The following is a 72,089-nucleotide window of genomic DNA, read 5'->3' as shown; positions in this document are numbered from 1 at the left end:
CTCATTCTAAAACAGATTTCCTTATCATAATAAAATAATATATGAATTTATTTGTAATATTATTGTAATGTATACATAATATAAGTAATTGCCATTGCCTTTATTACTATTAATTATGTATTATACGGTTACCCCTTAATTATACTATAGTATAATTTCCTTGTTATATTTCACAATATTTTCTTCCTAATTCTACAATTTTGTCTTTCACAGCACAAATTTATCATACTGAATCATCACACACCAAGTCTCATAAATCTCTACTGTATTTGTCCAAGCTACTCCAGCTACATGGTATTGCCTTGAGGCTAAACTACACGGTATACTGGCACTACCATCATTCCTGGCTCGTCAACCTGTACCACATAAGCACAGTTTCAGTTTATTTACCATTTCAATTTCTGAACATAAGAGATGAACAACTTATATGGATGGATAACCGTAAGAGCGAAGCTCGTTTACCGGTCACCCGTTAGTGCAGTGACATTACAGAAAACATAAAGACAGGACAAAGGTGCAATACTTAACAAGACATGTGAACACTTGTGTTTGCAACCCCTTGGATAAAATAATATATTTATATAAAGGAGAAAGTTAGATATTATAATATTTCTTTTTGATCATACAATGATAATTTTTAAATTACTTCTTAAGAAGTCATACTACTGATTCAAAATAGTGACTTACACCCTGTGGTCAAGGCTTTATTTGCTCTTATGGGTATTTCCTCCAACATACAGAGTACATAGGACTTTTTTTATTCATAACTGTTGAATTGTTTCCCAATACATAGTACCTATTGGTATTATATTTAAAAATACAAAGGCGGCTAACACAGATAGTTCCATATATACAGTACTCTTTTATAGATAGATGCATCTCTCCAAACTACTCCCAACTACCTAATCTAATAATAGTACTATTAGCATACTACTATACACTTTGAAGACAAGAAATAAGTTGTATCCACCTTCAGGACTTATGGTAGTACAGTCGAACGCCCTCTCACTGGCCCGGTAAACATAATCTATACCTAGATTATTACAGTAATTAAAGTACATTATTACAGAGTTTTTTTTTTTTTTTGCAGAAATCAAAGTTATGTGTATAGAAAGCAGTACTCGTATTAAAAACTAAGCAGGTTGCAGGTCTTGAATGCAAACTGGCAGGATATTTTGAATATTTTTTGTTGTTGAAATGATGGAATCCTAACTTCAATTTCCACGAACTGGAGACGAAGACATATTATGACCCTTTCATTTAAATTTATTTGAATAGACCTCCATGTAAAGTCATTAAAGGTTACATGATTGTTTTATATTTTAATATGTGATAGTAGGAAATCATTGTGTATAATGAGGACTATGAATCTGATATTTACTTGCATTCTTATCTTTTTAAAATATTATTTATAATGCCGGTAATGAGTTTAAAATTTAATTATATTGACTATTTTTGATAATCATCATGTCCTTATAAATTCATTTATACTTTTTTTGTGTAATACAGTTCATATATTATGTATTAAATAAATTGGTAAGGCCCTATACTGTTACTATTTAAGGAAAGTTTATATACACTATTATTTTATGCCTACCAATATTAGTATTAATTGTTTATGCAAATATTTTGTCTAATTGCCTTGATTTTTGTATAGGCCAATGGCATCAATGTTTTTCTCAAAGCAAATTAGCCTAATAATGCCACATTTAGACACATGATTCATTGATTTCTGATATTCTGTACTTGTGTATGCATTACTAAAATAGTAATTAATATATTTCATTTATAATGTATGTATAAACATATATTCATATTTTTTTTAACATTTTTAAATTTAAAAATTATTACAATACCTATCTACCTTTCTGATATTGTTACTATTATATAATATTTTTTGAGGCAGCAATAAAAAAAAAATTAAAAATTTATTTGACTTATACTGTACTATGTTAGTTCAGGAGATGAAGTGTGTGTGGGCAGAAACTAGTGTGTTGGAGGTTGGTGGTGTGAGGTGTATAGTTGTCACTTTAAGACCTAAATTAGATGTTTTCTGAAGAAAAGAAGTAAGCGGATACGCTTTCAAACAACTCCAAGAAGATTCACACAAAAATAATTACTTTCCAATAAAATAGTATAACAGTGTATATTACAGTACATTGAATAAACTCGAGCGGAATAATAACACACATAAAAAAACATTCATTTTCTTGTCGAAAAGTGCCCTCTCTAGTTTTCTATTAATTTATTAATAATTATTATCAATTAATGAGTAATATGAACATATTTTTAAAATTTAATGCTGGAAACTGTATCTACTCCTAACAAAGTTTCATATCTCCAAATTTCATCAACGTATTCAAAGCACTTAAATAAATTACATTTAACATTACAAATTCAGGTTTTGGATATAATTTTGCTTAAAAACATATACAAAAAACATCGATAAAAAATACTTTTCGTATTCAAAAACATTTGATACTTGGTATAAATGTTCAATATAGGTTGCTCCATCCATATTGCAAACAAAACATAACTATCAAGCCATATCACTGATTTTTTAAATTTACGTTTTTACAAAATGTACACTTATGAAAGACCATACAATTCCAACTCATTTTTTTCAAGCTAATAACTATTTTGAAAAAACAACCAACAAAAAACGTTCATGAATGCAATTTTTGTCTGTGAATAGAGCAACCTATAGTGAACATTTATACCAAGTATCAAATGTTTTTGAATACGAAAAGTATTTTTTATCGATGTTTTTTGTATATGTTTTTAAGCAAAATTCTATCCAAAACCCGAATTTTTATGTTAAATGTGATATTTAATATTGAAGTGCTTTGAATACGTTGATGAAATTTGGAGATATGAAACTTTGTTAGGAGTAGAACCAGCTTCCAGCATTGAATGTTAAAAATATGTTCATATTACTCATTAATTAATAATAATTATTAATAAATTTATAGAAAACTAGAGAGGGCACTTTTCGAAAAGAAAATGAATGTTTTTTTATGTGCGTTATTATTCCGCTCGAGTTTATTCAATGTACTGTAATATACACTGTTATACTACTTTATTGGAAAGTAATTATTTTTGTGTGAATCTTCTTGGAGTTGTTTGAAAGCGTATGCGCTTACTTCTTTTCTTCAGAAAACATCTAATTTAGGTCTTAAAGTGACAACTATACACCTCACACCACCAACCTCCAACACACTAGTTTCTGCCCACACACACTTCATCTCCTGAACTAACATAGTACAGTATAAGTCAAATTAATTGTTCCAATTTTTTTTTTTATTGCTGCCTCAAAGAATATTATATAATAGTAACAATATCAGAAAGGTAGATAGGTATTGTAATAATTTTTAAATTTAAAAATGTTAAACAAAATATGAATATATGTTTATACATACATTATAAATGAAATATATTAACTACTATTTTAGTAATGCATACACAAGTACAGAATATCAGAAATCAATGAATCATGTGTCTAAATGTGGCATTATTAGGCTAATTTGCTTTGAGAAAAACATTGATGCCATTGGCCTATACAAAAAATCAAGGCAATTAGACAAAATATTTACATAAACAATTAATACTAATATTGGTAGGCATAAAATAATAGTGTATATAAACTTTCCTTAAATAGTAACAGTATAGGGCCTTACCAATTTACTTAATACATAATATATGAACTATATTACACAAAAGAAATATAAATGAATTTATAAGGACATAGTTTTACATTTTTAACAGTGTTTTTACTTTTTATCTTGTATTTTTAATCTGTTATAATACTGCACGTTTTTAAATTGTTGCAATATTGTTGTTTTAATCTACCAAGCAAAGTGAATTTCCATTTTTATGGACAAATAAAATTTCTTGAATCTTGAATCTTGAATGATGATTATCAAAAATAGTCAATATACGGTAATTAAATTTTAAACTCATTACCGGCATTATAAATAATAATTTAAAAAGATGAGAATGCAAGTAAATATCAGATTCATAGTCCTCATTATACACAATGATTTTCTACTATCACATATTAAAATATAAAACAATCATGTAGCCTTTAATGAGTTTACATGGAGGTCTATTCAAATAAATTTAAATAAAAGGGTTCGTGGAAATTGAAGTTAGGATTCCATCATTTCAACAACAAAAAATATTCAAAATATCCTGCCAGTTTGCGTTCAAAAACCTGCTTAGTTTTTAATACGAGTACTGCTTTCTATACACATAACTTTGATTTCTGCAAAAAAAAAAAAAACTCTGTAATAATGTACTTTAATTACTGTAATAATCTAGGTATAGATTATGTTGACCGGGCCAGTGAGAGGGCGATCGACTGTACTACCATAAGTCCTGTAGTGTATACAACTTATTTCTTGTCTACAAAGTGTATAGTAGTATGCTAATAGTACTATTATTAGATTAGGTAGTTGGGAGTAGTTTGGAGAGATACATTTATTTATAAAGGAGTACTGTATATATGGAACTATCTGTGTTAGCCGCCTTTGTATTTTTAGATATAATACCAATAGGTACTATGTATTGGGAAACAATTCCAACAGTTATGAATAAAAAAAGTCCTATGTACTCTGTATGTTGGAGGATATAAGCATAAGAGCAAAGAAAGCCTTGACCACAGGGTGTAAGTCACTATTTTGAATCAGTAGTATGACTTCTTAAGAAGTAATTTAAAAATTATCATTGTATGATCAAAAAGAAATATTATAATATCTAACTTTCTCCATTATATAAATATATTATTTTATCCAAGGGGTTGCAAACACAAGTGTTCACATGTCTTGTTAAGTATTGCACCTTTGTCCTGTCTTTATGTTGTCTGTAATGTCACTGCACTAACGGGTGACCGGTAAACGAGCTTCGCTCTTACGATTATCCATCCATATAAGTTGTTCATCTCTTATGTTCAGAAATTGAAATGGTAAATAAACTGAAACTGAAACTGTGCTTATGTGGTACAGGTTGACGAGCCAGGAATGATGGTAGTGCCAGTATACCGTGTAATTTAGCCTCAAGGCAATACCATGTAGCTGGAGTAGCTTGGACAAATACAGTAGAGATTTATGAGACTTGGTGTGTGATGATTCAGTATGATAAATTTGTGCTGTGAAAGACAAAATTGTAGAATTAGGAAGAAAATATTGTAAAATATAACAAGGAAATTATACTATAGTATAATTAAGGGGTAACCGTATAATACATAATTAATAGTAATAAAGGCAATGGCAATTACTTATATTATGTATACATTACAATAATATTACAAATAAATTCATATATTATTTTATTATGATAAGGAAATCTGTTTTAGAATGAGAAAAAGCCGTCCCAACCCAGATTTGAACCCAGCTATCAATAAAGCTATAAAACAAAATAGACCATATTGTAGCCGGACTGGGTAGCGTAGACTTACTTGAGGCCTAGGCATAGTACGATTAGCTAGAAGGATACAGGTCAACCCGTACCCATACCATGCCAACACGCTCGTACCCAAATTTTGGTTTACATATATCCAACATTTTGGCTTACTCGTACCCATCATGGGCTGCCTAGTAGTAGTAGTAGTAGTAGCCTAGCCTAAGGCAGCAGGCTACTACAACTTAAGTCTAGGCCTAGGCCCTTGTAGTTAACATCATACATACGCCCTAGAGCCTAGTAGTAGCTACCTACTACTCACTAGCTAGGCCTAGGTAGTAGCAGTAGTAGTTATTGTAGTAGTATTATTGTATTGTAGTATTAGTTGTAGCTGTCCGGTGATCCTTGGTCACTTGTCTAGATCCCCTAGGCTAGGCCTAGTACGTAGTTATTCTTCAACAGTCACAATTCAGATTCTGCCGGCCGCTGATTGCTAGTGAACAGGGGGAGGGAGAGAAAGAGTTAGAAGAACTGAAATAAGCCGTGACGTATAATAAACATCATACAAAATAATAATATAACTAACGAATCCGTATAATATAATAATGTTGTATGTTATAAAGTAAAGTAAATGCGTTTAATATAATACAATTATATTATAATATAATGTATTTTATTAATAATATAATATTAAATGTTCATAATATAATGCTAAAACCAAATAATATAATACAAAAAGTCAATAATTTGTTACATTTTTCACATAATATATTAGAAATAGATATAATATAATGCTAAAACCAAGTAATATAATGCAAAACGTATAATTCATTACAATACAATATATAATATAATTAAAAAATGATATAATAATATAATATTTTGAATACTTCAGACAGCTGAGGCTTGCCATAACCCCACTATACAAATAATTGGTCGTCTATTGTTACGGATTACAGTATGTGTTATTGCCTGAATACAGTTAACATAATTATATATTTTGTAAACATAATGTTAGTTGGTCACTACTTATTTATTACTTATTATCACTTGTTATATTACAGTATAGTATAGTAAGCGTACTGTATGTTTATATATTGTGAAAACTTTTTATGCTACACAATTCCTAATTGTTTTGTTAATTAGTAAAATTAGTTATATTGCTAATATAAAACATTCATTTGTAAGTAATTTCATCAATATTAGATGTAAATGTAATGTGAGTTCTTATCTGCTACTGATATAATTAAGGTGCAGGTAAAAAATTAGCATATTACAAGTGGCATCACATGTCTACTATCATTTCAATAACGATAATTGTTATAAAGGCTGAGCGTGCATGGCTGTATTCCATTGTTAATTACCATCAGGAGGAACGTAACAAAAGGCGTCATACTCAGCTGAAGTGGTGGTGGTTTCTTCAAATAAACCGATATATTCACAGGTTGTGCCGTGTACTATGGAACATGACCTCACTACTCTCTCTTCTGCAATCCAACCACGGATGGGAGAGAAATATCCCTTCAAGTAAGCCTTGTTAACTTGCTCTTTTGTTGCAATTGTACCACCGATATCACGACATTTTTCCGACGCCTCTTTAAATGTGAGACTCTTCTTTTGTTCTCCCCTTATAGCTATTACCCAATGAGATGGATACGGGTACTGGTTGAGATCAATGTTTGATAGCGAACAAAAAGCCTTTCGTAACTTTTTTTTTTCGAGATTTGTGATTTTAAATTTTCCTCCAACTAATATGTTAGACCAACACGTATCAATATAATCTTCTACACAACAAGCTCCAGACATATTGTGAGAAAACCAAAATTTTTTGTCCAAGCACATTGTAACACCATTTAGACTAGCATTATAAACCTCCATAGGTAGGGCCAGGTGTCCTCCAAACTCTGACTGACATCGGGTTTCTGCCCCAACGTAATTATAGCCTGTACCATTATTCTTTCTAAGGTACAGAATCTTGCTAGCAGGGTAGTAGCTATGTGTATCTTGTGGTTGATTTGAGTAGATGTAGCAGTAGAAGCAACTATACAGTTCATCACGTTCTGGATACAGGTTGAAACGAGTCGATGCATCCACAAGATCACACCCGGTGTCTTCATTGCTGAAGGTTACTTCTCCACTGATAAGCCAACACTGGTCACATGTCATTTTCATTCCGTATTTGATGGCAGACACCAATTGCTCGTAAAATGCTAGATTTCCTTTTAATTGCAAACACTTATCTAATGCTTGCTGGTAGTTTACTTCGTCCATTACCTTTATGAATGCGCCATTTTGAAACTGTAATAATGAAAATTAAAACGTTTATGTTGTCTACAGCAAGAATCAAGCTCAGTGCTTTACCACACATTTTAATCGTTTAGTAGCCTACTACACACACAAATCATTATTCGGAGACCTACCCGAATATTTTTACATTGGAATGAAATCGTAGGCAAAGTATGTTTGTGTTATTTATTGGGGGAGATAATCTGTACCCTTGCGCACTCAATAGCTTCCCATTCACCCTTCTTGAGAATCGCCATAGAATATTAAGCACATACCTTAATTTCGTATTCCAGCAACACATCATTATCTGCTATCGAATTTTTAATATCGCATCCAGGCACGCTTCCTTCAACCAAAGGCCTACTAATCCTAAAATAATCACATGCATCGTAACCTAATCTTAAACATGCTTGTGCACATCGAATGCTGATTGGTTGATCACTCATTTTTGCTGAAATGGTTCCAGTTTTCGTACGAAACAGCACTGTTCTAAGCCCTGGTGTTCGAGCTGAAAGGAGAAGAAATCTTGTAATACTCATATTATCGTTTTTAGCAGTTTTACTTTATCGTTATCATCACCTTCGTATTTTGTAGATATCTACTTTTAGTAACGTTAACCGACATTGGTTCATCATCATCATAGTCATCGGCATTACCGTCATCATTATCATCGTCATCTTCTTTTTCGTTCTCGTTTTTCGTCACTTCAATTTCTATAGTTAGTTACAGCTTAATAATCAGACTTAGTTACCATGTGCCGTAGCAATTAAAATGACTGCAGCTATCCAATACATAAACAACATCACAGAACACGAACTAAGAAATGCCACTGGAAATGAAAAGATAAAGAATACATTTAACAAATTGTTGTTGTTATTTTTTTTGTTCTTTGCAACAAAACCTCCTGTATTATGAACTTTTAAAAAGTTAAAGACCCATCCCTACAATTTTTGACGTTTTGTCAAATAATGCAATATATGATATTAATAAAAATATTAAACCAGGTCATCCCTTTTCTTAAATGTACATTTTATGGTAAATTATGATAAAAAGAGAGAAACAATGCACTACCTAAGTAGCACGCGGTGAATTTCCTCTCGTGGACCAAATCAAGTCTAGCTACAGTAGGCTTGATTTTGTAGGCCTTGCTGGTAAACAGCAGCGACGTACTAACATCGTACAATAGCTATAGGCCTAGCCCATAGAGATAATATCTCTATGCCTAGCCTGACGTTCTTCAAAGTGGGTGAATTACAGAAGAAAACTAAAATATCAATCCGCGTGCAATGCATGTTGAGATTTATAGTTGGCTGAGAATAGAACTATTGGAAAGCCATGACCACCAACGTTCTTTGAGGACTGAAGAAGGCCTACTCTCAATAGGTGTTATAGAAATAGGTTGTTATATCGAAATAGTAATATCTAAATCTAGTCCTTCTTCAGATTTATATAATACAATAGTATTGAGATAAAGAATCAGTTTATTTATTTCAAAATATATTTTAGTAAGTAATACACAGCCTGGCTTCTTTTAAAATAATAACTACACAACTGCAATAATAGGCCGGGTGACAAAAGGCCGGGTAGCAACAGGCCGGGTGGCAAAACACCTAAGGTGGTAACAGGCCGGGTTGCAATTGGCCGGGTGGCAAAAGGCCTAAGGTGGTAAAAACCCAAGTGGTTGAAGGCCGGGTGGCGAAATGGACAGGGTGGTAATTGGCCGGGTGGCAATAGGCCGGTGGAGAAAGACCGGGTGGCAAAAGGCCTGGTGGCTATATGCTGGGTGGCAAAATAACAGGTGGAAACAGTCCGGAACCCAATATTTGCATACAAAACAATAGCGAATAATTTAATTATGAAAAATAAATGAATTAATGAAATATAAAAAACATATAAACAGTATTTCTGGTTCGACACCAACAATTATTTGAAAATGTACACATGTTCCATCTTATATGCTGTACATCAAATATTTTTTATAAAAAAATCGATATTAATTAATGCATATACTTTGTATTTGTATCAGTAGTTTTCGATTTACAATATTTAAAAAAACAGCAATAACAAAATAATATTCTTACCAACAAATAATGAAAAAAAAAACATTATATAAATATTCTTTATAAATATAAAATAATTGTAAAATAGAAAATTTGATTGACATTATTTAATAAACAACCAAGTATAATCTTACCAACAGTTGTTGAACATCAGTTGTTGAAACTTCTATTTAGCAGCATCAAAGTTAAGAGCAATCATATAATGGGATATATTTATATGTCAGTTGTAAATATATACTTGTGGTCATGGCTACATATCACCGGGTTGGAATTCCTGTTCGTGTATATGAATAATGATTGACTTTTAAATTAAGTTTTCACTTGGCTAGTCAGGAGTTGACATCACTAAAAATGTTTTGTTTCTATCTCTCCTATAAGGACATTTATGTTTGCTGTACGTATTTTATGTTAAAAGTAATCATAATTCAATTATGTGAGCAAATATTATCGGTTGATCGTGTACATAATAACTATTTTCTCCTTATTAACAATAAAACATAATTGAACTAACATTAAAGGTTTTATTTAATTGCTATTCAATAAATGATATTAAAAAGAAGTAGAATAAAAGAACGTTTTGCGTATGAGATACTTTTCAATGAAATTAAAATTTACATTTCTTTTTTTTCAGTTGAAAATGGGTATAATAAACAGTCGAAAACTCTGTAAATAATTATTTTTAAGGTTTTTTTTTATTACAATATGAGTTATTATAATTCATTGATTACTCATACTTCGCTAGAAAAATGAATAATACTATTTATAATAGAGCTTTAAATCTATAAAAGTAAAGTAAAATATATAGTTTACAATCACGTACGTGACTTTTATTCATACATAACAAATATCAAAACATGCAGTGTCGTATTAGTTACACCTTGCTTGTTCATAGAATACGGAGGAAATTGCATCCCCAACCTTCTTCCAGACCGGAGTCCAGTGCTAAATATAGGAACATTATAACAAAAAGCGTCCTAACCTAAAATGGGGTTTTTTTTTGGTTTCTTCAAATAAACCTATAAATTCACAGTTTTTGCCATGCACTATGGGACATGATTTTACTACTCTCTGTTCTGCGATCCAATCGAATACTGGAGTAATGAAGCGTGCTCTTTCAGTGTACCACTAATATCACCAAATTGTACCGACGCCTCTAATGGCTATTACCCAGTGGTGGATACTGGTTTAGGTCGATGTTGGAAAGTGAGCAAAAACTCCTACGCTGATTCCAAACACATTTAACACCACTTAAACTAACATTATAGACATCTCTAGGTAGTGCCATGTGACCTCCGAACTCTTTCTGACATCGAGTTTCTACAGTGGCTGATTTCCGCCAAAGAAACAAATTATTTTATAATAATACAGCGTTATAACGCCGTATTAAGGCGTTATAACGCCCTAAATATACAATCTGTTCACACGTACATGCGCATGCGTAGTACATCAACAAACCTCTCGGCGCATTCATAGATTTTAGAAATTCACGTGGTACATTACTGGCCATCTTTGTGTCCAATATGCCTATGTAGTGTATGGAGTCGAGTCATTTGCTTAAAAAATGTATAACTTTCACAAGGTTTTAAATATCTAATTTAATATCAAAACAATCAATTTGTTTAAAGGTTTTTGTTAAGATAACGCAATCATAAGTTACGGCGAAGATGATTTTAATCTCATAATTTATTTGTAAATTGAAAAAAATGTTTTTTCTTATCGTAGAAATGAATGTTTACTTGAATGAATGAATGAATTTTAAACAACAAAATGTAAAAACAATGCATTACTATTAGAGAATCGCTGTACAAAATAAACGCGCACGCGTAGAGCGTGCATAGAGCGCACAGCCAGAGCCGTTAAATTAAATGGATTAAATCTATTTTGATTAAAATCATCAAAATAATATTATTATTTTAACAAAAACCTTTAAACAAATTGATTCAATCCATTTATAGTCGAAACTTTTATGGCTCTGGGTTTGTTGATGTACTACGCTTGCGCATGTACGTGTGAACGGATTGTAAAATTAGGGCATTATAACGCCTTAATACGGCGTTATAACGCCCTAATTACGGCGTTATCACGCCGTATTATTATAAAATAATTTGTTTCTTTGGCGGAAATCAGCCACCGTAAGTTTCTGCCTCACCGTGATTATAACCTGTATCTCGGTTTCTTCTAAGGTAGAGAAGATTGCCAACAGGGTAGTAGCTATGTGTATATTGTGCTTGGTTTGGGTAGATGTAGCAGTAGAAGCAACTATACACAGTTCACCACGTTCTGGATACAGGTTAAAACGAGTCGATGCATCCACAAGATCACACGTGGTGTCTTCATTGCTGAAGGTTACTTCTCCACTGACCAAAACTGATCACATGTCCCATTCATTCCGTATTTGATGGCAGACACCAGTTGCTCGTTTCAGACACTGATATGATGCTTTATGATAGCATACGTCACATTTTACCATGATAAACGCACCATCTCGTAATGCACGTATCGTAATAGGCAAACGCAGAAAAGCTTAAATTGTTAGTACGGACTTCTCTAAATCGGCGTCCAAGCGGTCTTATACCTATCTGATATTTTTCAAACGGGTTCAGTGAGCGCATATACTATAATTTAGATTTAGAGACTAAAAATAGAACGTAATAGGAAATAGACTGTAAAAGATTTTAAAAAATGTAATTTTTCAGCTTTTTTTGTTTTTGGCTGTCATTACAAATATACATATGCGACTTATGTCCGATTTCGCTCGCATATGCCATTACTCTGTGTTTTGCTCTATTATTTGTGAAAAGAAATATTATTATTATTATTACTAATAAAATATAAAAAAATGTGATTACACTTTTAAAGAGATAAACGAATTTAATTCAACAATTCTATACATTTTTATTAATTTTTTCTATTGCATGACGAATTGTTTTTTTATGTTGCTCTTTGCGACAAACCCATCTATATTATAGACTTTTAAAGGAATAAAATAATTTATATTTACTTACTTTATATTTACTGTGTACAACGAACAGAAAAAACAATTCTTACCAACAACGAAAATAATTAGTTGAAATTTCTATTACCAATAACACAATTTTTTCAGACATAAACAAACACTGGATGCCCTTGCTACATCTCACTGGGTTACAATTCCTGTTCGTTTATACCATTAATACATTTCTAAAGTAAATGTTGAATTTGAATAGCCTAGTCATAAAATAACATCACAACAAATATTTTTCTCATAATATAAAGACACTTTTCCAGTAGGTATTTTATGTGAAAAGCAATCATTATCAAATTAAGTGATCAAAAGTAATCGGTTTTGAGCGTGTACTTACCACTAACCATTTTTCTCGTTGAATTGCAATGCAATATATAACTTAGATTAAAGTTTTATTTCATTTTATTTTTCAAAATGAAATAAAAAGAAAAGCAGAAAATGTTGGTACGTACGAGATGGAAGTAACTAATGATTGTAATTCGTACGTACGAGATGCTGATGTAAGTCGTACGTACTAGCGATACTAAGTCGTATGATATACTACTATAAGTCGTATGATATACTATGTAAGTCGTACGTGTGATATGCTACTGTAAGTCGTATGACATACTACTGTAAGTCGTATGATGTACTACTATAAGTCGTATGATATACTACTATAATAAGTCGTATGATATACTACTATAATAAATCGTATGATATACTACTATAATAAGTCGTATGATATACTACTATAATAAGTCGTATGATATAATACTATAAGTCGTATGATATACTACTATGTAAGTCGTATGATATACTACTATAATAAGTCGTATGATATAATACTATAAGTCGTATGATATACTACTATGTAAGTCGTATGATATACTACTATAATAAGTCGTATGATATACTACTATAATAAGTCGTATGATATACAGTACTACTATAATAAGTCGTATGATATACTACTATGTAAGTCGTATGAGCTATATACTACTATGTAAGTCGTATGATATACTACTATGTAAGTCGTATGAGCTATATACTACTATGTAAGTCGTATGATATACTACTATGTAAGTCGTATGAGCTATATACTACTATGTAAGTCGTATGATATACTACTATAATAAGTCGTATGATATACTACTGTAATAAGTCGTATGATATACTACTATGTAAGTCGTATGAGCTATATACTATATAATGTTTACACTAATTTCACCAGATGAATTACTTAAAGGAAAGGAACACCCTAATATCTTACCTAACTATTATAGAAGTAACCCTACCAACTTAATATTCAACAAAATTTATGTTTAAATCGGATTTGTAGTTTTTTAGTAAACAGGATTTTAAAGCTGTTTTCAAGACATTTGAAAATCGCCATCTTGTGCTCATGGCAGCCTGTTTGTGACGTCAGATACGGCCGACGAAAATTTTAAGATTCGCGGTTGCATTCAGCGCTTCTATTGGCTAAGCGAATCCGCTAATATGATTGGCTAATAACGCGACATGCGGTCATGCAGGACGGCGATGACACGGTATGAGCATGCGCTGGCTTGGTAAACAAACCTTCGATCGATCTTTTCTTCTGCAAGCCAATTCGTAAATCTTTCAGCTATTGTTAATCTATTGTTACTTTTATTGCCTAGCTGTTTCAAACGGGATTTGGTAGGGGAATTAACTGACAAACCTTCCAAACGGAGGCTGTTGGTTGACGATGCAGTGTCTACTTTATTTTCGTTCAACACGAGTTCTAGGCCTAGTAAGGCATACAGTACAGATACACTGGCCGAAAGTACACCATTCTTCGACGGCTTGTTATGCTCGAGAATGTTCTTCTTCTCTTCTTTTTTCCTCATCAGCACGACGAAAAACTAACTCTCTTTCTGTATATTCTGGTTCCAAATTTTCTGAATTATAAAAACTCCAAGCCATATTCCGAAAATATTAGGTATGTTAGGCTATTTAATTGATTTTATTTGTGGTTATATCCCGCACTTCCATATTGAAATACTGTAGTAAGACGATGGGCGCTTGGATTTGCTTGAATGCGTCCACCTAATCTGACGTCACATAATTGCTCTTAACCTGTCAAAATGGCGCTGTTCAATTTCCGATATGTTGTCGTTTAAAAGTCTATTTTTTAACTAAATTGCTTACTATTGTACCTTGAACCATCGTAATCATGTTTTTGTTACATTTATCTATAAGCACAGTGGCACATTTAGCCCAGGGTGTTCCTTTCCTTTAATATGATAATATGACAAAACTGAAATTAAAATAAAAAGACATTTTATTTGTTTGTCTGTTTTATTTAATTTAAAACGAAGTTAACACATTGCTTGTTATTTCTTTATAGTAAAATTATAAAAATATAAATCAGTTGGAAATTCAAATTGGTAAAATGTTTTTGTTGGGAAATCCAAAAAGTTATATTAAATACTCAATGTATTATTGATAGATTTTAACGTTTTGTAAACCTATCTGTAAACATTAGAAAGTTCTTAGCTGAATAGTGTCTTAAAATCTCATTGATATGATAAATCAGTTTGTGGCGGACAACCTGCGAAATTGAAGTTTCTGAATCAGAGTTCTATTGAACTATTCTAAATAATGTAGTGATTGAATATCCAGCGAAACCACACATTTTTTTTTCCATAATTCAATCAGTACAGTCTTCAGACTCACCTCAGTCGTTTTGATTTATACTGATAGTGACCTTAGATTTAGAAGTAGGCTTATAATTGTTCTTTGTTTTATTTATATCTCTTTATGTAGGCCTACCTTACTACTGATTTTAAACTTTATAAATGTTATATATTTGTATAACTTGTCTTACTGTTTGCTATTCCATTTGTATTGCTTGAATGTGTCAGCATTGGTTTTATATCTATTTTCATAAATATAACTTTCGTAAAAGTTGACCGATGACTTTTATAAAAAGATTATTTAGGTGATTCGAATACTAACTAATGACCACATCTAATTAAACATTTTAATCACTAGCTATCTTAAAACAAATTACGATGACAGTTAATGAAAAAGTGTTTACAACTCCAACTTCGTTAAAAAAGCATACATTTTCATAGCTTGTAACCATTATGTCAAGTTCAAATATTTACTATCAATAATTTAGCAAAACATGTTTTAAATAATATGAATGAAATACTGTAATACATAACTAACACTTATAATTCACATTTTCAAGAATTCAACAATTGTTGATATTAAAAAAAAATCAATATATTATTATTTGTGTTTGGTCTAGCAAGTACAGTAATAGTCCTACTATCGTTATAGTGTACTGTGTTGTGTTGGAAAATGTATTCATTTTAACACCAATCAATCTATTTGCTAATTATCCTATAAACATCGTGCAAAATAGATTTCCTAAACTTAATATTGATACAGCACATACAATAAAAAAATAAAGAAAATAATAAATAAAGTGGTGTTTAGTATGTTGTATTTATACTTTTAAAGTTCCAATGGTAGAGGTTCTACTATAGGATATTCTTGTTTTCAAATACACCAAAGAGCAATTAAAGCATAGGCCTAAAATATGCAACTTCATTTTGCTTGTTGTTTTACACATTCTGTAGGACTGAAATGTCTCCCTGTATGTTTGACTGTATAGTATACACGTACGTGAATTACTAATTGAACATTTTATAACTGGTTGTTTAGTTTGTAAATACTATAGTATGATATCAGTTTTTGCCCAAAAAAATGTTGGAATTGTATTGCTAAAAATTATCAGGAGGAATGTAACAAAATGCGTCGTACTCAGGATTGATTTCCATGTCTTCAAGTAAGCCTATCGATGGACAGTTGTTGGTGGACACGGAACATGACTTTACTGCTTCCTGTTCTGCAACCCAACCAAATATTTGAGATTGATAACCCATCATGTAAGCCTGGTTAACTTGATCTTTCGTTGCAATTGAACCGCCAATATCACCGCATTTTACCACAGCTTCTTCGTATGTGAGACTGTTCGTACTTTCTCCTCTAATTGCTAGTACCCTATGAGATGGATATGGATACTCGTTCAGATTGTTGTTTGTTAGCGAACAAAACACGCTATACAATTTATCTAGAAGATTCATTACTTTAAATTTTCCACCAACTAGAATATTAGACCAACATGTAACATTAGAGTCTTCATAGCAACACTTTCCAGACATATTGTGTGAAAACCACGATCGTCCTCCTATGCAATTGTCAACACCACTTAAACTAGCATTATACACCTCCATAGGTAGCGCCATGTGACCTCCAAACTCGTCCTGACATCGGGTTTCCGCCTCATCATAATTATACCCTGTATCTTTATTTCTTCTAAGATGGAGAAGCTTGCTAGCAGGGTAGTAGCTATGCTTGTCTTTTGCTTGGTCTGAGTAAATGTAGCAGTAGAAGCAACTATATAGTTCATCAAGTTCTGGATACAGGTTGAAGCGAGTCGATGCATCCACAAGATCACACCCGGTGTCTTCATTGCTGAAGGTTAATTCTCCACTGAATAGCCAACACTGATCACATGTCATATTCATTCCGTATTTGATGGCAGACACCAGTTGCTCGTAGGACGCAGGAGTTCCTTTCAGTTGCAGACACTGATCCAATGCTTGTTGGTAGATCACGTCACCTGTTATTTTGATGAAAGCCCCATCTTGCATCTAAAATGAAATTAAAAACACATAAGAATCAAACTGAAATCAAACTTGACTTGACTCTTTGTCAACAATCCCGAGGCGTAGTTTAACAACTGGACCAACTTTACATGATTTTCATTAAATAAATATACAAAATAGCTAAAATTACAGTAGCTAGGGAGTTTGTTTTCTATCCAATTTGACAAAACTCATAAAATACATCGCGAGAGGTAGGTAGGCCTCCATGGAATAAACATTGTACAACCAGACAAAACACAATGAATTTTACTTTTAACATTAATTTTCCCTCCATTAACATTAGTTTACAAGGTGATGCAATGTTAGAAATTGGCTCCCACCTTTAAGCGGTTAAAATGTAAAAAAAACAAGTCGATTGATATTTTTGTTTTTGTTCTGTAATTCACCCACTTTTCGATCGATTCGCCAAAACAAATGGAAGACTCCTAACGTTCACACTAAAATAGTGGGTTTCCCTCAATTTGTACCAACGGAGTCTGGCAAAAATAGAAAGGTAATTAAAGCAGAAACCATACGTCAGGCTAGGCCTATATAGCCCTATAGCTAGCGTCGATGTTCGTATTTTCCGATGTTTACCAGATAGACATACAAAAGCCAAGCTAGGCTAGGCCGAAAGACCGTCCAGGAGGGTAACAGACGACCGGGGCCATTGTAAGACGATCGGAAACAGAGGCGATCGGGCCTAGACAATCGGGCCCAACAAATAAGACGATCGGGCACTTTTTTTTTTGGTTGCAATAATTATACCAACTTTTGAAATGTTTTATGGTGCCGCGGGCCACCTAGCTATGTATTTTTCACTTATCGGCCGTGTTTTTTAAATCGATTGGGTTTGATTGCTTCGCGCTATTTTGTATTTGGCGCACTAAATACATTTTTGTGTTCATTATACATTTCGTGATCGTTTTATATTAGCTATGCCTACTATAGTTGATTTATTTTATCGTCTGGATATTATAAGACGTGTTACGGACTAAACATCAAAGCGGTAACAGTTGCCTGCCAAAAGTGGAAACCGTTTGAATTTAAGATTTTTTTAATTAGGTTTGCTGTCATTATAATTGCAGTAAAATAAAATGCAAATAAAACCTGGCTGTATCTTATACATAATGATAATGTGGTTTGTAATTAATCTGGTTAATTTCTGCATGTACACTTTGTGGGTAAATCGCCCACCCTTTTAATATTCTTCTATATCCATAGTTTTTTGTCAATATTCTACGGTAGATTCTACTTTCCTCAATCAACATATTATTTTATAATAGGCCTACCCTAAAACAAGTGCTCTGGTATATTCACTTGTAGTGTAGGCATAGAAAGAACGTCTCATCGGTAATAAATACTATCATTACTAAAAGTATTTTAACTATTCATTTCTGATTTCTTTTCAGAAACAACATTTTTAACAGTGAACACACATTCACAAACTTCTTGCAATCGCATGTAAAATAAATTGAAAACAAACATATAAATTAGGCCTAAATAAACATTCATCCTTTATACGTAACACATATTGACCAGAACCATTTACAAACACAAAAGCGACGTTGCATACGGAATATACGGGATGTTGATTTTTAACGGAACCAAATTTAAACGCAAAAGATCAAAATTTCCTTTGGTAATTAAAATAAAAGGCAATTGGAAATACATTGAAGGCGACGGGATTATTAGCAATTTTATAAGATGATCTTGTTATATTCTAGGCCTCCTATTTAGTAATAAAAGTTACATTTGCCTGCTGGCTATACTACAGAATATGCAAAGAATCTGGGCTATGCCTAGTCTCGTTTGAAAGGGCAATTCAGGAAAGGAGGGAAGTTCGTTCGAACCCTCGAACGCCTCGGGCTACGGGCTTGCATACTTTTCCATAAAACGCATATTTCAAGTCTAGGAATGATCTGGTTTAATGTTTTTAAAGTAATATATATATGCATTATTTTTACAAAACGTCACATTGTAGGGAATGGATATTTAAACAAAAATAGTAGGATAGTAACAAGGACATGTGCAAATCTCCTCATTTTACGCCCTTTTATCAGTGGCGGGTTTGGGGTTGCGAAAACGATGGTGTTGAGACCAACAAATGGAAAATGTAGTACAACATCTCAACTCAATTTTGTATACTTCAAAATAAATGCATCATATCCGAATGAGCAACAACACATAAAGTAAACAAAGATGCATTTTAGGCCTGTACCTTGATTTCGTACTCCCGGGTCACTTCATTTTCCGCTGCTGGATATTTAGTCTCGCATCCAGACATTCCTACTTTAATCCTAAAAAAATTACATTCGTCGTAACCTAACCGTAAACATGCTTGTGCACATCGAATTCTGATTGGTCGATTACTCGATTGTTCTGGAGAAAATCCATTATTCGCACGAATTACGAACAGTACTGATTTTAGCCCAGGTGGAGTAGCTGAAATGAAACACAACATTGTTATCATTATTATTAGATGATTTACTTTGTTTATCATTTATTTATATCCAATTGGAAAAGCTCACTATCATACGCTCGCAGTATCAATAAACTATATTGATATCACGCGTGTAATTTGTGTTGTCTAATTATGTGTGGTGTACATTTTCTTAGCGTGGTGTCCTTTCTGTCTCATCCTGGTGTAAACTGTTGTTTTATTGGGGTGAAAATTAATTTTCTTATAGCGGTGTCTTTCTTATCTTTTCAATTTGTATGGTATCATCGTCGTTTAAATTTGTTTTTTTAATCGTAGTGTTAGTTTTTTCTGTAGTGTGGTATTATCTTTTTCTCATCGTACTAAATTGGTTTTCTATGGTGGTATATATGTCTCATCGAGGTGTAAATTGTGTCTCATTGCGGTTTCAATGTTAGTTTAGACCGTAAATTCCTTGTTTCTTCTTTTTTTAACATTGTATTACCTTGTACTGTAGATAGTAACAGATAGGCTGCTATCCAATACTTATTTGAAAACATCACAGAATAGCAAGCTAAACAAAATGCTGTGGATTAAAAACAATAAGAGGCAATGTAGAAGAACTGTATTTACAAACTACATAATTATATTGAATTAATAAGTCAAGGTTTGCCTATTTTAAATTAATCCTTGTACCATTAAAGTGCTGTACAGTAGTGCAGACAAGATTACAATATAATATGAGATTAGATAAGATACAGTACTTTGTTGTCCTTCAAACTCTTACTAAGGCAATTTTTCTTCCACCGGAACAAAAAATTCGGGATAAACAGAATATAAAACTTTAAATAAAACAACGAACAAGAAAAATAGATAAACAAGTAATGTAATGGTATTCCTTATGCACACTATGCCTATTGTGCTAGTATAGTTTCCATTCCCTATTTTGCATTTTTCCTAAACCTATTTAAAATACCTTATTTAGCCTCAGTCACTTGGGGTAGAAACTTCTTCGTTTTCAAAGGGTTAAAATAAATATGGTATTGAGTTTTATTAATTTCCGTCTATAATTGTTCTACTCCATGCTTAAAATATTAAACGCTGTTTTTTCGAAGAGTCTAAAGCTTTGGCCAAGACTTTTGTTAAAGAATTAGGCGTGTTATAACATTATCGAACAAATAATTTCATACGGTGATGAAAGATGAATATTGGTTATATTTTCATCTTTCAAGTCATAAATGTCAAAGTACCATTATACTTTATAATATTTATTAGTTGTATAATAATAATATATAAAATGTTATCGATGTATTGGATTGTGTATTTGTGTATACATTATTTTATAGATTTATTAGTTTTAAAAAAGAAAGATATAAAATTGTAAACTTACCAAAAAACTCAATCGGTCAAGATAATCAGGAACGAGACCCTAAAACTGGGGCATGAAACTTCTATCTCCAACAAATATGGTGATCAGAAACGAGATCCAAAAACCAATTGATGAAATTTCTATTGTCAAAAGATATAGTGATCAGAAACGAGATCCTAAATCGGTTGATGAAACTTCTATTGTCAAAGATATTGTGATCAGAAACGCGATCCTAAATCGGTTGATGAAACTCATATTGTCAAAAGATATAGTGTCCAGAAACGCTTTCCTAAATCGGTTGATGAAACTTCTATTGTCAAAGATATGGTGATCAGAGACGCGATCATAAATCGTTGGATTAAACTTCTATTGTCGGAGATATAGTGTCCAGAAACGAGATCCAAAATCGTTGGATAAAACTCTTTTTATTGTGACCAGAAATGTGTGAGATGCAATCTGATGACGTAAATATAACATAATTGGGCCGTATATAATGTCAAGCAATTATTGATTGACTTCTGAATTAATTAAGTTATGACCAGTCAAGTGGAAGTTAACACAACAATGCACTGTCCTTGCTTCGTTATTTCTATTATACTTAATGGACAGTCATTGATTTTTGGTTTATTAAGTCAAATAATAGGTTGCGTGTACACGTCTAAACATTTATCATTAAAATAATTAATATAATTTATCAATGATAGCGTAAATAATAAAGTGTTTTGAAATATAGTCAACGAGGAGCCTGGAAGTCAGTGGTTTAATAATAATAATAACAATGAACAATTGAATACTGTTGATAACCGTTTGAATTGCAAAATCCGCACATTGAAAATAATCAGAGGACCTAATTCTGGGCTCATGCATTTTTCTCTCGGCAATATCGGTTTTAATTGTAAATTTGTCACAAATAATAATATACACGAACCTCGTCTAAATCTAGTTATTTAAGACATAAATCTACATTGCAACTCTTTTCGAACGAGTTAATTAATAGACTAAACCTCATAAATGTAAATATTGTTAACATCACACTGCAATTAGAAAAGAAAATCGTTAGAGAATACAATGTTAAGACGTTAAAATAAGATTACTCTTTCTTGTACTTTATAAAACAAGCAAGGCCATACATGGCTGCAGTCGCGTGCGCACATTTGAGTTAGTGTTTATCGACCGACCGATCGACCAACCAACAAACCGACCGGCAGAGTGAGCTATTGAGTCGACCAAAAAAGTGATGCGCTCATAATAATGGACACAATGACGTCACATTACTACCATTGTGAACAGAATGATTTCCTTAAATCACGGTTTGGCTTAGTGAGTAAATCGCCGTGGCCATTGATATCAATGCTTAGTACGTTAGAGTTCGAATCCGCGACAAATGTAATTATTGAGTATCACCTTAAAGCTAAAAATAAAACTAGACCACAATGTAATTACAAAACTAGCAAAAATGATACAAAACCTTACACACACAAAAAAACTGAAATAAAAAAAATGTAAAAACACTCACACACACAATTAAAACGAATCCAAATGGGTGTCGTTTTTCCCATCACTGCTAAATATCAAATATCAACGAAAAATACACGAGCGCATCATCTAATTTCGACTATATTTTGTATTGATTTCAGAGTCCGTAAGCATTATTATTATTCCAATACTTTACATCTTAATTGATAACTTAACAATTCATATTTTATAATTAAAATGTTTTAATCTGTCGGCTGATTGACAGACTTCAACGTGCATGTCCCTTTCCTGCACGTTGTCACTTTCTAAGGCGGTACATTGATATTCACACAGCATATTCTGTAGCTTACAGATATTTCTAAAAGAAAGTAAAGGATTACTCCGTGTATAACAAAATCAATGGCCGTAAATAGTTCCGAATTGTATTCTTGACAAATTGTTTGTTTTTGTTTATAAATAATTTGTCAGGGGCCGGGAAAAGTGCGCATATATCATGTCATGCGAATTATTTTTAAGGTAGACAAAGTAGCAAGTAGGTAACAAATCTCCCATACAAAAAAAAATTGCAAAATATCATAACCAGTGAAATACAAATAAAATGTAAATGAATAAACTTAACAATTCGTGTTTCCGCAGCAATGTGTTTTTCATTCGATTTTTGTCCACTCTTTTTATTTTATCTCTAATGTATCAAATAATTAATACACCACGAAAAACACCTAATAAAAAAATAATAGTTTGGCATTTATACTTTCGTTATGTGTTTGTGCACAAATCTAATTCACACAGCACAATTTTTCTTTAGCGTCTTCTACTTTTCGTAAAGTCTGAACAGTCAACAGTAAAGTTCCATATCCACTATTGCTTCAACTTTTTAGCCTACATATATTTTAAAATGAAGGGATAGTGTATAACAAATCAATGGCAGTAGTTACTATACGTGTAACCAAGAGCAAAATATCAAATGACAGGGAACCATAATATAAAGAGCCCTCTTGCAATGTTTGTAATTAAAGAAGACATAAATTACCCAAAGTTGTCAGATAAGCCTAGCCCCACATTCCATTCTCCTGATGCACACAGATAAAACCAAGACATACAAAGTGTAACAGTGCTCCGACCATATTAACAACCTGTTTTTTAAAGTTTTCTATCTGGCCCGTACGACTGGCTCTTTTAGTTTCAGATTAAATTAAACTTTAATTGGAATACACTCCGGAATAATATAAGTTTATTTGGAATCCGAGTTTTTATTAGTATTTTCGAACAAGAAGGATTACATACGTCTATAAGATGATAATAACGCAATAAATGCGCATATATAGCAATATTATTGCATAATAATAGTATTTTGAAAAGTGCCTATTTTGGCCATTTTTTCCAAAAATCCATAAATGGTTACTATACCACAATAAACATGCGCAGAGTCGAATAATGGGTTCTGCGCATATCAATCATGCTATAGTAGCCAATTTTATCGAAATAAAAAGGTCGAAATTTGGCCATTTTTGGAAAAAATCCCTGTACTATAGTAAAGGCAAATTTTCGAAAAATGTCCATTTTTCGACCCTTTTATTTTTTCACATAAATGGTTACTATACCGCAATAAATATGCGCACAGTCGAATAATGCGTTCTGCGCATGTCAATCATGCTATAGAAGCCAATTTTATCGAAAAATAAAAAGATCAAAATTTGGCAATTTTTGGAAAAAATCCCTGTACTATACTACAGGCAAATTTTCGAAAAATGCCCATTTTTCAACCCTTTTATTTTTTCACATAAATGGTTACTATACCACAATACACATGCGCGCAGTCAAATAATGGGTTCTGCGCATGTCAATCATGCTATAGTAGCCAATTTTATCAAAAATAAAAATGTCGAAATTTGGCCATTTTTGGGAAAAAATCCCCTGTATTATAGTACAGGGAAATTTTCGAAAAATGGCTATTTTTGGACCCTTTCATTTTTGGACATAAATGGTTACTATAGCACAATAAACATGCGCAGAGTCGAATAATAGGTTCTGCGCATGTCAATTATGCTTTAGAAATCAGTTTTTTTGGACATAAATGGTTACTATAGCACAATAAACATGCGCAGAGTCAAATAATGGGTTCTGCGCATGTCAACTATGCTATAGTAATCAGTATTATCGAAAAATAAAAAGTTCGAAATTTGGCCATTTTTTGAAAAAGTCCTTGTACTATAGTACAGGAAAATTTTCGAAAAATCGCCTTTTTTCGACCCTTTCATTTTTTGACATAAATGGGTACTATACCACAATAAACATGCGCAGAGTCGAATAATGGGTTCTGCGCATGTCAATTATGCTATAGTAATCAGTTTTAGCGAAAAATAAAAAGGTCGAAATTTGGCCATTTTTGGAAAAAAATCCCTTTACTATAGTACAGGGAAATTTTCGAAAAATCGCCTTTTTTCGACCCTTTCATTTTTTGACATAAATGGGTACTATACCACAATAAACATGCGCACAGTCGAATAATGGGTTCTGCGCATGTCAATCATGCTATAGTAGCCAATTTTATCGAAAATAAAAAGGTCGAAAACTGGCCATTTTTGGAAAAAATCCCTGTACTATAGTACAGGGAAATTTCGAAAAATAGCCTTTTTTCGACCCTTTTATTTTTGGACATAAATGGTTACTATACCACAATAAACATGCGCAGAGTCGAATAATGGGGTTTGCGCATGTCAACTATGCTATAGTATTCAGTTTTATCGAAAAATAAAAAGTTCGAAATTTTGTCATATTTGGAAAAAATCCCTGTACTATAGTACAGGCCAATTTTCGAAAAATTGCCATTTTTTACCCTTTTATTTTTTCACATAAATGGTTACTATACCACAATAAACATTCGCACAGTTGAATAATGGGTTCTGCGCATGTCAATCATGCTATAGTAGCCAGTTTTATCGAAAAATAAAAAGGCCGAAATTTGGCCATTTAAAAAAAAAATCCCTGTACAGGGAAATTTCGAAAAAAAAGCAATTTTTCGACCCTTTCATTTTTTGACATAAAGAGTTACTATAGAACAATAAACATGCGCAGAGTCGAATAATGGGTTCTCCGCATGTCAACTATGCTATAGTAATCAGTTTTATCGAAAAATAAAAAGTTCGACATTTGGTCATAATTATTTGGAAAAAGTCCTTGTACTATAGTACAGGAAAATTTTCGAAAAATCGCCTTTTTTCGACCCTTTCATTTTTTGACATAAATGGGTACTATACCACAATAAACATGCGCAGAGTCGAATAATGGGTTCTGCGCATGTCAATTATGCTATAGTAATCAGTTTTAGCGAAAAATAAAAAGGTCGAAATTTGGCCATTTTTGGAAAAAAAATCCCTTTACTATAGTACAGGGAAATTTTCGAAAAATCGCCTTTTTTCGACTCTTTCATTTTTTGACATAAATGGGTACTATACCACAATAAACATGCGCAGAGTCGAATAATGGGTTCTGCGCATGTCAATCATGCTATAGTAGCCAATTTTATCGAAATAAAAAGGTCAAAATTTGGCCATTTTCGAAAAATATCCATTTTTCGACCCTTTTATTTTTTCACATAAATGGTTACTATACCACAATAAACATGCGCACAGTCGAATAATGCGTTCTGCGCATGTCAATCATGCTATAGTAGCCAATTTTATCGAAAAATAAAAAGGTCAAAATTTGGTCATTTTTGGAAAAAATCCCTGTACTATGGTACAGGCAAATTTTCGAAAAATGCCCATTTTTCAACTCTTTTATTTTTTCACATAAATGGTTACTATACCACAATACACATGCGCGCAGTCGAATAATGGGTTCTGCGCATGTCAATCATGCTATAGTAGCCAATTTTATCGAAAAATAAAAAGGTCAAAATTTGGCCATTTTTGGAAAAAAATCCCTGTACTATAGTACAGGCAAATTTTCGAAAAATGCCCATTTTTCAACCCTTTCATTTTTTCACATAAATGGTTACTATACCACAATACACATGCGCGCAGTCGAATAATGGGTTCAGCGCATGTCAATCATGTTATAGTAGCCAACTTTATCAAAAATAAAAAGGTCGAAATTTGGCCATTTTTGGGAAAAAATGGAAATTTTCGAAAAATTGCTATTTTTGGACCCTTTTATTTTGGGACATAAATGGTTACTATAGAACAATAAACATGCGCAGAGTCGAATAATGGGTTCTGCGAATGTCAATTATGCTTTAGAAATCAGTTTTTTTGGACATAAATGGTTACTATAGCACAATAAACATGCGCAGAGTCGAATAATGGGTTCTGCGCATGTCAATTATGCTATAGTAATCAGTTTTAGCGAAAAATAAAAAGGTCGAAATTTGGCCAATTTTGGAAAAAAATCCCTTTACTATAGTACAGGGAAATTTTCGAAAAATCGCCTTTTTTCGACCCTTTCATTTTTTGACATAAATGGGTACTATACCACAATAAACATGCGCACAGTCGAATAATGGGTTCTGCGCATGTCAATCATGCTATAGTAGCCAATTTTATCGAAAATAAAAAGGTCGAAAATTGGCCATTTTTGAAAAAAATCCCTGTACAGGGAAATTTTCGAAAAATCGCCTTTTTTCGACCCTTTCATTTTTTGACATAAATGGGTACTATACCACAATAAACATGCGCAGAGTCGAATAATGGGTTCTGCGCATGTCAATTATGCTATAGTAATCAGTTTTAGCGAAAAATAAAAAGGTCGAAATTTGGCCATTTTTGGAAAAAAATCCCTTTACTATAGTACAGGGAAATTTCGAAAAATAGCCTTTTTTCGACCCTTTTATTTTTGGACATAAATGGTTACTATACCACAATAAACATGCGCAGAGTCGAATAATGGGTTTTGCGCATGTCAACTATGCTATAGTAATCAGTTTTATCGAAAAATAAAAAGTTCGAAATTTTGTCATATTTGGAAAAAATCCCGGTACTATAGTACAGGCCAATTTTCGAAAAATTGCCATTTTTTACCCTTTTATTTTTTCACATAAATGGTTACTATACCACAATAAACATTCGCACTGTTGTATAATGGGTTCTGCGCATGTCAATCATGCTATAGTAGCCAGTTTTATCGAAAAATAAAGAGGCCGAAATTTGGCCATTTAAAAAAAAAATCCCTGTACAGGGAAATTTCGAAAAAAAGCAATTTTTCGACCCTTTCATTTTTTGACATAAAGGGTTACTATAGCACAATAAACATACGCAGAGTCGAATAATGGGTTCTCCGCATGTCAACTATGCTATAGTAATCAGTTTTATCGAAAAATAAAAAGTTCGACATTTGGTCATAATTATTTGGAAAAAATCCCTGTACTATAGTACAGGGAAATTTTCTCAAAAATGCCCATTTTTCAACCCTTTCATGTTTGGACATAAATGGTTACTATAGCACAATAAACATGCGCACAGTCGAATAATGGGTTCTGCGCATGTCAACTATGCTATAGTAATCAGTTTTATCGAAAAATAAAAAGTTCGAAATTTGGTCATATTTGGAAAAAAATCCCTTTACTATTTTCGAAAAATATCCATTTTTCGACACTTTTATTTTTTCACATAAATGGTTACTATACCACAATAAACATGAGCACAGTCGAATAATGGGTTCTGCGCATGTCAATCATGCTATAGTAGCCAATTTTATCGAAAATAAAAAGGTCGAAAATTGGCCATTTTTGGAAAAAATCCCTGTACTATAGTACAGGGAAATTTCGAAAAATAGCCTTTTTTCGACCCTTTCATTTTTTGACATAAATGGGTACTATACCACAATAAACATGCGCAGAGTCGAATAATGGGTTCTGCGCATGTCAATTATGCTATAGTAATCAGTTTTAGCGAAAAATAAAAAGGTCGAAATTTGGCCATTTTTGGAAAAAAATCCCTTTACTATTTTCGTAAAATATCCATTTTTCGACACTTTTATTTTTTCACATAAATGGTTACTATACCACAATAAACATGAGCACAGTCGAATAATGGGTTCTGCGCATGTCAATCATGCTATAGTAGCCAATTTTATCGAAAATAAAAAGGTCGAAATTTGGCCATTTTTGGAAAAAATCCCTGTACTATAGTACAGGGAAATTTCGAAAAGTAGCCTTTTTTCGACCCTTTCATTTTTTGACATAAATGGGTACTATACCACAATAAACATGCGCAGAGTTGAATAATGGGTTCTGCGCATGTCAATTATGCTATAGTAATCAGTTTTAGCGAAAAATAAAAAGGTCGAAATTTGGCCATTTTTGGAAAAAAATCCCTTTACTATAGTACAGGGAAATTTTCGAAAAATCGCCTTTTTTCGACCCTTTCATTTTTTGACATAAATGGGTACTATACCACAATAAAAAAGCGCACAGTCGAATAATGGGTTCTGCGCATGTCAATCATGCTATAGTAGCCAATTTTATCGAAAATAAAAAGGTCGAAAATAGGCCATTTTTGGAAAAAATCCCAGTACAATAGTACAGGGAAATTTCGAAAAATAGCCTTTTTTCGACCCTTTTATTTTTGGACATAAATGGTTACTATACCACAATAAACATGCGCAGAGTCGAATAATGGGTTTTGCGCATGTCAACTATGCTATAGTAATCAGTTTTATCGAAAAATAAAAAGTTCGAAATTTTGTCATATTTGGAAAAAATCCCTGTACTATAGTACAGGCCAATTTTCGAAAAATTGCCATTTTCTACCCTTTTATTTTTTCACATAAATGGTTACTATACCACAATAAACATTCGCACAGTTGAATAATGGGTTATGCGCATGTCAATCATGCTATAGTAGCCAATTTTATCGAAAAATAAAAAGGCCGAAATTTGGCCATTTAAAAAAAAAATCCCTGTACTATTATAGTACAGGGAAATTTCGAAAAAAAGCAATTTTTCGACCCTTTCATTTTTTGACATAAAGGGTTACTATAGCACAATAAACATGCGCAGAGTCGAATAATGGGTTCTCCGCATGTCAACTATGCTATAGTAATCAGTTTTATCGAAAAATAAAAAGTTCGACATTTGGTCATATTTGGAAAAACTCCCTGTACTATAGTACAGGGAAATTTTCTCAAAAATGGCTATTTCTCGACCCTTTCATTTTTGGACATAAATGGTTACTATACCACAATAAACATGCGCAGAGTCGAATAACTGGTTCTGCGCATGTCAACTATGCTATAGTAATCAGTTTTATCGAAAAATAAAAATTTCGAAATTTGGTCATATTTGGAAAAAATCCCTGTACTATAGTACAGGGAAATTTTCGAAAAATATCCATTTTTCGACCCTTTTATTTTTTCACATAAATGGTTACTATACCACAATAAACATGCGCACAGTCGAATAATGCGTTCTGCGCATGTCAATCATGCTATAGTAGCCAATTTTATCGAAAAATAAAAAGGTCAAAATTTGGCCATTTTTGGAAAAAATCCCTGTACTATGGTACAGGCAAATTTTCGAAAAATGCCCATTTTTCAACCCTTTTATTTTTTTACATAAATGGTTACTATACCACAATACACATGCGCGCAGTCGAATAATGGGTTCTGCGCATGTCAATCATGCTATAGTAGCCAATTTTATCAAAAATAAAAAGGTCGAAATTTGGCCATTTTTGGGAAAAAATCCCCTGTACTATAGTGCAGGGAAATTTTCGAAAAATGGCTATTTTTGGACCCTTTCATTTTTGGACATAAATGGTTACTATAGCACAATAAACATGCGCAGAGTCGAATAATGGGTTCTGCGCATGTCAATTATGCTTTAGAAATCAGTTTTTTTGGACATAAATGGTTACTATAGCACAATAAACATGCGCAGAGTCAAATAATGGGTTCTGCGCATGTCAACTATGCTATAGTAATCAGTATTATCGAAAAATAAAAAGTTCGAAATTTGGCCATTTTTTGAAAAAGTCCTTGTACTATAGTACAGGAAAATTTTCGAAAAATCGCCTTTTTTCGACCCTTTCATTTTTTGACATAAATGGGTACTATACCACAATAAACATGCGCAGAGTCGAATAATGGGTTCTGCGCATGTCAATTATGCTATAGTAATCAGTTTTAGCGAAAAATAAAAAGGTCGAAATTTGGCCATTTTTGGAAAAAAATCCCTTTACTATAGTACAGGGAAATTTTCGAAAAATCGCCTTTTTTCGACCCTTTCATTTTTGACATAAATGGGTACTATACCACAATAAACATGCGAACAGTCGAATAATGGGTTCTGCGCATGTCAATCATGCTATAGTAGCCAATTTTATCGAAAATAAAAAGGTCGAAAACTGGCCATTTTTGGAAAAAATCCCTGTACTATAGTACAGGGAAATTTCGAAAAATAGCCTTTTTTCGACCCTTTTATTTTTGGACATAAATGGTTACTATACCACAATAAACATGCGCAGAGTCGAATAATGGGTTTTGCGCATGTCAACTATGCTATAGTAATCAGTTTTATCGAAAAATAAAAAGTTCGAAATTTTGTCATATTTGGAAAAAATCCCGGTACTATAGTATAGGCCAATTTTCGAAAAATTGCCATTTTTTACCCTTTTATTTTTTCACATAAATGGTTACTATACCACAATAAACATTCGCACTGTTGTATAATGGGTTCTGCGCATGTCAATCATGCTATAGTAGCCAGTTTTATCGAAAAATAAAGAGGCCGAAATTTGGCCATTTAAAAAAAAAATCCCTGTACAGGGAAATTTCGAAAAAAAGCAATTTTTCGACCCTTTCATTTTTTGACATAAAGAGTTACTATAGAACAATAAACATGCGCAGAGTCGAATAATGGGTTCTCCGCATGTCAACTATGCTATAGTAATCAGTTTTATCGAAAAATAAAAAGTTCGACATTTGGTCATAATTATTTGGAAAAAATCCCTGTACTATAGTACAGGGAAATTTTCTCAAAAATATCCATTTTTCGACCCTTTTATTTTTTTCACATAAAAGGTTACTATACCACAATAAACATGCGCACAGTCGAATAATGGGTTCTGCGCATGTCAATCATGCTATAGTAGCCAATTTTATCGAAAAATAAAAAGGTCAAAATTTGGCCATTTTTGGAAAAAATCCCTGTACTATAGTACAGGCAAATTTTCGAAAAATGTCCATTTTTCGACCCTTTTATTTTTTCACATAAATGGTTACTATACCACAATAAACATGTGCGCAGTCGAATAATGGGTTCTGCGCATGTCAATCATGCTATAGTAGCCAATTTTATCGAAAAGAAAAAGGTCGAAATTTGGCAATTTTTGGAAAAGAACCCTGTACTATAGTACAGGGAAATTTTCGAAAAATAGCTATTTCTCGACCCTTTCATTTTTGGACATATATGGTTACTATAGCACAATAAACATGTGCAGAGTCGAATAACGGGTTCTGCGCATGTCAATTATGCTATAGTTATCGGTTTTAACGAAAAATAAAAAGGTCGAAATTTGGCCATTTTTGGGAAAAAATCCCTGTACTATATATAGTACAGGCAAATTTTCGACAAATGGCCATTTTTCGACCCTTTTATTTTTTCACATAAATGGTTAATATACCACAATAAACATGCGCACAGTCGAATAATGGGTTCTGCGCATGTCAATCATGCTATAGTAATTACTAAAGTAATTTACTAAAATAGTCATAGTCATCATAGTCATATATACTTTATTGTCCATTTAAAAAACAGAAATGTGATTTGAAAACTGGCAAAATACAAAAATATAAAATATAATTTACAAAAACACACACAAAAAGTTAAGAGGCTAAAAATTGTTAAAATTAGATAAAAATTATCGGTTACATTTTACCTTTGTACTCTGGAGTTATATAAGTGTATAGCATTAGGTACAAACGAGCACCAAAACCGTTTTGTTTTGGTATTAAGTGCACGTAGTCTTATGCCAGAATTCATGAGAGCAAAATTGTTTGTGAAGAGGATGTGTTTCATCATCAATGATACTTTTTACTTTTTTTAACACATTTTCTTTATACAAGGATTCAACATCAGGTAAGTGCTCTCCTACTAGTTTAATTGCTCTATTTCCTATTCGATTAAGTTTAATTTTATTTTTTTGCATTGTATTACCATAAAAACAAACATTACAAAAAAGTATTACACTGAGAATTACAGAGTTATAAAACAATTTAAGTATAGTTATGTCAATTTGTAGGTACTTCATTTTTCTTAAAATAAACATCCTTTGGTTGGCTTTGCATGTGGCTTTATTTACATTATTTATCCAATTTAGCTTATTGTCAATTATACAACCCAGATATTTGTACTCATTTACTACTTCAATCTCATTTTCATTTATAATCAGAGGTTCTAAGGGTTCTTTAATTTTCCTAAAATCAATTTGCATTTCTTTTGTTTTCTTTATGTTTAGTTTCAGGTTGTTATTGCAGCACCAGTGATAAAAATCACATCCTAGTTGTCTATAGCTTGTTTCATCATTGCCAGTAATGTATCCAGTGATGACTGGGTCATCTGCATATTTTACTATACAACATTCATTTGAATTGGCTCTGAAACTGCTGGTGAACAGTGAAAACAACATTGGGGAGATAACAGGCCCTTGTGGCGTGCCAATGCTAACAGTTCTTTTATCAGATAAAATACCGTTTAGTTTAACATACTGGAACCTTTTTGTTAAGAAATTATATATCCATGAAGTCAATGTGTCGTTTACGTTCATTTCTTTAAGTTTGCGTACTAATGAACCAGGTTCAACGGTATTAAAAGCACTAGAAAAATCTATATACAAACATCTTACATATGATTTAGGCACATCTAAATGTTGGTAAATATTATGTAAGTGGAAGAGCACAGCATCTTCAACACTTCTATTACTCTGATAGGCAAATTGGAGAGGATCGAGAAACAATTTGGTCTGATCAAGAAACTGCCTAAGTACAATCTTTTCTAGGCACTTACCAACATTGGATGTGATAGCTATTGGCCTATAGTCATTAAGTTCCTTGGGATTTTTTATCTTAGGAATAGGTGAGATACAGGCCGTTTTCCATTGATTGGGCACTGTACCACTTGCTAAACTCTCATTAAAAAGTTTGGTATATATCGGTGCCAACTCTTGGTTGCAGTATTTAATAACACGATTTCCAATTCCATCAGGGCCAGTACTTTTACCAGGCTTTACTTTGGCGAATACATTACGCACATCAACTACATTTATGACTGCATTGTTTACTAATGAAGTCTCATTTTCGCGGATTTCTGTGTCTTCATTTTCATTTTTGGTAACTAATATCTCGGATTCAAAACGACAGAAAAAGTTGTTTAAGTCATTAGCGAAGTTCTCACTTCCATGTACACGCAATATGGTTTCTTTGTAGCCGGTTAGTGTTTTAATTGCTTTCCATGCTGCTTTAGGATTTTTGTCTTTAAATTTATTTTCTAGTGTTTTTTTGTATTTCAGTTTACTATTTTTTATACACTTGTTTATTTCCTTTTGAATTTCCTTGACTTTAGGAGTATCTTTTCCTCTATGCGCTATACGCTTATCTTGTAACAGTTTCCTTAGTTGGTTAGAGATCCATGGTTTTTCATTTGCATATATCTTTTTTGTTACTTTAGGTATAGCCATATCAACACAAAAGGATATGTATGCTGAGATTGTAGATACCCTTACATCAAGTGTATCATCAACATCGAGCATAATATCCCAATCAGTACATGCTAGACAGCCACACAACTTTTCAACCACCTCTGTACTCCACAACTGCTGTTGTATAACTACTGGTTTTGACTGTTTTAATTTTGTCTTGTATTTTGGCATAATATGTATATTGTTATGATCAGAATTTCCAAGTTTTGAACAGATTTTGCTTGTGTATGCATTTTTCACATTGCAGTAGCATAAGTCCAGTGTAGCACTGCCTCTTGTTTCTACAGAGATTGCTTGTTCATAAGTAGGTAGCACATCCTTCAAAGTGCATTTGTTGAAGTCTCCTAGAATTATTTGTGGAGCCAGGTCAATTTAGATAAATAGCAGTTTTTAAAGTCCTCACTCGCTCTGACGTTACGCTAGGCCTAGGCAGCCAAGCACCAAGCAATACGTACCTTCTCTTCGCTCAAATTTACCGCAGTCATATTTTGGACGGCGCCCTCAATATTTCGATACCACGCGAAACAGATTTTTACTGGCTTACGAAAACGAATAAGTGTGCGTGACGTATCCGTTTTCGTTATCATATTCGTAAGATTGCGAAACCTCTCTAATAAAATCTACCGAGGCCTATACTTATTATGCTAATGAGCAGTTATAAGATTGATTGCTCACCATTAGCTGTTGTTTTAGTTTCTAGTACTAATCACTAAAAATAAAACCAAAACATTTGCATTATCAAGCTATTTTATTAGAGCTACAATAATAATATTAATATTGAAAGGAAAAATGATTAGCGAATGGCGATGGCAACATTTGAATAATATTACTATTAAGCCTAATATTATACATTTTCTATTTTTTTACATTTAACTCAAAATAGGCATATTAAATATTACTTATTTATGGTTGTGTACACGAAGATTAAAAATAATAATAATAATTAAGTACATGCCTAAAACTATTATCATGTAATTAAACAATATTTCTAACAAGTTTGAGTGATTTAATGAGCTCCAACATAAACTTAACAGTTTATTAAATTTGGTCAACTATTTAGTTAGCATACCAACCATTTTAATAGTAATTTTTTTAAATATATAAAAACACTGTCTAATATAAAACTCGTCTTTGCTATTTAATATCACTAACATTAGATTATCGTAATACGAGGGTGGTATAATGTGATTATAAACATAATCCGATCCGACTGTGGACAAACCTACCAACCCACGACCCAACAAGCATGTCGAATCTAGTTGACCAAAGCAATCTTGTCCTTAACTATGCTACTTCGTTTGGCGATGATGACACAGCTCAACATCAGAAGTAACCCCAATACAACCACAGTCAATGTACAAAGTACAATCACCATTGTATAGTGGATGTAATCTTGATCTTGATCTTGCGGATCTTCACGATCAGACGTACCGTTTTCCACAGCTGTAACCAATCAATGACGTTTATTACATTCATTCGGTAGTGGCAGAACATTTAAATATCGTGAGATGCCTGTATAGCTGTAGCACATTCCAACAATTGCTTTTGATCAAAAGTAGCTACTTGAATTATTATATATTTTAGTATATTTATACAGTTTGGAGACAAGAGGCCAGATAACAACATAGCTGTTAATGATATTGGCTGATTTAGCAGCCTTCTCATTAACTAATCTTAATGTTGTATGGGGATAAACAGATTTACAAACATAACAAAAAACAAGGAATGTGATTACACCCAACGTGTACTTGCCATTCATACACCTTGGTCCATTCCATCCAGGTAAACACTGACATAGAAATAATTCACGGCCATCAACTTCAAAAGGGTCACATGAACCACCGTTATTACATGGATTGGGAGAGCAAGCCCTGGAATAGCCTGGCAACTCCAACGAAACTGAAACAATCATTTACACAGTGATGAATATTACTATCTTTTTAAAATATTGGAATCATTTTCTGATTGTGGTTAGGTATTTATTCATTTATTGAGTTATTTATTTTATTTTTAATTTAATTTTTACAATTGCATTCCTTTTGAATCAAATTTGTTTTTCGCCAACTTTTGAGAATCTGCCTTCACTAATTGTAGTTGACCCTACCCTACTATTTATTACTTTTGGATGCAAAAAAATGTATTTAAATTGAATATTCAACAACACATCTATATATAAAAAAGATGAACACTATGCAATGAAAACTCACTTTCAACATCTCTGCGACGCCTTCCAGTAGTAGCTATAACAAAAATATTGAAATAAAAATTACATGATACAGGAATCATTTGACTCCTGTATTCATTAATTCATTCATTTATTCATACACATGTGTTCAGATTTTTGACAATAACTGGGGCCGCACTAGAAGCAATAGCTTGTCTCATGAGGGCCCCTACAATACAAATATGCAACAATACAAAAAAGAAATATTTTATAAAACAATACAAAAAAGGTCAAAAAACGAAACAGATAAAATATTGAGCATAACAAAAGTAAGTTGTTTAAATGGCTTATAGGTAACGTTTTACAGATTTTTTTTTAGCAATTACGAAATTATAATTATTATACTGTACACAAGTTGCCATATGTGAAGAAACAGCACTGAGAATTAATTGAAATTGTGATAGGCTTACCTGAATCCGTACAAAGGTACATTACTGGTGTATAGAAGCATAATTGACCAGCTGGACAAGGGCTACTGTCGCATGAGTTGACATCAGAAACTGAGAAAAACATCAATTATTACATTTATTTGATGTTTTGCACGGGTAAATAACAAGTTACAACAATCAAGCCGAGGCAAAGCGTAGACAAGTTTAAAATCAACAGCAAGTTATGATAAATAGGCCGAGCTAATTTGTGTTTATCTTTAATTTAAAAAGAACTGAAGAAAAGACATTGTTCGCTGTGTATTTTAAGTATATTTTTGTGCCTGTAACCTGTGTTCATTAACCCAGGAAAGGGTGATTAATTTCACTATTCCCTGATGTATAATTTAAAAATAAAAAATGTTCTTATTCTTTGGCAACGTTAAGTAGACAGAGTAAAATAGAATTAAGCTTCGTCTTTAGTTGTTATGTTTTCCGTACACTAAATGAATTTGAAGCCAAAAAAAATTAGAAAAAAAAAACATCTTACATACATGTTTCACAGTTGGTTCCTATGTAACTTCCAGAGCACATACACATATAAGTTGATGTAGTAGTTAGACTACAGACACCTCCATTCTGGCATGGATTTGAATCACATGGACTCGCTGTAATAACAACAAACAACTATTACCACATTTTATCATATTTGTTGGTTGGGTTAATGAAGTTAACACCCAGTAATACTAGGCCTACTTACATTGTCACATTCAAATGTTATCAGTCAATAATGTAATTTTTTAGGCCTATTTTGAGTTTCTGAATTTTTTCCTATTATAGAAGCACCTTTACCAAACACTGTTGAATCAATCAATTCTTTAATTTGAAAGTGCCAGAATTTACTTACTTAGAAATCAATTCATAAGTAACTTAATTTCCAAGACTTTAAAAATAAATAAACAGAAACAATAAACAAAAATGTTTCCACTAAAATGATTCAACTACTCAAAAACAAAATATCTTTAAATCTTCATTTTGTTGGTTTTCTAGAAAAAGAAAACAATGACTAATTTTGCTTTTATTTGTTGAGATACTTACTTCCGCTGAAAGTCTCGCAATTTGTCCCAATGTATCCAGTATCACATGCGCACATGTACATTGTTCCAGATTGAAGGCACACACCACCGTTAAGACATGGGTTTGAACTGCATGGTTGTACTATAAACAAGCAAAAATATTGTTAACTTAAATGATCATGCTTTGTTGTCATTATGAGACAATTCTCGTGTGATGATTTTTAAAGAGCAATAAATGGAAAAGAAAAAAAAGATACAAGACGAACTATCTTAAAATTGAAAATAATACTGAACCATGACATTTATTTTGGACAATTTGTATATTTTTCAATATAACTTACAAAATATTTCACATCTTGTACCAGTGTATGAAGTTGGACAGGCACAGGTATAAAATGTTGTAAAGTCAGTACACTGACCTCCGTTCAGACAAGGAGAACTACTACAGGGACCTGTTGAAACTATTAAATACAACATTATTATTTCTATTTGATTTATTTTTTGAATTATTTTCATAAAGTATCTTTAATAATAATAATAATTAAACATAGTGTGTGGGATACATAAAAACAATCAAATAATGAAATATACTATCGTTAGATATGAATGATATTTACACTTATTATTGTTTTTAAATTTTAATTTGAAATAATTTAATAAAATTACTTTCACAACTTGTGAAAGGAATTCACAAATTATGAAACTAATACTATCCTAGATATTTATTTCCACATGTTTTCACAGATTAAAAGAATACAACGTACACAAAGATTTAGATAAGAAAGACTGCAGTTTTGATAATTATGGAGTATTGTTATTATTTTTAGTCGCGTGCAAACGCGACTCTACAGCTCACTATGTCGGTCGGTCGGTAAACACTAACTCAAATTTGCGCACGCAACTGCAGCCATGTATATGGCCTTGTTCATATTAAGTGACAATTTTATCGGTAGTATTTTACTTTTTACATAGTCTAGTCTTTTGTTCACAAGCTGTTTTGAGCTTTTCTTTTTATGTATTATTTCTTATAAATATTTGTTTTGATGACAAAGAAACTCATAGTAATAGCAATAATAATAAAAACTTATATAGCGCACATATTCATTCAGGTGCTAGCTATATATCATCCTGTAGCTAAACATTTAGTTAAACTAACTCAACCATTACAAAAAAAAAGAAATAAGACTTACCCTCGCATACTGTACCAGAAAAGCCAGAAGGGCAAATACATGAAAATGCATTGCATGAATCGGTTGATGTCTGACATTGTCCACCGTTCAAACAAGGGTTGTTGCTGCACGCATTAGTAACTAAATTGTTCATAAATAATCAAAACAATCGTAATTGTTATAATACTTTGATAATAAATATAACTTCAATTCAATTCAATTCAACGTAATCATTTATTTTCTTTCTTTCAATCAGCAACAATAAAACAAATGAATACTACATTTTATAAATATATATATATATATATGTAGGCCCTATAGCCTAGACTATTTTCACTTCACTCAATCAATAACAATAAAACAAATGAATAAGGTATTAAAAAAGGAAGTACGTTCATTTAAATCAATCAACTAAGTACCAGAAGAAATTAGACTTAGATTATTATCGTTAGATTTACAAACATTATTTTTTAAATAGCAAAAATGTTACTGTGTATTAATCAAGGGAGATAAACATAAATAAGTAAAAATCTAAATTGAGATAATAAAATCGAAAGAAGTTTTTTGGTTAAAAAATTCTTTTGTTAGGGGGTGAGGAGGGAAAAGTGTATCTTTTTTAATTATTACCATTACATCTTATACAAAAATGAGCCAACTTTTAATTTTTAATACATTCTTTTTCATTTATTATTATGTGGATGACGATGATGTGGAAGAACAATGTCACCACGTGCATTTTTTTCTACGTCTCTGAACTTACTGGTTGCGCATATGACACAACAGATACGTTGTTACTTATATATATATATATATATAAACTTACTGACGTCACACATGAAACCACTAGAACAAGCCGGACAGGAACAAGAGAATTGTGTACACGTAGCTCCAATAATACAGGTTCCTCCGTTTTGACAAATATCTGTTGCGCAAGCACTGGTATCTGTTTAAAAAAATACAAAAAAAAAACCTTGCATTCAGAATATCTAACTTTCATTGAATTATTGTTTATTACTTTTTACAGTGTTTTAAATAAATATGACTTGAAAATGAAATATCTGGGGGATAAACATTGAGCAGCAGAATACACGCACTACTTTTCTATTGAATAAAACGGGTACAATATCCAAACAGTGGTACATGTAGATTCATTACTGTAGCAGATATTTGTGTTAATCGAATGAAGACTATTTTAGACGTTATCATCACACCAGAGAATGACTGTAGAAGTATAATTGTTTACCTGTTTCACAGAATGCTCCTGTGTAACATCCACTGCAGGTACATGTGTATGCAGTACAAGAACCAGCAACAGTGTTACAAACTCCTCCATTCTGACAAATGTTGTTGACACAAGCATTCTGACCTAAACAAAACAACAATACATGTGTAACAAGTTATTGTATTTTTAGAACTAAGTTATATTGCCTACGATAATACTACCATTTAACTATAACTGAATTTACCAATTTCACAGAATGTTCCAGAGAAGCACGTTGGACAGATGCATGTGTATGCAGTACACGAACCAGTACCAGCAACACAAGCACCTCCATTCTGACACAAGTTGTTGTCACAAGCATTCTGACCTGAACAAAATAGTAGACAAAGTTATTGCTGAAAGTAATAGAGCCTAAATAATGTATAACTATAAGAGTTCAGGATGTTCAGGAACATGTGAACATACACCCGTGTATGCAGTACAAGATCCAGCAACTCAAGCAGTTCATTTCTGAAAGAGGTTGTTGTCACAAAATCTATAAAAAAAAATATCACTTTGGCCTAAAGACTACAATAATTCAAAGGTCTACCTATTTCACAAAAAGTTCCAGTAAAACATCCACTACAGGAACATGTATATGCAGTACACGAACCAGCAACAGCAACACAGGTACCTCCATTCTGACAAATATTGTTAGAACAAGCATTCTCACCTTTAAAAAGAAAAGCATTGTGAATTGCTGGAAGCTATTTTTATTGCCTATAGGTACATAACATAACTAAAGAGAATTAATTAATAATTACCTGTTTCACAGAATGTTCCAGTGAAGCATGCTGGACATGTACATGTGTAAGCAGTACAGGAACCAGCAACAGCAACACAAGCACCTCCGTTCTGACAAAGGTTGTTGGCACAAGCATTCTCACCTGAAATAGAAACATACATTTTTTACCAAGTTATTACTAAAAGTCATTTATATTATTTCAGTTAAAATTAACATATTTATAATTATAGAATAGAAATAATGAAAATAATTGTTTACCTGTTTCACAGAATGTTCCAGAGAAACATGTCGGACATATACATGTGTAAGCAGTACAGGAACCAGTAACAGCAACACAGGCACCTCCATTCTGACAAAGGTTATTGTCGCAAGAATTTTGAGCTAAGGAAATCAATTTTATAAGGTGTAGAATCATAATGTTGATTATCAAGTATAACATATTGATACAATTGTTTTGTACATGTTGGTAGGCCACTAACATGTTTTTTTAGGGTACTAACCTGTTTCACAAAAAGCACCGGTGAAACATGCTGGACAGGAACACGTGTAAGAAGTACATACACCAGCGATAGCAGTACACATTCCTCCATTCTGACACAGATTTCCAGCACATGGATCCTGACCTAATAAGAAAAGAATATTATTCAATGGATGACCTGTATTTATTCATTTGTTTATTGTTTCATTTTAATTTATAAAACACTTTTAATAACATATTTAATAAGTTCATATTATGTGAGGTTGCTCAAATAAGCCTTGGGTTGAGAATGTAAACATTTTAAAACACACAGACAAAGAGAGTTCATGCCCGCAATACGTCTGCTGTGACATTTATATCACTAATAGTTTAGTAACTACCTATTTCACAGAATGTTCCTGAGAAGCATGATGGACAGGTACAAGTGTAAGAGGTACAAGAACCAGCAGCAGCGGTACAGCCAGCTCCATTCTGGCAAAGGTTGTTAGCACAAGCATTCTGGCCTAAAGCGAAGAATAACATTGTGTACACAGTTAGGCCTATTGCTGAACGGTATTTATATTGCCTATAAATAACATAACTAAAAATAGTTATATAGTTTACCTATTTCACAGAAAGTTCCAGTAAAGCATCCGTTACATGAACATGTGTAAGCAGTACAGGAACCAGCAACAGCAACACAAGCACCTCCATTCTGACAAAGGTTGTTACCACAAGCATTCTGACCTGAAAAAACGTACAGTGTGTATCAAAATATTGATGATTCATTTTGTTGAAGATGAGTTAAAGAATTATATTAATGGGCAGGCACATTTAAGCTGGGCAGGCAAATTTAAGCTAGGCAGGCAAATTTAAGCTGGTCAGGAACAAGATATTGCAGGAAAAAGTCTGGCAAAGATTATCACAAATTAAACATTACACAACACAAATAAAAATCTAAATAATAAAGTAATACAATAATTATATCCAGTAAAAGCTTGCTGATTAACCTGTTTCGCAAAATGAACCAGTAAAACATCCTAGACAGGTGCATGTGTACGCAGAACAGACCCCAGCAATAGCATTGCACAATCCTCCATTCTGACAAAGATGTCCAGCACATGGATCCTGACCTAAAATATATTAAATGATTCAGTATTATAACTGGAATGCGAATAGGCAAACAGAAAACATTTTAGAATTGTATCAGTATTATTAACGCCATTGGCACCGACAAGGAATTATTCAAAGAAGTGTTATAAATTTGTGAGCGTGTGATATGGAAAAAAAATCATATAACCCACTGATCGAGCTTTGCCATTATTCTGAAATATTTAGATTATCAATTTTTAGTTATCTATCCATGTAATGAACAACGGAAGCTTGTACGGAATATAACAAATGCAATAAAAATCCTGTGCAAAGTTATGAAGAAATAATGAATGAGCAGTTGTGGGGTAACTCCTTGATACAATTAAAACATAAATCACTATTGTATAAACATTGGATCGAAAGTGATATCATCTTAATTAAAGATATCGTCAAGAAGAATAAATTTTTAACTTCAGAAGAATTGAAAATTAAATTAAAATGTAAATCCAATTGGCTAAACGAATACTTATGCATAATTAAGGCGATACCTAAAGAATGGAAACGCACTATAAAAATATCAAATAACTGTATCTTCAATATTATAGATTATACTGCTGAAAATCGGTTTGAAGTTATACAAACAACAACAGTATATTTAAGTTTTGTAAAAGAGGTATTTATTTTACCCCTTGCACACAAAAAATGGGAACAATATTTCAATAATAATTATATATATTGGAAATCATGTTGGCTAAAATAAAATATGCAAAATGAAAGACAAAAAATTAGCTGAATTTAATTATAAACTATTACATAGAATCTTGGCAACAAACAAAAGGCTTTTTATATGGAAAATAAAGGATACCGGTACCTGTAAAAAATGTGGGGATATTCAAGATGAAAACCATATGTCATTTAGTTGTACATATATTCGAGAATTCTGGATAAAAATTTGTAATATTCTAAGATTTTTGGGGTATGACAATGTATCCTTTAGAAACATTGTACTTGGAACAGAAATTAGATTAATAGGTTACATCTATTCCTTAACTGCATTTACTATATATAAAGACAAAATAATGTCAGAGTTGCATAAGTCCATATCTATATGGAACTCTTTTAAATACAGTATTACATTACGAATAAAAGGTGACATATATATTGATAAAGTAAATGGAAGGAAAAGATGGCAGATGATACAAAATATTATCTCGGATATGTAAAGTTAAAGCAAATAATTGTGTTTTAACAACAAGTGATACATTATGCATAGTGTGTTTAGCAGTCATCTGATAATCGTTTAAAATAAAAAATAAAAAATAAGTTATTGTAAAAGAAAATACTACATTGTACTATTATAATTCATGCTGCTCAACTAATACTATATATAACTTCAAATGTTTTATTAATAATTGAAAAAAAAAAAAAGTTAGCTTGGTAGAAATATAAACAATTTTTTTTTTATGAGATAAAATGTTGCAAACAACAAACTATACTAGATAAAACTATGAATTATTATATGAATTTATGTAGAAGAATGTTACATAAGAATCAAAGCATGATTAAATTAGAAATATACATTCATAAAGGAATTATATGTGTATATTAACAATTTATACTTAAATTTAATGTGTATAAAATATAATACCATAAGAAAATTATAATTATGTTCATGTAAAAAGAAAGTGTTAAAGAAATGCTATGAACATGTTTAAAGTATAACATATTGATAATTGGTATTAATTAAAAATTATAATTATTTTGTTATGGATATTTGAGTTGAAATACTTGTATATAGTTATGAAAATATAATTTTGTTTTATAATTATAATTATTATTATATCTTAATGTATGTATAAGAAAAACTTACATCTGTATTAATTGAGAGTAGAGAAACAAATATTAATGAAAATTGTGCATATTATATAAAGATAAATATTATTTACAAACATATGAATTTTTATAAGAAATAAAAGTGGGTAAAATCCCCACAAAAGAGAAAAAAAAAACAACGGAACCGTCAAGAAGGTATTTACCATCTATTTTCGTAATTTACCATTGCTTTGATACAAATAATAGTATACATTCATTTGTTTTTATTAAAAACTAGATGAACATTTACATTCATGTTTACTTATCCAGCCTACCTATTTCACAGAATGATCCAGAGAAGCACGTTGGACAGATACATGTGTATGCAGTACAAGAACCAGTAACAGCAACACAGGCACCTCCATTCTGACAAAGGTTATTGTCGCAGGGTGTTTGAGCTAATAAAAACAAAGAATTACAAAACATGTATACTTGGAGTATAATTACAGTATGTCGATTATTGTGAAACACATATTGATATAATTGTCGTGTAGACTTTTTTTGGGTACTAACCTATTTCACAAAAAGCACCGGTGAAACATGCTGGACAGGAACACGTGTAAGCAGTACAAATGCCAGCAATAGCAGTACACACTCCTCCATTTTGACATGCACTTCCAGAACATGGATCTTGACCTAATAGAATTTTTTTTTATAAATGGATTGTTCTCATTTTTTTAATTATAAAACACATTGACAAACACTTAGCATGGCCCTATAGTCAGTCGGCGGCATACACATCGCCAATCGGCTAGTTTAATTACCTATTTCACAGAGTGGATCCTGGCCTAATAGAAAACAATTTTATTTAATGGCCTGTATTCATTCAAATTCCCACTGATCAAGAAAGTGGGCATAGTCCTGGTCTGTCTGCGACATGCACATCTCTAATAGTTAAGTATAATTACCTATTTCACAGAATGTTCCTGAGAAACATGATGGGCAGGTACATGTGTAAGAAGTACAAGAACCAGATAGTGCGACACAAGCTCCTCCATTCTGGCAAACGTTGTTGGCACAAGGGTTTTGAGCTAATAAAAACAAACAATCAAAATATTAGTAGAACTATATGTCCTTTAATTTAAAAAAAAAAATTAATTCAATTTCCTTGCAAATCGTTGGTACAGCAGTACAAACACCAGTAATAGTAGTACACACTCCTCCGTTTTGACATGCACTTCCAGAACATGGATCCTGGCCTAATAGAAAAACCATTTATTTAATGCCCTGTATACATTCAAATTCACACTGATCAAGAAAGAAGGCATAGTTCTAGTCTGTCTGCGGCATGCACATCACTAATAGTTTAGTATAATTACCTATTTCACAGAATGTTCCTGAGAAACATGATGAACAGGTACATGTGTAAGAAGTACAGGATCCAGATACTGCAACGCACGCCCCTCCATTCTGACAAACGTTGTTGGCACAAGGGTTTTGAGCTAGTGAAAACAAAATACCAATGTTATAATAAATGATTACTCTCTTATCAAGGAGTAGAATCATTATGTTGATTGTATCAATATTATAATTATTTTCTTGAAAATTTTGGTAGGACACTGACCTGTTTCACAAAAAGCTCCAGTAAAGCATGCTGGACAGGAACACGCGTAAGCAGTACAAACACCAGCAATAGCAGTACACACTCCTCCGTTTTGACATGCACTTCCAGAACATGGATCCTGGCCTAATAGAAAAACCATTTATTTAATGCCCTGTATACATTCAAATTCACACTGATCAAGAAAGAAGGCATAGTTCTAGTCTGTCTGCGGCATGCACATCACTAATAGTTTAGTATAATTACCTATTTCACAGAATGTTCCTGAGAAACATGATGAACAGGTACATGTGTAAGAAGTACAGGATCCAGATACTGCAACGCACGCCCCTCCATTCTGACAAACGTTGTTGGCACAAGGGTTTTGAGCTAGTGAAAACAAAATACCAATGTTATAATAAATGATTACTCTCTTATCAAGGAGTAGAATCATTATGTTGATTGTATCAATATTATAATTATTTTCTTGAAAATTTTGGTAGGACACTGACCTGTTTCACAAAAAGCTCCAGTAAAGCATGCTGGACAGGAACACGCGTAAGCAGTACAAACACCAGCAATAGCAGTACACACTCCTCCGTTTTGACATGCACTTCCAGCACATGGATCCTGGCCTAATAGAAAAACCATTTATTTAATGCCCTGTATTCATTCAAATTCCCACTGATCAAGAAAGAGGGCATAGTCCTAGTCTGTCTGCGGCATGTACATCGCTAATAGTTAAGTATAATTACCTATTTCACAGAATGTTCCTGAGAAACATGATGGACAGGTACATGTGTAAGAAGTACAGAAACCAGATACTGCAACGCAAGCTCCTCCATTCTGACAAACGTTGTTGGCACAAGGGTTTTGAGCTAGTGAAAACAAAATACCAATGTTATAATAACGTATTACTCTCTAATCAAAGAGTAGAATCATTATGTTGATTATATCAATATTATAATTATTTTCTTGCACATTTTGGTAGGCCACTGACCTGTTTCACAAAAAGCTCCAGTAAAGCATGCTGGACAGGAACACGTGTAAGCAGTACAAACACCAGCAATAGCAGTACACACTCCTCCGTTTTGACATGCACTCCCAGCACATGGATCCTGGCCTAATAGAAAACAATTTTATTTACTGGCCTGTATTCATTCAAATTCCCACTGATCAAGAAAGAGGGCATAGTCCTAATCTGTCTGCGACATGCACATCGCTAATAGTTTAGTATAATTACCTATTTCACAGAATGTTCCTGAGAAACATGATGGACAGGAACATGTGTAAGAAGTACAAGAACCAGATACTGCAACACAAGCTCCTCCATTCTGACAAACATTGTTGGCACAAGGGTTTTGAGCTAGTGAAACAAAATACCAATGTTATAATAAATTATTACTCTCTAATCAAAGAGTACAATCATTATGTTGGTTATATAAATATTATAATTATTTTCTTGTAAATTTTGGTAGGCCCCTAACCTGTTTCACAAAAAGCTCCGGTAAAGCATGCTGGACAGGAACACGTGTAAGCAGTACAAATACCAGCAATAGCAGTACACACTCCTCCGTTTTGACATGCACTTCCAGCACATGGATCCTGGCCTAATAGAAAACAATTGTATTTACTGGCCTGTATTCATTCAAATTCCCACTGATCAAGAAAGAGGGCATATTCCTAGTCTGTCTGCGACATGTACATCGCTAATAGTTTAGTATAATTACCTATTTCACAGAATGTTCCTGAGAAACATGATGGACAGGAACATGTGTAAGAAGTACAAGAACCAGATACTGCAACGCAAGCTCCTCCATTCTGACAAACGTTGTTGACACAAGGGTTTTGAGCTAGTGAAACAAAATACCAATGTTATAATAAATTATTACTCTCTAATCAAAGAGTAGAATCATTATGTTGATTATATCAATATTGTAATTCTTTTCTTGCACATTTTGGTAAGCCACTAACATGTTTCACAAAAAGCACCGGTGAAGCATGCTCGACATGAACACGTGTAAGCAGTACAAAAAACAGCAATAGCAGTACACACTCCTCCGTTTTGACATGCACTTCCAGCACATGGATCCTGGCCTAATAGAAAAACATTTTATTTAATGGCCTGTATACATTCAACTTCACACTGATCAAGAAAGTGGGCATAGTTCTAGTCTGTCTGCGGCATGCACATCGCTAATAGTTTAGTATAATTACCTATTTCACAGAATGTTCCTGAGAAACATGATGGACAGGAACATGTGTAAGAAGTACAAGAACCAGATACTGCAACACAAGCTCCTCCATTCTGACAAACATTGTTGGCACAAGGGTTTTGAGCTAGTGAAACAAAATACCAATGTTATAATAAATTATTACTCTCTAATCAAAGAGTACAATCATTATGTTGGTTATATAAATATTATAATTATTTTCTTGTAAATTTTGGTAGGCCCCTAACCTGTTTCACAAAAAGCTCCGGTAAAGCATGCTGGACAGGAACACGTGTAAGCAGTACAAATACCAGCAATAGCAGTACACACTCCTCCGTTTTGACATGCACTTCCAGCACATGGATCCTGGCCTAATAGAAAACAATTGTATTTACTGGCCTGTATTCATTCAAATTCCCACTGATCAAGAAAGAGGGCATATTCCTAGTCTGTCTGCGACATGTACATCGCTAATAGTTTAGTATAATTACCTATTTCACAGAATGTTCCTGAGAAACATGATAGACAGGAACATGTGTAAGAAGTACAAGAACCAGATACTGCAACGCAAGCTCCTCCATTCTGACAAACGTTGTTGGCACAAGGGTTTTGAGCTAGTGAAACAAAATACCAATGTTATAATAAATTATTACTCTCTAATCAAAGAGTAGAATCATTATGTTGATTATATCAATATTGTAATTCTTTTCTTGCACATTTTGGTAAGCCACTAACATGTTTCACAAAAAGCACCGGTGAAGCATGCTCGACATGAACACGTGTAAGCAGTACAAAAAACAGCAATAGCAGTACACACTCCTCAGTTTTGACATGCACTTCCAGCACATGGATCCTGGCCTAATAGAAAAACATTTTATTTAATGGCCTGTATACATTCAACTTCACACTGATCAAGAAAGTGGGCATAGTTCTAGTCTGTCTGCGGCATGCACATCGCTAATAGTTTAGTATAATTACCTATTTCACAGAATGTTCCTGAGAAACATGATGGACAGGAACATGTGTAAGAAGTACAAGAACCAGATACTGCAACGCAAGCTCCTCCATTCTGACAAACGTTGTTGGAACAAGGGTTTTGAGCTAGTGAAACAAAATACCAATGTTATAATAAATTATTACTCTCTTATCAAAGAGTAGAATCATTATGTTGATGTTATCAATATTAAAACTATATTTAATTCGTCACTATGACGAATTATAGGTTATATGCATTGATTTAAATAAAGATAATTGATTGATTTAAGATATTTTGATTGATTGATTTTCTCAGAATCTTTAGTTATTTATAATATGTGATAGGATCTTGCTAATGCAAATACAATAGCCGGTATCATAATCCGATCAAAGATCCTTCTGCGTATATAATGTAATAAACCACATTTTGTGTTTTTAAATAAATTTCATTATAAATCATCTGTATAATCTATACACTAAGAAATAAATACAATTGAACAAACAATACGGATAATAAAAAAAAAATCTTATTTCGTTTCGTTTCCCAAGGTGAGACTCGAACTCGGTACCTTGAATGCTATAGACACGAGCAAAGACCACCGAGCCATACACAACTGACTAAAAATTATGAAAATCTTCCTCCGTGTATTTACTATGCAGTAACCACTTTGGTGCAGATAGATTATTACATACCGCAATAAATTATAATGTTTTACTATGATGACATCTTTAAAGATTTTTAAAAATGATGCACTGTCAAACTATATACTTTTAACTTTAATATATGAACTTCTTAAGGAAGAAAGTTAATGTTAAGTTTGTTATTTCGGCCTAAGAAAATTTTATAATTTGTTTGATTGTCGAAATTAATTTTTGTAAATTTAATATGCCATTAATGATGACTTAATAACTTTTGTTCTCTTGATTTCATAATAAATCATACATATGATACATACACTTCAAGAAAATGAAATAAAAAATCGGTGTTTCCGAGCATTCTAACGATATATATTAATTTTAAAATTTAGCATATTTCCACCATTTTGTTAACTTACACGTGCGTAGCCTGTCACTTTTGACGTACTCGTATAACGCTGTTTGGCGTTGAAAAGATAATACAATATGATGATATTGTTAAAGAAAGGTTATACAACAGTAATCGGACAAAAACAGTGCGCAATAACGTTTGACGCGCAGTGCGCGTGCAAAAATCTGCGCACTTATGGCAATTTTTAAACGCTTAAAATTGCCTGAAACCAAAGATAATAAAAGGAAAAGATACAACAGTTCCGTTGGCGGTGTAAACCACATCCGGGTTACTATTTGCCTACGCCTGAAGGTGGCGCATTTCTTTTTCTCTAGAAGAGGTGCGCCACCTTCAGGCGTGGGTAAGGTAAAACTTTTATTGTAAATATCTATCAAAATGCAAACGATGATTATTTATCAAAATAATTATCAAAATATTAATAATATCAAAATTAGTAGAGCACAGACGCGAGAACACATCAGATCATCACGATACATCGAAACGTGGGATTAGACGGGAACCATATCTAGAGCCCGCCGTCGTTCGGCTGCTGGATTCTTACGCGTCCATGAATAAGCGTCCGCGTTTCCTATCCTTCTATGTATAACAGCGCGTACTGTTGATTCTTTACCTATTTATATTCTTTGCTGAAACGTACTCTAATTTCATCGAAAATAAATTCTGAATATTTTGAACATTTTAAGCGTGCATACGCATGCGTTATATGCGCTACGCACGTAATTGTATTGCCATATGATGAAATATGACCTGAAATTTATGAGTACCAAATTTTGTTTAAAAGTGATTCATGCTTGTGAAGATATGATTACAAACGTGATTTCGTTAAATCGCGCGTAGACCGCGTAATGTTTGATTGCGCTCCGTGAAAACATAACCACATCGATTCCTGGCCATAAGGAATATACTCTGAAAAATTGACTTAGTTAGATGAAACTGATATCAAGATAATTGACGGACAAATAGTGCTAAGGAAAGAATAAATAAATAAACTAGATTTAATTCGTCATTATGACGAATTATAGGTTATATGCATTGATTTAAATAAAGATAATTGACTTTTAAAAGATATATTGATTGATTGATTTTCTCAGAATCTTTAATTATTTATAATATATGATAGGACCTTGCTAACGCGACCACCATAGCCGGTATCACAATCCGATCAAAGATCCATATGCGTATAATGTCATAAACCACATTTGTTGTTACATACTAATAAAGACATAAGTTAATTTTTATCTAGATTTCATTATAAATCATGTGTATAATCTATACACTAAGAAATAAATTTGAACAAACAATACGGATAATAAAAAAAAAATCTTATTTCGTTTCCCGAGGTGAGACTCGATCTCGGTACCTTGAATGCCATAGACACGAGCACAGACCATCGAGCCATACACAACTGACTAAAAGTTGTAGAAAAATTCCTCCGTGTATTTACTATGCAGTAACCAGTTTGGTGCAAATAGAATGAATTATAATTTTTTACTATGATGACATCTTTAAAATGTAAACAAATGATGCACTGTCAAACTATATACTTTTAACTTTAATATATGAACTTTGGAAGGAAGAAAGTTAATGTTAAGTTTGGTATTTTGGCTTAAGAAAATGTCATAATTTGTTTGATTGTCGAAATTATTTTTTTTTAATTTAATATGCAATTAATGATGACTTAATCAACTTTTGTTCTCTTAATTTGACAATAAATCATACATATGATACATACACTTCAAGAAAATGAGATAAAAAATAGGTGTTCCCCTGCATTCTGACGATATATATTAATTTTAAAATTTAGCATATTTTCACCATTTTGTTAACTTATACGTGCGTAGCCAGTCACTTTTGACGTGCTCGTATAACGCAATTTCGAGTTGAAACGTGAATCAAATATGATGATATTATTAAAGAAAGATTGTAAAACAGAAATCGGGCAAAAAGAGGGCGCATCAACGTTTAACGCGCAGTGCGCGTGAAAAAATCGGCGCACTCATGGCAATTTTTTAAACGCTTAAAATTGCCTGAAACGTACTCTAATTTCATCGAAAATAAATTTTGACAATTTTGAACATTTTAAGCGCGCGTACGCAAGCGTTATATGCGCTACGCACGTAATTGTATTGCCATATAATGAAATATGACCTGAAATTTATGAGTACCAAATTTTGTTTAATTGTGATTCATGCTAGTGAAGATATGATTACAAACATGATTTTGTAAAATCGCGCGTAGACCGCGTAATGTTTGATTGCGCACCGTGAAAACATAACCACATCGATTCCTGGCCATAAGGAATACACTCTGAAAAATTGACTTAGTTACATGAAACTGATATCAAGATAATTGACGGACAAATAAATAAATAAATAAAGAAATAAATAAAGATTTTGACAGAATCAAGAGGTTATATGCATGAATGCATGCATATAACCTAATAAATAAATAAATAAATAAATAATTATTTTCTTGCAAATGTTGGTAGGCCACTGACCTGTTTCACAAAAAGCTCCGGTGAAGCATGTTGGACAGGAACACGTGTAAGCAGTACAAAAACCAGCAATAGCAGTACACACTCCTCCGTTTTGACATGCACTTCCAGCACATGGGTCCTGGCCTAATAAAAAATATTTTATTTAATGGCCTGAAAACATTCAAATTCACACTGATCAAGAAAGAGGGCATAGTTCTAGTCTGCCTGCGGCATGCACATCGCTAATAGTTTAGTATAATTACCTATTTCACAGAATGTTCCTGAGAAACAAGATGGACAGGAACATGTGTAAGAAGTACAAGAACCAGATACTGCAACGCACGTTCCTCCATTCTGACAAACGTTGTTGGCACAAGGGGTTTGAGCTAGTGAAACAAAATACCAATGTTATAATAACTTATTACTCTCTAATTAAAGAGTAGAATCATTATGTGGATTATATCAATATTATAATTATTTTCTTGCACATTTTGGTAGGCCACTGACCTGTTTCACAAAAAGCACCGGTGAAGCATGCTGAACAGGAACACGTGTAAGCAGTACAAACACCAGCAATAGCAGTACACACTCCTCCGTTTTGACATGCACTTCCAGCACATGGATCCTGGCCTAATAGAAAAACCATTTATTTAATGCCCTGTATACATTCAAATTTACACTGATCAAGAAAGAAGGCATAGTCATAGTCTGTCTGCGGCATGCACATCACTAATAGTTTAGTAAAATTACCTATTTCACAGAATGTTCCTGAGAAACATGATGGACAGGTACATGTGTAAGAAGTACAGGAACCAGCTACTGCAACGCACGCTCCTCCATTCTGACAAACGTTGTTGGCACAAGGGTTTTGAGCTAGTGAAAACAAATTACCAATGTTATAATAAATGATTACCCTCTAATCAAAGAGTAGAATCATTATGTTGATTATATCAATATTAAAATTATTTTCTTGCAAATGTTGGTAGGCCACTGACCTGTTTCACAAAAACAGACGTCGATAACTTGTAAATAAGCTAACGAATGAACCCTTCTTTTTCTTCTATTGCCCTTTTCAAACTAGAGACCACCAAAGCTCATTGCAGTTTTTCACTGGAGGTTACGGGCGTGCACTAAATATACGAAAGAAACAAACCTATTTCACAGTTATTTCCAATCCAACAACCAGAGCACGTGCAGGTAAAGCTTGTTCCAAGAGTATTACATACCCCACCATTTTGACAAGGAGCAGAACTACATGGATTAACGCCTATAGTAAAAAAATTCAATAAAAAAAAATTCATAAAAACAGCTTAAAATCTTTAACTTTTCCTTAAAGAAATATTGTATTTTTCTTTAAAATTTGTCCTTGTTAGTTCACATATTTAGCTCCGCGTGCACTTTCACAATCTTCGCTGGATTGAAAGTTGTTGGCATTCTCATTACAATAAAAGGCAAATGGCTGACATGTCGTGCCGTCAAAGTAATATCGTAACATAGGATCTACTGCGCATGTTCCCGCTACTAGTGATAGGGTGCATATATCTAGAGGAAAAGTATTATGTTAAATGACCTGTTGTTTCTTGTCAAGCATTAGAACAGCCGAGTTCCTGTATAATATAGTAATACACAAGATGTTGCAGAAATAGCTCTTTTTTGTTAAGAAAGCCTAATCCTGTCACATGAATATAAATATAGCTAGCTATATCGAAATTTTGACATGATAGCAAAACAAACAACAAATAAATAAAACAACAAATTGTTATTTGTTTTGCAATTTTAAAATGTCAACATATAAATACGTGCGTAAACCGGGAAATTATGTATAACTTCGTTTAGCTATGCCTAAGAGCTATACTGTCTAGCCCTGGGAGACAACATAGAATTAACAAACTGGCAATATGAAATTTACTTCTAAAACACTAATATTAGACATTTGAAATGAACGACGGCCAATGTGCAATGTATTTTGTTTTTCGAAATTTCGACATACGTAAAAAAACACAAAACAAAACATTTTTTTTATTTGTTGTTTGCTATATCGAAATTTCGACATATATTTGTTGTTTTTATTAATTTTTTTTTTTTTTTCGAAATATAGGCTAGTCAATCTAGCAAAAAAAACAGCCCAAAGTGAAACAAATTGCAAACAGAGATTTTTCTTTTTTAAATGGTCATATATGATGAGGAGATCAAAATTTGAGCATCACACCTCTGTCACTCATCCCGATGATATGCAAATTAGCTTAAATATGCAAATTAGGGTGAAATTACAAGGTTACCATATCTCAAAAACTACTAGTCCGAGAGAGTTGATTTTTTCACTGATCTATTCAAAATGTATATATTTATATTTACTCTAATGAAAAATTTTACGAAAAAACGACCGGAAGTACAACATTTGACCTTCGACCCCATTTCTCAATGTTTGCATATACAATGTGACTAAAATGTCTGTAGAGACTTTATTTTGCCCTCAAATGACCCAGACATAGGTTCCTAATAGCCAGCATAGGATCACTTTGTAATTCCCAAAATCACACCTTTGTCAAACACCTCGAAAGTATGCAAATTAGTAGTACAATGTAAATAAAATATGCAAATAAGAGGAAAAAATTACAGTTGTCCTATATCTCGAAAACCACTAATGCTAGAGAGCTGATTTTTTCACAGCCGTATTCAAAATGTACATATTTCTATTTGCTCCAATGAAACATTTTACAAAAAATTGACCGAAAGTATGACATTTGACCCTCGACCCCATTTCTCAATATTGCATATATAAATGAAACTAAAATGTCTGTAGAGACTTTGTTTTGCCCTCAAATGACTTCGATACAGGTTTCTAATAGCCAACATAGGACTGTTTAGTAGATCTCAAAATCACACCTGTATCACTCACCTCCAAAGTATGCAAATTATTAGTACAAGTTACATGAAATATGCAAATTAGAGGGTGAAATTAAAGGTTCCTATATATCAAAAACCACTAAGGCTAGAGAGTTGATTTTTTCAATAACTTGTTCAGAATGTACATATTTATATTTACTCTAATGAAACATTTTACGAAAAAATGACCGGAAATACAACAATTGACCCTCAACCCCATTTATTAATGTTTGCATACATAATGCGACTAAAATGTCTGTAGAGACTTTGTTTTGGACTCAAATAACTCGGATACATGTTTCCTATAGTCAGCATAGGACCGCTTTGTAATTCCCAAAATCACGCCTTCATTTTGGCATGGTTGGAATTCCCTTTTTTTGTATTAGTTTATGTACAGCGCTTAGAGGTTACACAACATTAGGCGCTATATAAATCCAGGATATTATTATTATTATTTCTCAATATTTGCATATAATGCAACTAAAATGTATGTACAGACTTTGTTTTGGCCTCAAATGACTCGGATACAGGTTTTTTATAGCCAGTATAAGTCAAGCACCTCGAAAGTATGCAAATTAGTAGTACAAGCTATATGAAATATGCAAATTACAGTGAATTGCCTTATGTATCTCGAAAACGCTAATGACCGAGAGAGAGATATGGCAACTTTCTTGTACTACTGATTTGCATACTTTCAAGCGAAATAACAGAGGTGTGATTTTGAGAATTACTAAACAGTTCTATGCTGGCTATAGAAAATCTGTATCTGGGTCATTATTGAAAAAAAATTTATCGAAAGTATGACATTTGACCCTCGAACCTATTTCTCAATATTATTTGCATATAACGCAACTAAAATGTATGTACATACTTTGTTTTGGCCTCAAATGACTTGGATACAGGTTTTATATAGCCAGTATAGGATCGTTTAGTAATTCCAAAAGTCAAGCAACTCGAAAGTATGCAAATTATTAGTACAAGTTATATGAAATATGCAAATTACAGCCTTATGTCTCTCGAAAAACGCTAATGACCGATAGAGATATGGCAACTTTCACCTCTTGTACTACTAATTTTCATATTTTCTAGGGAAATAACAAAGGTGTGATTTTGAGAATTACTACAGTTCTATGCTGGCTATAGAAAACCTGTATCTGAGTCATTTGAGGCCAAAACAGTCTGTACAGATATTTTAGTTGAATTATATGAAAATATTGAGAAATAGGATCAAGGGTCCAATGTCATAATTCAATCAAGACAATTTTTGCATAAAATGTTTCATTACAGCGAATATAAATATGTACATTCTGAATCAACTCTGAATTCAAATCAACTCTCTAGCATTAATGGTTTTCGAGATATGGGAAGACAGTAATTTCACCCCTAATTTGCATATTTCATGTAACTTGTACTAATAATTTACATACTTTCAAGGTATGTGACAAAGATGTGATTTTGGGAATTACAAAGAGGTCCTATGCTGACAATAGGAAAACTGTATCCGAGTCATTTGAGTCCAAAAAAATTATCTACAGACATTTTAGTCGCATTATGTATGCAAACATTGATAAATAGGGTCGAGGGTCAATTGTTGTATTTCCGGTCATTTTTTCGTAAAATGTTTCATTAGAGCAAATATAAATATGTACATTCTGAACAAGTTTTTGAAAAAATCAACTCTCTACCTTAGCGGTTTTCGATACATATAGGAACCTGTAATTTCACCCCCTAATTTGCATATTTCATGTAACTTGTACTAATAATTTGCATACTTTGAAGGTGAGTGATACAGGTGTGATTTTGAGATTTACTAAACATTCCTATGTTGGCTATTAGAAACCTGTATCCGAGTCATTTGAGGGCAAAACAAAGTCTCTACAGACATTTTAGTTTTCATTATACTGTATATGCAATATTGAGAAATGGGGTCGAGGGTCAAATGTGCATTTTTTTGTAAAATATCTCATTACAGCAAATATAAATATATACATTTTAAATATTTTAGTGAAAAAATCAACACTGTAGCATTAGCGGTTTTCGGGATATGGCAACGGTGTAATTTCACTCCCTAATTTGCATATTTAATATTACTTGTACTACTAATTTGCATACTTTCGAGGTGCGTGACGAAGTTGTGATTTTAGGAATTATAATACAGTTCTATGGTGGGTATTGAAAAACAATATCCAAGTCATTGAGTCCAAAATAAAGTCTCTACATACATTTTAATCACATATTTATGTAAATATTGAGAAATGGGGTCAAGGGTCAACATTTGGTACTTCCGGACATTTTTCTGTAAAATGTCTCATTAGAGCAAATATAAATATATATATTTTGAACCAGACTGTACAAAAATGAACTCTCTACGATTAGTAGTTTTTAAGATATGGCAACCCTGTAATTTCACCCTAATTTGCATATTTAAGCTAATTTGCATACCTTCGGGATGAGTGTCAGAGGTGTGACGTTCAAAAAATAATTACCTTATCATATGTAACCATTAAAAAAAAAAAATCTCTGTTTGCAATTTGTTTCACTCAAAATGCTAGATTGACTAGCCTAATAGGCCAATATTATGCACAAACATCCATAAAAAATAGAATTATTTTTAATTGTGATGTGTTTATATTGATTTTCATTGTATCTAATGTACATAATATCATACATTTATTGTGCATGCACCAGCTACTATTGGTAAGGTTAAGTAAATATTTTCACAAAACGTTCATCATTAATAAGTGCCGCTCATCATTCATTACTGGAAAATAATGAACATCTATAAACAATAGAACTATGTTTAATTGTGATGTGTTTTTATTCATTTTCATTGTATCGAAACTAGCTAGTGACGTAATGTAAGTTGTTTCTGATCACAATGATACCACACGATATATACCAAGACATTCAACTAATTAGCCGATATTTGTGTTTAATGTAATCTTACCTAGTGTTTCACACCTTGTGCCAGTATACGAACTTGTACATGTACAACTGTAGCCTGTAGCAGTGTTGGTACAAGTACCTCCATTAAGACAAGGAGAACTATCACATGGAGTTGAGACTACTAATATAAAGAGACAAAACACATTTAATAAAATATAATTATGACCATATATATGATGATGATTACTGCCTCTCCGCTGAAAAATCTGTCGACTGCTCCGTATTTCTCTTTTACCAGTTTCTTCCAATCGGATCTTTCATTGGCTTGTTGTTTTAAGTTGTTTGATGTCGTTCTTGGTTTTCAATTGTCCGGGATACATGATGTTTGTGTTCTGCTTATAAAGGGTGAGTAGGTCGTTGCTGAGAGTTATTGGTAGGATGGTTCTCGGTCTTCCTCGAAATTTTATATTGGTAGTGTTGCTGAAATAATAGCTTACTGCTGTGCTGGTGTATATGGGTCTTGTCTGAGTATGTGACCCAATAGTCTCCATCGTGCGTCGACTATTTCTAACGAAATTGTTTTGTTCCTGTCCTTCTGTATAAATTTATGTTCGATATCCTGTCTGGAAAACCTGATACCTATAATTTTGCGAAGTTGTTGTCTGTGAAATGTGTCAAGTTTATGTGCTTCTTCTTTTGTGAGCCCCCATGTTTCGGAGTTGTAGAGTAATATACTTTACTAGTGAGTTGTAAAGCTACGTATTTTTAATTTGATTTTATCTTTTCGAAGCCACATCGAGTTTAGTTTGGTCATTGCAACACGCGCTAGTTGTTTTCTTCTAATTATGTCTTGTCTGTCACCAAGGAGCGATCCTACTTTTTTCGTGTTTCTCCATTGTTCTTGTATGTCTTCTTTTTGTCGTCTTACGATCGTGTGTTCTGTTTTTTTTAAATTTACATTTAAGTTGAAAGTTGATAGATGGCGTTCTAATTGGTTGACGTTATGCTTGCTGTTTAGACTTAAAAAATCTACATGATCAGCATATGTTATCTTTTGAGGGATTTTTGTTTGGTTATTTTTTCGGATTCCTTGTAGGGCAGACTCAAGGTAAACAGTGAATAAGACCGGGCTTAAGCTATCACCTTGAGGGGTGCCGATGTTGGTTTGGAATATTGGCTGTTCTTTTGCCCCTTTTATTTTTAGATTTAGTCAGGTTTCACTAAGCAGAAATCTAACGATCATATAGAGGTGGTGATAAATTGACAATGTGTTGCGTTGTATTTTCTTTTGGTGTGTATTATTTGAAAAAAAAAACTGTAAATAAATATGCGCTTTCACTTAACTTACCTTGGCATGCATTCATACACGACTCTATTGAATCAAAATTGTTGCCATTTCCATTACATTGATATGAAAATGCAATACAGCTTGACGAACCACTGTCGTAATAATATCTCAATACATAGATTGCATTCCCACAATTTGAACCAGAATCATGAGGTACGTCACAAACATCTGGAATTTAAAAGTAATGATGATCTTATATGTATTTTAATACAATAATTGTATTTATATTTTCATTATGGCATTTTAGCACAGAGCGTAGGCTGGGGTGGGCCCTCTCCCAGATAAAGGGAAAAAAGATCCACTTGTTTAGGCCTTCAGTAGGGCTGATATTTTCAAAGTAGAAGTCCTGGTCCTGGAGACTTTATATATTAATTATACTTATATTCTTTGTACATACATTATCAATTAACAACATTTTTTTCTCTTTTTAACAATTTTTATCTTTTTAATTCTTCCTTTTGCTTGAAAATAAATACAACTTAAAATGCGTTTTTATCTTTAATTAATTTTTATACATGTTAACGTAAATGCATTTTCTTTCTTTTATAATCTTATATAACTTTCTTTATACCTGCGTTATCAACAATTTTTTTTTCTCTTTGAACAATTTTGTCATAAATACAAATGAGATGCGTTTTTATCTTTGATTAATTTTTATACATGTCATCATTAATACATTTTCTTTCTTTTATAATCTTATACATTAACCATGCTTATATGTTTTTAGTCGCGTGGAAGCGACTCTTTAGTTCACTATGTCGGTCGGTCGGTCTGTCTGTCTGTCTGTCGGTCTGCTGTCGGTCTGTCTGTCTGTTGGTCTGTCTGTCTGTCTGTCGGTCCGGTATCACTATGCGTTTTATCGCTTTCTGACCTTATCTTGATATCAGTTTAATCTAGCTAGGTCAATTTTTCACAGTATATTCCTAATGGCCAGGAATCGATGTGGTTATGTTTTCACGGTGCGCAATAAAAAATTACGCGGTCTACGCACGATTTAACGAAATCACGTTTGTAATCATATCTTCACAACCATGAATCACAATTAAATAAAATTTGGTACTCATAAATTTCAGGGCATAAATCATCATAATATGGCAATACAATTACGTGCGTAGCGCATGTAACGCATGCGTACGCGCGCTTAAAATTTTCAAAATTTATTTTCGATGAAATAAGAGTACGTTTCATGCAATTTTAAGCGTTTACAAAATTGCCATGAGTGCGCATATTTTTGCGCGCGCACTACGCGTTAAATGTTATTGCGCACTCTTTTTGCCCGATTTCTGTTTTCTTGACTTTCTTTTCAACTCGAAATTACGTTATACGAGCACGTCAAAAGTGACAGGCTACGCACGTGTAAATTAAAAAAATATAAATGTTTTTAAACCTTTCAACATTTTTAAACATGTTTAGTAATTTCGGTCAGTATAGTTCACTATGTCGGTCGGTCGGTCTGTCTGTCGGTCTGTCGGTTTGTTTGTCTGTCGGTCTGTCGGTCGGTCTGTCTGTCGGTCCGGTATCACTATGCATTGTAGCACGCGACTTAATGGCTGTTGGCCTTGTTAATAATCAATTAACATATTTTTCTTAATTTTTAAATTTTTTTGGGGTGTTTCTTTCTTTGTTTACATACATAATTTCTTTTTAAATTAGACATATTTAGACACGTATAGGTCGATATACATACATATGTGTATATCTATATATAAATTTACGTAAGGGCAAAATTCGGTAAATCGCGCCTTACTTCTAGAATTTTTACTCGATGGTATATAAAGTTGGTTCGTACTTTCGGTACTGATTTTAACCACCTGATGTAACCCTGTTTACTAATTAAATTAAGTTAGATAATTAGTTATTGACGACTAAAACGAATTTAGGTTCAACGATTTGCCCCAAATAGGGGTGTTTTCCGATCGTGGTATACACTGTCTAATGGATGTTCATCTTGAAAAATACCCGCCACAAAAATGCGAGGAGGCTTCGCATTTTTCTATCTCCTCCTACGATAAAATAGGGGTGTTTTCCGATCGTGGTATACACTGTCTAATGGATGTTCATCTTGAAAAATACCCGCCACAAAAATGCGAGGAGGCTTCGCATTTTTCTATCTCCTCCTACGATAATTGTTTTTAATAGCTGAAAACCGGTTGAACAGTTCGAGTACAGCATCATAATGTTGAAGACAGGCCGATTTTCTTTTAAAAATACTATTTTGATAGATTTAATATACGTTTTTACAAATGTATTGATTTGTGATGAATGGAACATTCTAAATTATTTGGTTTAACCATAGAGGTATAGATTTAGATTTATGGGCCCCCTTGGAGAATAAACATAAATAGTATTGCAATGCTGTACAATACTGTTAAGGTATTAACCACTTTTGATCGCAATTTGAATCGCAAATTTCTTACTGTGAGTGTTGGTACTGTTAGATGTAATATAAAAATATACAAATAAACTTTATTACTGTGAGTGTGGGTAGGCCCTACTGTTAGATTATAAACATATAATATACAAATAAACATTCCAAATTATTTGGTTTAACCATTATACAGGTATAGATTTAGATTTATGGGCCCCCTTGGAGAATAAACATAAATAGTATTGCAATGCTGTACAATACTGTTAAGGTATTAACCACTTTTGATCGCAATTTGAATCGCAAATTTCTTACTGTGAGTGTTGGTACTGTTAGATGTAATATAAAAATATATACAAATAAACTTTATTACTGTGAGTGTAGATAGGCCCTACTGTTAGATTATAAACATATAATATACAAATAAATAAACGTTATTACTGACAGTTGCTTCACAACGTTTGTATTAATTAATAATTTAAAAATATATAAACGTCGTAGTGGTGTATCGTTACATGTACTTTACTATTTCAATCGACTATGAAAGTGAGAGTTTTAACAAAGTACCGTATTAAATCGTAAATGTTTTACTGTATTTAGTGGTACATTATTTATAGGCCTATAAAACATTAAAAACAATATTTCGTTACTGAGTGGATAAGAATATATTTTAAAATGTTTCCTCTTTGTACCTATCTTCTTCCCCCATCCCCCAACCCTTATGTTACATACAAAACACAAATTAGGTTTGTTTAAATTAGTCCAAATAAAAAAATTTGACTCATTTTGTTTCTCTCTCGGAAGTAATTCCCAGGGTGCTAATTTTGGTTGACTACATAAATCATTGTGTATATTTATTCGTTTCTGTAAACGACAATGTATTATAGTCCTGCGGTACGTACATTTGAAATCTCCATTTTTTTCTCGCTGGAAATACTGTGTATTCGAGAACCATCTGTTGGCACGACCTAGATGGTACGCGAGCGAAGCGAGCGTGCCATCTAGTATATACAAATACATCATACATACAAACGTACCAAACACGTACTAATACATATATACATATATATATATCTATACCCACAGCACTTGACAGCTTTATACTATGACGTTATCCAAATTCCTTCACTTGCACTGATGAAGGGCTAGTGTTGCCCGAAAGCTCTGCTAATTTTTCTGGCTGTTTACTTTATCGTTTTGATTTAGCTTTTCGCTTTTTATTTTTGTATCTCCATTGAGATCCAGCCACTGATACCCACAGCATTGTCAATTTTTTCAGTAATTTGCCTTTGGATTTATATCTATACCCACATATACACATGCGTATACATACATAAGCATACCAATTTAAGGTTTTATGAAGAAATAGGCTATACACAAATATCATCAAACAAAAGTGTCAGGTAATCTTTTATTGAAGATTCTATTAATTATTTCGATTGGATATTTGCGTATTCTTAGTTCAAAGTATACAATCTGAGAGATATCATTAATATTACCATATACAAATTTAGAGATATATTAGTTTAGTAATATTTATAATGTTATTAATGGTTTTCATATGAAGACATTACGATCTCAAACTTTCACGTAATTTTTGGTTTTGAATGTCTGAATAAAGTTCATATGAAAACCATGTAAATGTAAAGTGCCATCTCCGGGTACCTGACAGCCCTAATTTTTCAAAAATGTCTTAGGTCAGCACTAAGATGAGAGGTCGGTGGGGTGGGGTGTTTTTTAGTTCCGAATTTACAATGACAATAACAGTAGCATATAATATGCGAGAACTTACTTTCTACGACTGTCTCACATCTAGTGTTAGTGTACGAGCTTGTACATGTACAACTGTAGCCTGTAGCAGTGTTGGTACAAGTACCTCCATTAAGACAAGGAGAACTATCACATGGATTGGTAACTACAATATAATAAAGAAATTATAAAATAATAAATAGGTATAGTAATGGTGCCGATTTAATAAGAAGATAATGATTATGAAGACAATGATCTGACATTTGTGAGAACTAAGAGCAATGATACAAGTGTCACTGTAGCCTGGGTAGTATTGGATTTGTGTATGAGTATTGTATTCCCTCACTTAACCGATCCCAGCGGCCGTTCTCCAATCACCATTCTAGTGAGATATTTCCCTTAAATACTAAGTAACGGTAATTCATATAAGTTGATAATTGATGATTTAAATATAGTTACACATGTTTAATCATATCTGTTAAGGTGAATATGGGTCTTAGACTCAAATCCTGGCTATGTCACCAAAAATGTTTCTCAATTCGAATTAAAGAATGCGTTACTTTAGCATCATATTAGAATAACTGTAGTTTAGAAAGTATTGGTTTTTTAAATAGTATTGTAAGTGGATATTTTGTTTCTGATTGTTTTTTTGCAATAAGACAAACAAAATTAAATATTGTGAGTACAATCAGAAAAACGTACCAGGTGTTTCACATGTTGTACCACTATATGAACTTGTACATGAACAACTGAAATTTATATCATCATTGACACAAGAACCTCCATTAAGACAAGGTGAGCTATCACACGGAGTAGTAACTAACATTAACAATAAAATAAGAATAGATGGTAGGTGACACGTAGACAGACGAAACAGTTATAATAATATACAAATGACAATACATTATTGTTAATTTAAAACATACAGGTAGTTGTGTACAGATGTCGTCTTTCTTCCGTTTCCGATCTCTCGCTTATTAGGCCTACTAACTCTCGTTGCAAACTCTTGTTATACAAAATGCATTTTCTCAAAATAAAAATTATGTTGGGTAAAGATGAGGATAATAGTTATAGTAAGTTGCTGCTGTGATAGAGATTATTGTTCAGCTCCTGAAGATAACTGTAATGTTACTACAGACATACCTAATGTTTCACATCTTGTACCAGTGTACGAGTTGGTACATGTACAGCTGTAGCCTGTGGTCAAACTGATACAAGTACCTCCATTAAGACAGGGGCTACTATCACATGGGGTTGCGACTACAATGCAAAAAGATTGAGAAAGAATTGTTTTCATGCACATGAATAGGTAAAGTTTACATTAAACACACAAATACATTTGCACAGTAGATCTACATAAGGTTGAACGATAATAAGTATTATTTATAAAACGTGGGAGTGTAATCTCAAATGTGAATTTTATTTTCTATCTTTTGTCAATGCTAAATCTTTTTGATAACACACACGTGTTAACATTTCTCGTAGGCGTATTTTGTAATAATAGGTAGATAAGTGTGAAACGGTATCCGTCTACTACCGTAAAGGCCATCATAACCTTTATATGATTTTTTTGGCCTGCGTCATGGACTATGTATACGACGTAAAAGTTAAAAGTCAAGCTTAACTGGAAAATGAGGCTTCACCCTGTCCTACTTACCAATAGTTTCACATGTTGTTCCAGTGTAACCACTAAGGCATGTACAGCTATACGCTGTTCCCATATTATTACAGGTACCCATGTTACTACAAGGAGAACTGCTGCATGGATTTGCTGCAACTATAGATATTACATAATAATGAAGTTATTTAGTTCAGTTACCTAAATATCGGCAAGCAATTAACAAACAGTTTAATAACAATTATAAGAAGTTCTCATCAGCTGGCAAAGATAGCCATTGTACTATACAAAAACATATCATTTTATTTTTAGTTTTATACAACTGTATACAGTAGAACCGTAATGGGGGACACCTCTGGACTCCTGACTTGTGTCTCCTGAATGGAGACTCCTGAAGTTTAATTTACTGTGACCTTTTGTGGTTCACTCAATGCTGCTTTTTTTCAATTTTAGGCAAATTGTCAAGAATAACCACAAGTGAACTCAATCACTTTCCTTCTCTCAACAAATACACAAGATGCTCTAAACAAACAAAAACTTATTACAAGTCTTTGGGAGTGGAGTTCTGACATCCTGAGACATATGACAGGACTTGAACCCAGGACCCATAGATTGGTAGCCAAGTATCATAAGCACCAAGCCCAACTCCACTACATTTAAATGGTATATGTATTATGGCGATTACTGGGAAAACCACACGAACATAAGACATAAGTTAATGAAAACTCTTACCATTGCATTGCGTTTCACAATCCATCATGCTTTCAAAGTTGTTGCCATTTCCCTCGCAGAAATATACAAATGCATTACAAGCTGCCATAGCACTGTTGTAATAGTATCGCAGAACTGAGACTTGCGTATTGCATGGACCAGATTCAACGGGAAAAGCACACACATCTTACCAATTTAGATAATTATATAAAAATGAAGTCATAAGAAAATATAATAATTGTGGGTTGTGGTGACACTCTGTTTCTGGATCAACATACTCTTATACTTATACATGATTCGTTTAGCATATAGTAAATTGAGATCAAGTATAGCAGAGTCACCATTAAACATAAGCAATGAGCCATATATTTCTACTTGTTTTAGCAATTGAAAACTTACCTACTTCTACGAGCGTTTCACATCTTGTGCCAGTGTATGTACTTGTACATGTACAGCTGTAGCCCGTAGTCACACTGGTACAAGTACCTCCATTAAGACAAGGGCTACTAGTACAAGCTAAATGGCCAATGAAAATAATATGTAAAATATATGCTTTAAATGAAGAAACTGATAACTAACTTTAATATCGGCTGCTACCAGCATCACTATAACTTTGTAACTTTAGTCGCGTGCGTGCAACGCGACTCTATACTATGTGGGTCAGTCAGTAAGCACTAAGCACTAACTCAAATTTGGGCATCCAAATTCCTTCACTTGCACTGATGAAGGGCTAGTGTTGCCCGAAAGCTCTGCTAACTTTTGATTTAGCTTTTTGATATATATATATATATGTGTGTGTGTTAGCATATTTAAACACAGGATTATTCTAAATTAATGGTAGGTAGTGTCCCTGTTTTTGTACTGTGACTGTTACAAACATTTTGACATCTCAAACCATAACATTCGTTTTATTGTTGTTCATAAAAGTTATCGATTACAAACCAATACTAACTAACCTGTAACCAGTATTTCACATCTTGTACCAGTATACGAGCTTGTACATGTACAACTGAAGCCTGTAGCAGTGTTGGTGCAAGCACCTCCATTAAGACAAGGATTACTAGCACATGGAGTTGTAACTAATAAGAAACGCACACAAAACACATTACAATAATATAATAAACAACGGTAACATTGTCACAGAACGGGTGCAAGTGTCTCTGTTGGACAATGAGAGGCATGGGGTCCAGAAGTAGGCATACAGCATAGAATGGAAATGTCAGATAGTTCAAATAGTAAGTTGAGTGATTGAAGTAATTTTCAACATAACTCTTTGACAATTATTGATATTACTGTATGAAACATTGGACAATGGAAGTTTTTAGGTAACCTTTTACATCTACCTCCCAGAATATTTATGCTGGTGATAAACTACCTTTGTTAGCGTGATCTTACCTAGTGTTTCACACCTTGTGCCAGTATACAAACTTGTACATGTACAACTGTAGCCTGTATCAGTGTTGGCACAAGTACCTCCATTAAGACAAGGAGAACTATCACATGAAGTAACTAACAACAAAATAAAACATAAGACATAACATTTATAACAGTACATAATTCATGAAGAGAACATGTCTAAATGTAAAATATTCATTTCAATTGATATTAGGTAAATTTGTCACATGTGATGCCATCAATCATCACACCGTTGAAGTTATGCATGTTCAAGCTACATTTATAAAGTGTAAAAAAACTTTAGATTAGGGATAAGACATTCTACCTTGGCATGCATCTGCACATGCTGATGGGCTTAAAAAATTGTTTCCATTTCCATTGCAAATATAGGCAAATGCCAGGCATGTCGTTCCGTCAAAGTAATATCGCACCACTGAAGTTCCTGCGCATGTTCCAGAATCATGTGGTAAAGTGCAAACATCTACGAAAATTAAGAATAAGGTAAAATAAATGTTGTTCTTTTGCATAGTTTATTAAAAAATCTGGTCATGAAGAGCACACTGCGATCTATAACAATATTACGAGGACAGAAATACAATTCCAACTAACCTGTGACCGGTGTTTCACATCTGGTGCCAGTATATGAGCCTGTACATGTACAACTGTAGCCTGTAGCAACGTTGCCACAAGTACCTCCATTAAGACAAGGAGAACTATCACATGGAGTTGTAACTGATAAAGATAACAAATATAAAATTACGATAAAACAGTAAACGACTGGCTGGAAGATGTTTGAGAGTTGGCAGTTAGAACTAACGCAAATACTCACTACAAAAGCAAATACATTTGCAACCATAGAAAAATAAATTCTTTTCCCCATGATACAAGAGAATGTTCTGTCCAATACCTCGTACCAACATCGGTAATGCACGTAATATACTTAATGGGAAAATATTATAAAAATCAACACAGAATCGTAATATAAAACAGTGATGAACTACTACTAACTAACTAACAGTGGTGTTTTATGTGAGTTTACCATGATTTTTAACACACAAAAAATGTTTAAATCGAGGACCTGCATATACCTAATGTCGGTGTCACCATGTTTCAAATAACCGCTGGACACTTGTCACTCATAATATCTAGTAAATTCACACACAATAAACAATTTTACACTTATCAAAAAACACAATAATATCATTATCACCTGCCACTCATTCGAGCCAGTCTTAAAACTAACACCTTTGTATACACCTGACCTTAACTCTGGAATTTTCTACATTTATCTCTTAATAAAACTTACAAGGTAGAATCCAATGCAACGACTTAAAATTAAACTGGACGATTTTTGTGTTAAATCATACAACTCACTCAGTCAGTCCTGGGATGTCCAGAACTGACTGACGGCTGCGGCTGGCTGCGAAAGTCAGCCGTAGACATCAGGAGCGAAATCTCTGAAACCCGACGGTGGTCCAAATTGGATGGGTACACTGCATCATGGAGTTGTAACTATTTTGCTTGATCTCACTTTGTTTTTTTCTTTTTTTGTCTCTGTGTCATTTTTTTTATAATTGCAATGCGTCCGTCTATGTTTTATGTTTTATGCTTAGAGACTACAAAAACAAGCCACGTTGGCTTCTGTGTGTCTTGACCATAAACAATGTCAACTGTCTGTTTATGTTGAATAAATGTTGTTGTTTTTATTTTTTAAAAAGAAAAAAAAAACTTCTTCCCAGTTAAATTATTGTCATTTAGTTGAAAATACCATTTCATTTGTGATATTGAAGCAGTATTTTTGCTAATGATTATAATAAAAAGTTGCTTTACGGTTACTTTTAAACAGAAAATCACTATTGCTTCTATTATCTTGTATATTAACTTCATTTGCTATAATCATCTTCCATTCATTTGGAATTACATTTACAAAAGAAATACATTCTATCAGTTCATTTCTTTTTAAAAAATTTTAGGTATTATTTTCCGTGATATTAGTATTCTATTTTCGTGTATTACGTCTCTCATAGTATTATATTCAAAGTATATCCGAGATTTAAAATATAGTGATTCTTTCTTTAAAGCGATAAGTTTATTTTCCCATAAATTTAGTTCTATAATTTCATAGTAGTTGTTTGTTGGAAATATACCAACATTAATATTCAACTTAACTACGTCATTCAGCATTTATTTGTAGGCATGGAAGTTAAGTCAGTATTTAACTAATAAACAAATAAAAATATAACAGTACATAAACAATTCATGGAGAGAAAGTATATCAATGTGTTAATATCCTTTTCAAATATGTTAGGCATATAAAATATTTTATTTTCTATTAGTATGATATTAGGTAAATGGTTGTGATGCCATCAAATACCACATAATTATGGAATTGTTGGCGTGATCTTACCTAGTGTTTCACACATTGTGCCAGTATACAAACTTGTACATGTACAACTGTAGCCTGTATCAGTGTTGGCACAAGTACCTCCATTAAGACAAGGAGAGCTATCACATGAAGCAACTAACAACAAAATAAAACATAAGACATAACATTTATAACAGTACATAATTCATGAAGAGAACATGTCTAAATGTAAAATTATTCATTTCAAATGCGTGATTAGGTATATAAAATGTTTCTATTTCTCTTACTATGATATTAGGTAAATTTGTCACATGTGATGCCATCAATCATCACACCGTTAAAGTTATGCATGTTCAAGCTACATTTATAAAGTGTAAAAAAACTTTAGATTAGGGATCAGACATTCTACCTTGGCATGCATCTGCACATGCTGATGGGCTTAAAAAATTGTTTCCATTTCCATTGCAAATATAGGCAAATGCCAGGCATGTCGTTCCGTCAAAGTAATATCGCACCACTGAAGTTCCTGCGCATGTTCCAGAATCATGTGGTAAAGTGCAAACATCTAGGAAAATTCAGAAGTATTAGTTAAATGAATGTGTACATATATCGTTTTTAAATAAATTTAAAAAAATATTCATATATGCCTAGTAATGTAGAAATACAGTTTGTGAAACAGAAAAAAATAATGAATGCGTCGTCCTCTTCACACAATTATATTTATTAATTCAAGTTTATTGTATTTTATTTATGAACTTGAACTTGAATACTGTAGTTGGTGTTTCACGAAATGCTGCCTACACAGAGTTTATGCAAATAACATTTAAGTGAGATATATTCCTTAAATACGGTTCTAAATAATAATTCACTATTCAATAACTACTTCAAGACTTCCTTGCTAGGCGTAGAGGCTAGCCTTAAGTTATATCATATCAGTAATGTATAATTTAGGAATTGGAGAGGCTAGATCCCTAGAAGTAATACATCAATTTGATTACTCCAATTGCAATTGTGGAGGAGAAGCCAGGTGTAATAAATGTAATGCATTGTGAGAAATAAAAAAAGGACAGAACAAAACACAAACAAAAAACAGGAAGTACACACATAATGAACGATACATTTGGTAATTACGTATTTGAATTTAGTAGCCATATCGGACAGAGAACAGCCGAAAAATAATCATTAAATATACACAAATAATTTGAAAAATATATTGAAAAAAATATTTTTTTAAAGAGGTGGGTTGCCGCATTGTATCCGCCTCTGCTACCTATTTTAACAAGGCCATATACATGGCTGCAATCGAGTGCTCAAGTCAGTGCTTACCGACCAACCGACCGACATAGTGAGCTGTAGAGTCGCGTTGCAAGCGACTAAAAACTGATGTATTTACAAACTAACCACAAGAAACGAGAGAAATAATTAAAGAGTAAAAAATGCAGAGTGTAATCGCATTTGTTGTTGTAATTATATTATACCTCTTTATCCTTGGCTGAATGATTTCCCTTTGCAGACAGCACGTGCCCTAGAGCTAATTTAGGGCCAATTGTTATACATTTAAAAGGCGAACATTATTCATTATAATAATATGCATTAGCTTTACAAACTATATTTAGATTGATAATGAGAACTGACATGCTAACTACAGTACAAAAAATACCAAGTTACTTGAACAGAGCAACCGTTATACTTTGTGTTGGTTGAGTAGAGTCAACTAAATAATGTTACACTTAATTCATTACACTAAACACTAGTCTTTTTTATCCAATCGTGTAAACAACAATACAGGATAAAATATTAATAATAAAATATTCTAGCATATTTTAACAATATATGTTATTTATTGTGTGATAAGATTATTGTACAGTCCAAGTAACCTATTGCT

The 72,089-nt window shown here is 32.7% G+C and overlaps 3 protein-coding genes and 1 long non-coding RNA gene across 4 annotated transcripts; all 4 read right to left on the bottom strand.

Annotated features, from left to right (window-relative positions):
• Nucleotides 1-6,753: 6,753 nt before the first annotated feature.
• LOC140057646 (uncharacterized) lies at nt 6,754-11,250 on the bottom strand. The gene is made up of 4 exons (XM_072103364.1): nt 11,199-11,250; nt 8,286-8,396; nt 7,959-8,191; nt 6,754-7,695 (listed from the first exon to the last, which is right to left on the bottom strand). Exons 1-4 carry the CDS (start codon nt 11,248-11,250, stop codon nt 6,754-6,756), a joined length of 1,338 nt encoding a protein of 445 aa, XP_071959465.1.
• A 23,925-nt stretch (nt 11,251-35,175) lies between these two features.
• Nucleotides 35,176-42,208, bottom strand: LOC140057645 (uncharacterized). Its single transcript, XM_072103363.1, has 16 exons — nt 42,067-42,208; nt 41,709-41,831; nt 41,467-41,589; nt 41,228-41,350; nt 41,014-41,136; nt 40,669-40,791; nt 40,446-40,568; nt 40,026-40,145; nt 39,224-39,343; nt 38,375-38,494; nt 38,056-38,175; nt 37,512-37,625; nt 37,003-37,092; nt 36,576-36,608; nt 36,121-36,267; nt 35,176-35,811 (listed from the first exon to the last, which is right to left on the bottom strand). The coding sequence occupies exons 1-16, from the start codon at nt 42,206-42,208 to the stop codon at nt 35,624-35,626; spliced, it is 1,932 nt and encodes a 643-aa protein (XP_071959464.1). The 3' UTR covers nt 35,176-35,623.
• A 58-nt stretch (nt 42,209-42,266) lies between these two features.
• On the bottom strand, nt 42,267-46,820 carry LOC140057644 (uncharacterized). The gene is made up of 9 exons (XM_072103362.1): nt 46,682-46,820; nt 46,437-46,559; nt 46,194-46,316; nt 45,949-46,071; nt 45,538-45,660; nt 45,143-45,265; nt 44,905-45,027; nt 42,676-42,798; nt 42,267-42,412 (listed from the first exon to the last, which is right to left on the bottom strand). Exons 1-9 carry the CDS (start codon nt 46,818-46,820, stop codon nt 42,267-42,269), a joined length of 1,146 nt encoding a protein of 381 aa, XP_071959463.1.
• A 2,137-nt stretch (nt 46,821-48,957) lies between these two features.
• LOC140056159 (uncharacterized) lies at nt 48,958-53,034 on the bottom strand. The gene is made up of 3 exons (XR_011846729.1): nt 52,903-53,034; nt 49,361-49,483; nt 48,958-48,996 (listed from the first exon to the last, which is right to left on the bottom strand). It is a non-coding gene; the product is annotated as an uncharacterized lncRNA (long non-coding RNA).
• Nucleotides 53,035-72,089: the final 19,055 nt, after the last annotated feature.

Source organism: Antedon mediterranea, chromosome 8 (assembly GCF_964355755.1).
Source record: "Antedon mediterranea chromosome 8, ecAntMedi1.1, whole genome shotgun sequence".
Taxonomy (NCBI): Eukaryota; Metazoa; Echinodermata; class Crinoidea; order Comatulida; family Antedonidae; genus Antedon; species Antedon mediterranea.
This window is presented reverse-complemented; position numbering and strand designations above follow the sequence as displayed.

Excerpts from the sequence above, each read along its gene's own strand:
- LOC140057646 (XM_072103364.1), bottom strand. The coding sequence starts at position 11,250 with ATGGCCAGTAATGTACCACGTGAATTTCTAAAATCTATGAATGCGCCG. Across the intron at positions 8,397-11,198 it reads ATCTATGAATGCGCCGAGAG|AAATTGAAGTGACGAAAAAC; the intron begins GTTTGTTGATGT and ends AACTAACTATAG. Across the intron at positions 8,192-8,285 it reads GTCGGTTAACGTTACTAAAA|CTCGAACACCAGGGCTTAGA; the intron begins GTAGATATCTAC and ends TTCTCCTTTCAG.
- LOC140057645 (XM_072103363.1), bottom strand. The coding sequence starts at position 42,208 with ATGTTATTCTTCGCTTTAGGCCAGAATGCTTGTGCTAACAACCTTTGC. Across the intron at positions 41,590-41,708 it reads CGGTGCTTTTTGTGAAACAG|CTCAAAATTCTTGCGACAAT; the intron begins GTTAGTACCCTA and ends TGATTTCCTTAG. Across the intron at positions 40,146-40,445 it reads AGGAGCATTCTGTGAAACAG|ATACCAGTGCTTGCGCAACA; the intron begins GTAAACAATTAT and ends TTTTTTAAACAG.
- LOC140057644 (XM_072103362.1), bottom strand. The coding sequence starts at position 46,820 with ATGGTTTTTCTATTAGGCCAGGATCCATGTGCTGGAAGTGCATGTCAA. Across the intron at positions 46,072-46,193 it reads TGGAGCTTTTTGTGAAACAG|CTCAAAACCCTTGTGCCAAC; the intron begins GTCAGTGTCCTA and ends TGTTTTCACTAG. Across the intron at positions 45,028-45,142 it reads CGGTGCTTTTTGTGAAATAG|CTCAAACACCCTGCGACAAT; the intron begins GTTAGTACCCAA and ends TGTTTTTATTAG.